We start from the raw sequence: 70,562 nt of genomic DNA on the forward strand, positions 1-70,562 counted from the left end.
TGTGGGTTTCTGAAATTATTCTCAACTTGTGGTAATTCCCAGTCAAAAGCCAAATAATTACTTGTTCGAAGATAGCCCTTTCAGAAACTGTCTAGGAAACATCCAAGCGATGAGCACCTGTCAAATATTGATGACTAAGATAACCAGAGCCATCAGGAAAGCTACATCTGAATGCCAGCTTCCCATAAACCGAGATCTGCATTCACCAAATTCATCGTTTCCCAGACATGATTTTGTCCAGCTCAATGCAGAGAAAGACTACATGAATATGTGCAACAACAAAAAGAAAGACCTCTGCTCCAGGCTATGAAAAACTGTATAAAAACTGGACTGACCAAGGCAGCTTTGTGAGCACTGGAGGATCTGATGCGATAGAGGTTGGATCAGAGTGTGCTCACCCGGCGCCGATCCCGGGCTCAGCGCTGTCCCTTTTGATTGTGGGTAAGGAGGATCGTATTTCAGTCTCAAAATAAATTATCACCTATTCTAAATACATTTTATTCAACTTAATCTCGTTTTTGTTTATAAAACCCTCATCTACAGCCTGAGGAACCAGGAGCTTGAGGATGCCCTGAGGAATATGACCACTATGTGTTTCCAGAAACAATCAAGTGCCTCTTTGTTTCTGCATAGCATTCAGAATGGAACTCATTACAGGCTGCCCAGACTGCTTAGTTCCATGTGTTTCTATTTGGTGTGTTCTACTTTTTCTTTTTTATTTTTATTTTTTTTTAACTTTTCATAGTATTTTACATAAAGGGATGCCTTTAGTCACAGTATTGCTACATCAGTATCTACTGTGCTTGTGTTCAGCATAGACAATAAGGAGCCATGAGGTAAAATAAAGTGTCCTGCTCTGCCCTGTGTGACCCAGGTGCTTCCCCAGCCCTTCTCTGCCTCTGCAAGGGCAGTGCCTGTGAGCAGAGGTGGAGGGACTCCCAGCACAGCAGCACAGCCAGGGACAATGGACCTGGCTCTCCCCACATCTGCTCTTCCCAAATCCACCCACTCCTTTCCAGCCCTTCTGTGGTTGTAAGGCTGCAGTGCTCTGGCAGCTTGGTCACTGTCATGCTGTGTGTCCCTGCTGTGAGCACAGGCAGGGACAGGCCGTGGGCACTGCTGGGTCACAGCTGGGCTCCAGCACAGCAGCTCCACCAGAAAAGGGATCTCCTGAGGGCAGGGCAGGAAAGCTTTGTTCTCCTCCAGAGTCACTCTCAGGAACAGGCCCAAAGAACAGACTCTGAAGATGATCCTTGTGTTCCCTGTTCTCCCAGGGCTCTGTGGGATGAGATCAGGGTCCCAGTGTGGCCGTCAAGGGACTCAGGTCTGGGTCAAGTTTGGCTTGTTGGTGGCCAGTGCCCATCAGATGGTGAATGGTGTGTGCTGAACCTTGCTGGGGCTTTGCAACTTGTCCCTGGGCTGATGGCAGGGCAATGTTTGGCTGCAGGGCCTTGGGAGCTGCCAGGAGAGCATAGGGGACCTGCAGGGACAGGGTGACCCAGGGAGCAGCAGGGAGTGGAGCTCACTTGGCACAGGCCTGCCCACGGTGGGGTCACCCCACGATCAAGGACTGAATGTCTGCTGTGACCAGGAGAGCTCTGCAGCCCCACGGACACAGCAGGCACAGGGAAAGGAGTCTGGGCAATGAGTGCTCTGAGCCTCAGGGACACAGCAGGCACAGGGAAAGGAGTCTGGCACTGAGTGCTCTGAGCCTCAGGCACCTTTCCCAGGAGGATGCAGGGCAGCTTCAAGGCCATCTGGCAGCCCTGGAACAAGGCAGGCACCTCTGAGCCTTTGCATGGCCCCAGCAGAGCCTGTGTGGGAGGGGGTCAGTGCAGGGAGCACCATCAGCTGCCTCTGTGTCCCCGGCTGAGCAGCAGAGCCCAGCAGAGGCAGCCCAGGGCCCCGGGCAGCACAGCCCCCGTGCTCTGCAGAGCAGCAGCCCCAGCTCGGGCTCTGGGAGCAGGGCAGGGGCTGCAGCAGTGGCTGCTCAGGCCAGCACAGACGTGTTCCCATGGCACAGGCTCTGTGGGCAGCTGGCATGTGCCAGGAGCAGAGCAGGAGCCCCTGGGGTGCAGAGGAGCCCTGGCAAGAGGCTCCTGTCCCTGGGGCAGAAGCAGCTGCCTGAGGAGCCCCAGGGCCAACTCTCTGCTGCTGTGCTGGGCAGCGGGGCTGGCCCGGGGGCTGCAGGAAATGCCCAAGCTGGGGATCTGCTGAGCATTCCAGACACAGAGTGGCTGTCCCTGACCTGCAGTGCCTCCAGTTCAGCCTGCAGGAGGTCATTGTGCATTTTAGAGTAAGATTTCCATCTTGTGACAAAAGTTACAATTGCAGCAAACTGGTAATTTTTCTCAGTGTTTTTTGTGTTGTTATTCTGGCTGGTCACTCTGCCTCAGCATCCACTCACAGTTTACTCAGAGAAGCCCAATGCTGTTCATGCCTAGCAGGGTCCCCGTTCCCCTGGGTTCCCCCTGCTCCACCTGGGCCACAGCTTCCACCAAGGATGTCCCACAAATCCACCCCAGAGCCTGACACGGGGACAAGGGGCTGGGGCTGAGTGACCAGGACATCAAGGACGGGGATCATCCAGGTCACTGGGGCCTGGTTTGGGTTCCCCAGGGCAGCAAAGATTTCTGGCAGATGGAGCAGGGTGAGGGAAGGGCCTCCAGGATGGGGCTGGATCCTTTTGGCTGTGAGGAGAGGATGAGGGTGCTGGGATTGTCCAGCCTGGAGCAGGGAAGGCTGAGGGGCTCCCCATCCCAGCAAGGACAGGAAGAGTTTAAATGAGTCAGGCTGGTTATAGCATTTCCTCAGCATTCAAAAGCAGCATGGCTACCTTTCTCCACCCACCACTGAAATCTTTGCTAACAGGGCATTTTTCAAGCAGTTTTCACTGCATTCCAGGCAGAGCATCCTGATACAACACCTTGATTGTGTTTGTATCTATCATAGCATCATCTTTCTGAGGCAAATGTCAAAGGGTTAAGAGCTTAGCTGAAGAATAGAAGCTATACATATAATGATCAGAGTAGAATCAATGTAGAAAATTAATAATCAGAGGCTGAAGCTGAACCAGTAGAGATAAGAAAATAAATCACTTCCTTGGCTTTGTTGTGTCAAGTTGGGCAGTTGCAATATTGTTGAAGTGAATAAACCATAACTGCACCTGGGCCCTGCAACCAGCCAGAACCAGGTTGGGAACTTGAACTATGGTCAAAGGGCCTGCGAACCTAGGAACAAGACCAAGGTGAAAAGCTGAAGGCAAGGAAGGCTCCTTGACTTCATCATTAGGAGGCCTCTGACCCATTTCAAACACCCACTGACCCATTTGAAGGAAAGAACAGTGCAAGGACTGTGCAAAAGAACTTTGAGCTAATTTTAATACAAAGTGAGTGTATGGGGTTTTAGGTAATTCATATCCATAGGCATATTGGGTAACTAAATGAATATGTAAGATTTTGATGGAAAAAATAAGGCAAGAGCCCTGGGTATTTTGCACATCCTTGTGGGAGATTTCTCCTGAGCTTGCCAAGCATTGGAATAAATATATTATTTTCTAATTTAAACTGGCTGGACAGTCTTACTTTCTCTATCAATTGGCGAGTTTGCCATGAGAAACTCTGGCTGCAAGAGCAACCTGGGCTATGGATGTCTCTGGGACCTTCCTGGAAGGACCTCATGTCCCCAGCTGCTCAACATGGGGACAGAAAAGACATGTTGCTGGACTGCAGACAAAATTGTACGTTTAAAATTATGTGTATGCCTGTCAGGCCTACACATGGCTAAAAGGCAGCTGACAAGATGCCGAAGACATTCTGTGCTCAGCACAAGCCTGGGCGGTTTTGTTTGCAATCATCGAGAGGGTGCAGTGGCCACAGAAAGGGTTTGTTCTGTCAGGGAGATCCACCAGCAGTTCTTTGGGTGAACTGGGCAAATCCTTGTTTATTGCTGCTATTTTAATCATTATTTTGATTGGGTCCTGCCTCTGTGAATGACTGTTTGTGTGACTGGTGAGATGTACTTAGGAAGAAGCGAGCGGGAGCATGGATTTGTGTTTTCATTTTGGGCAACTGAAATGGCTGGAGAAGAGCAAAGTGATTGGGTGATCATTTAAAATTGCTGTATACTGTGTGCTGTGTTGACAAGAGGTGGATGCTTTCTCCCTTAATAAAGAGATACCCTTCCCTGCAGTGATTTTGACTTTTGGATTCGGGTTGTGTGTGGGGAATTCCTGTTTAAGGGGGACAGCATTCCCTGTAACACTGGATGTTCGGGCTTAACCGGTCCCCTGCTGCCACTGGTCATTGTGTATTTTGTAGTAATATTGCCACCTTTTGACAAAAGTTGCAATTGCAGCAAACTGGTAATTTTTCCTGTGTTTTCTGTGTTGTTAACTGGATGGAATATATCGAACTTCAGCAGGGAGGTTGGTAGCTTTGGACTGGGAAGAGTCTGCACAAGAGGGTCTGGACATTCAAGAGAGAAGAGGAACAGCTTGCTTTTGTGGGTGTTATGAGGCTTTTGGGGCTTCTAGAAGTTGGCACTCTGCATGGTTATTCTTACAGTGCAAGATTTGTGAAAAACATTGTTATTGTTCCTCTGAGAGACAGCAAGGTCTATGCCCTCAGTGTAAATCTAGACATCCTAACCAAGCTGATTTTGAATGTAAGATCCTCAAGTTTGTGTGCGGCAAATCACATTCAATACCTGCAACTCAGGCATGTGTGTGGGAGAAAGATTCAGAAAGGACAGTGCGGCTGTGTGGAGAGAGATTTGGGTGGAAACAGGATAAGACAAGAAGGAGGAGGTAATGAGTACTAGAGAAAGCAAGGAGATTTCTAAGGCTAGTCCTTTAGCCTGTATTTTGACACACTGGACAGAGTTAGTAGGGTATGAGGGCACTGAAAAATAGCAAAGTTTGATCAACTTTCACAGACATATCCCTCAGCAGAATCCATTAAAACTTCAGGAAAATTGGTCTTCCAATTAAATTTTGAACTCTTGAGAAGTTTCTTTAACACACGGAGGGACTTAATATAACGTAAACAGCACTAAATCCCTGTGAGGGTCATTAAAATCTTCGTGCTGTGTCTGTGCTGCTGAGCTGGGCTCGTCTCCTGGCACAGAGGCAGCTCCCAGGCTCAACCAGGAAAAGCTTCAAAAAGACATTTCTGCTGAGGAGCAGCTTCTCTCCCAGCCCAGCAGGGCTGAGGGCACTGCCTGCAGGCACTGAGGGGACAGGAGCCAGGCACAGACAGGCTAAAGGCAACCAGGATTGGGAAGAGATTGAGCTGAGACTTCACTTGGGGGAACATCTTCACAGCCCTGGACATGGTGAGTGTGTGGGTGCAGGGCAATGTCCCCTGTGCTCCTGGAGGGATCTACTAGAGCCAGCACATGTGTCAGGAGGACTCTGCCAGTTTCCTGAGGCACAGGAGCAGGAGGAAGAGAAGTAGGAGGAGAAGGAGGAGGAGGAGGAGGAGGAGGAGGAGGCGGAGGCGGAGGCGGAGGGCGAGGAGGAGGAGGAGGAGGAGGAGGAGGAGGAGGAAGAGGAAGAGGAGGAGGAGGAGAAGGAGGATGTGCTGCAGAGCAGAGCTACCCTGGGCACTGTCAGAGGGACAGGGCAGGATGGCTCCTGCTGCCAGGGACGGCTGCAGGGGCTGAAGCTGGGGCTGCAGCCAGGGCTGCCCAGGGCTGTCCTGCAGAGCAGCTCCTGCAGCCCTCAGAGCTCTTGGCCAGCCCAGGACATTTGCCACCTGCCAGGGACAGCTCTCAGCCTACCTGGCAGCTCTGTATGGACTGTGTGAAGAAGATAGAGGTGGAAGGGGTGACCCCATCAGGGCAGATTCCTCCTGCTGTGGAGATGGTGCTGCATGGCCAGGGCTGCTCTCAGTTTTCTCCTCAAGGCAAGGGAAAGGGGATGTCAGGTGTGTCTGTGTCACTGAGACTCCTGCACTGTCCCACTGGGCATCAGCAGATCTGTCTCACATCTCCCTCACAAAGTGCCTCCTCACCCTCCTGTGCCTACAGACAGCAGCAACGGCACCTTGGCTTGCAGCATCTCAGTTTGTCTGAGCTGCCCATAAGGCCCTGGCCTGGAGATGTCCCTGGGCAGTGCCCTGTGCTGGAAGAGGTGTGCAAGGCAGAGCAGAGCACCCAGGGCGGGACTGGGCTCTGGGAGTACTGGCAGGGAGAAGCTTTGGTTGCAGAGAAATAGCTCCCAGTAGGCAGAGCATCAGGCATTAGAGAACCACACCAGTCCTGAATATCCCTCCCTGTCCATCTGCAGAGGAAAAAAGGTGGGGGTTTAGAGAGATTGGTTTTGAAACTGGAGTCTGAAAAAGTTTTTTTAAAGAAAATTTTATGTGTGAGAACTTTGTAAAAGCAGGAGGTAATGAGCAAAAAGCAGATGTGTAGGACCAGCAGGTCTGACAACACAGGGGCACAGGGAGGCCTTTTATCCAAAAGGAATCCTAAATCTCTGGCTCGGAGAAATAATGAATTTGAGCCAGCAACTCAGCAGCAAAACCAAAAACTCAAAAATAAAAAACTTATACAAATTACAACCAAAGTATGAGAAGATAATTTGAAAGGATTCTAAAGAATATTTTCTTTAGAATTGGCTCAAAGAATTTGTTCCCACCTTGTGCAAATCTTCTTTCAACAAGTCAGAATTCCCAGAGGGCAGCGATGTCCAACAGCAGCTCCATCAGCCACTTCCTCCTGCTGGCACTGGCAGACACGCGGCAGCTGCAGCTCCTGCACTTCTGCCTCTTCCTGGGCATCTCCCTGGCTGCCCTCCTGGCCAACGGCCTCATCATCAGCGCTGTAGCCTGCGGCCACCACCTGCACACCCCCATGTTCTTCTTCCTGCTCAACCTGGCCCTCACTGACCTGGGCTGCATCTGCACCATTGTGCCCAAAGCCATGCACAATTCCCTCTGGGACACCAGGAACATCTCCTACTCAGGATGTGCTGCTCAGGTCTTTTTTTTTATGTTTTTCTTTTCAGCAGAGTATTATCTCCTGACCATCATGTGCTATGACCGCTACGTGTCCATCTGCAAACCCCTGCACTACGGGACCCTCCTGGGCAGCAGAGCTTGTGCCCACATGGCAGCAGCTGCCTGGGCCAGTGCCTTTCTCAATGCTCTGCTGCACTCAGCCAATACATTTTCCCTGCCCCTGTGCCAGGGCAATGTCCTGGGCCAGTTCTTCTGTGAAATCCCACATATCCTCAAACTCTCCTGCTCCAAATCCTACCTCAGGGAATTTGGGCTTCTTGCTGTTAGTATCTGTTTATCATTTGGTTGTTTTGTGTTTATTGTTTTCTCCTATGTGCAGATCTTCAGGGCTGTGCTGAAAATCCCCTCTGAGCAGGGACGGCACAAAGCCTTTTCCACCTGCCTTCCTCACCTGGCTGTGGTCTTCATGTTCGTCAGCACTGCCACATTAGCCTACCTGAAGCCCCCTTCTGTCTCCTCCCCATCCCTAGATCTGGCCCTGTCAATTCTGTACTCAGTGGTGCCTCCAGCTCTGAACCCCCTCATCTACAGCCTGAGGAATCAGGATCTCAAGACTGCAATTTGGAGACTGATGACACAAAGATTTTAGGAACATTGGACTGCTGGCAAATTTCTTCAAATCACTTGAAATAAATGTTGTTTTTCAAAGTTCTTGTTGGTTTGGTTTTGGAGTTTATTTCTGTTGTTCTGCTTTTCTATTATATTCCATTAAAAAATGTCATTATTTTGCCATTATCCTTTTGTTTCTCTCCACATTCCCTGTGGCCAGAGACTGTGTCCATGAGACCCTGTGATCTCAGGGGCCATAAATGTACTAAAGGATCTCAGAGGAAAGTTTTCACCAGAGTTCCCCAATATGTTCCCTTCTGTGGAGCTGCAGCAGCAATGTCTGTGTGCAGAGCTGGGGCAGATCAGTGCTGGCACAGCAACTGTGCCCAGCAGCAGCAGCATTTGGTGCTGCCAGTGCTGCTCCCGTGCCACTGCCCCGCTGCCCTCCTGCTCCTCATGTTGCTGCAGGGCCTGAGTGCTCTCGGGGTCGGGCACAGCCCTGGGGGTGGCAGCACCGGGGCTGCAGCAGGGACAGGCCATGGGCACTGCTGGGGTAGCACTGACACCTCAGGGCAGGGCCTGGGGGCTCCAGGCTCCTTGGTCAGGCTCTCTTCAGAACATTTTTCCAGGCCAATGCTGAGCAGAGAAAACCCTGTGAGCAGCCTCAGGCTGGCTGTGGGCAGGCTGGGGGCAAAAAGCATGGCTGGTGCTCTGCAAGACCCCTGCAAGGGGGAGAGCCTGGCAAGGAGCAGCAGAGCAGGGGCTGATCCATCCCCACTGCACTGGACAGCCCAGGGTAGCATCCCAGAGCGTCCTCATGCACCTGCCAACAACATCCCCCGTCTGCAGCCCTGGCCTCTCCCCCAGCTCACACAGGTGCCACATCCTTGCAGGCACAGACACGGCAGCACTGGCTCAGGAGCCCCTGTTTACACTGCACAGAGCAAGCGTCAGCACCCCCATGGTGCTGCTGTGGGGAGATGGAACTGAGTGAGCACAAATGCTATCAGTCACTGGGGCCAGCAAGGTCTGGGGGACACCAGGAAAAACACTCAGGTTTGTAGTGACCTCTGCAGTCAGCCAGAAAGTTTGTTCCCATGAGCTGTGAGTTTCCTGTCCCACTGCAGACACTGTTGCTCAGAGCCACAGCTGCGTTTTACCCACCCCCACACAGCCCTGAGCATTTCCTCTGCTTCACTTTTGCTTTCTTTCTTCCTTCCTGATCCACATTTACGCCTCTTGCCCATCCGTGTCCCCTCCCCTGTAAACAGTCCATACCTATTTTCCCATTCGTCTATGGCTGCACTTCCCATTTCAGTTCCTGAGTTGGCACCATGGGAATATCCCTTGTGCTGCAGGATCATCCTACAAGTGCTTGAGGAATTGTCTGCAGGGTCCTGCAGTGCCTCGTGCTGCTCCCTTGCCAGAGGCACCACAGGCCAGGGGGGCACATCTGGGCTGGTGTGTCTGGGTGTGGGGCTCCCTCTTCTGGGCAGTGAGGAGGGGCTGGAGGGGCTCTGCAGGACTGACAGGATGGGCTTTGGGGCTGTGTGGAGAAGCTGAGGGACCTGGGCTGCTGAACCTTCTGAAGAGAAGGCCCAGGGCTCATCCTGCAGCTGCTCCATGGGGGGTTTCAGAGAATCACAGAGTCAGCAAGGTTGGAAAAGATCTTGGAGATCATCAAGTCCAACCTGTGTCCTGACACCACCTTGTCTCCCTGAGATTCCTCTACTCTGGGATAAACAACACCAGCTCCCTCAGCCACTCCTCACAGCACTTGTGTTCCCCACCCCTCACCAGCCTTTTTGCACTTCTCTGGACCCACTCCAGCCCCTTCATGTCCTTCCTAAATTGGGGGGTCCAGAACTGGACACAGTACTTGAGGTGCTGCCTAACCAGTGCTGAGCACAGGTGAAGAATCACTGCCCTGCTGCTGCTGGCCACACCATTCCTGATCCAGGCCAGGAAACATTGGCTTTCTTGGTCATCTGCGCATACTGCTGGCTCATGTCCAGCCTGCTGTCCATCACTGCTGCCAGGTCCCTTTCTGCCTGGCTGATGTCCAGCCACTCTGTCCCCAGCCTGAAATGCTGCAGGGGTCATTGTGTCTGAAATGCAGGACCTAGGTAACAAGGTCAGGCAGACAGGCCTGGATTTCCCTAGATTCTCCTTCCAGCCCTTCTTGGGCATGAAGTCACATTTGCACCTCCAGTCTTTTGGAACCTCCCTGATGAGGCAGGACTGATGAGAAATGATGGAGAGTGTGGACACCATTGAAGGCCCAGGCAAAATTTGCTAGGCCTTTTCAGGCTCGAAGCTCTTTTTCTCTTTCTCATTCTGGGAAATGTTTCCCATGCTGAGACAGTTTCTCAGCTCCGGCCTAAGCCTTTCCCAGGATGACAACATTTGGGAAAACAGAAAGGAATTAATAATAAAGATTAGCACCTGGTGTTGACTGAGAAACAGTTCTCACAATTTGTGACAGGATTTGTTTTCTTCTGTTTTCCAATGGACTGCTGTTCTGTTCGAGACTTGAGAACCACACTATAAATATGTTTCTGACTTTCAATGAAATGCTTCTTTAGCCTCATAGCTGGAGAAATCTTGTTTATTAATATACGCAACTCCTAGCGTGTATGGTGACAGGAGAGCACCTCCCAGCAGCTCCCTCATCCCCCTAGTATAAATATCAAGTGCCCCATAGAGACCTGTAAACACCTGAGTGGCTCAGTAGGTCAGCAGCTGCTTCCTCTTGAATTACGGGGGTCTGTTCTGCTCCCTGTCCCCATCTATCAGCTCAGCAGAACATTTGTCCTGGGGACAACCTGTTTTATTTTTGAAAATATGAAAAGGAACAAGCAATAAGGAATGTAGGTTGTCTTTAGCCCTTCTATTGCCATTAATGTTTTCAAAAAATAATTTTTGTTATCCTTCACACAGGTGGCCAGTTTAAGCCCTAATGGAGCTTTCACCTCTCTAATTTTCTTTCTGCATGACCGAGCAACAGCCTTAAACATTTCCTGAGTTTCCTGCCCCTCTATCCAAAGATGATGCAACCTCTTTTTTTCCCTGTGTTCTTGGAAAAAGCTTCATGCGCAGCCAGGCCAGTCATTTTCCTCACTTTTGGCACACAGGGACAGGCTGCTCCTTGTCCTTCAAAATTTCTTTCTTGCAGTGTGTCCATCATTCCTGGACCCCTTTTGTTTTTAAGGATGGTATCCCTTAAAAAATTCAATACCTAATTTGGCACTCTCTGCACAAATCTACATCTCAATAGGCCAAAGTCTTCTCTCCATTATTGCAGGGTAGAACTTTTGTTGATGCCTCTACTTCTTTCACAGAATAATAAAAACTCTAATATTTCATGGTTACTGTACCCCAGGAAGCCACCGACCACCACATCTCTCACCAACCCATCTCTGTTTGTGAACAGCAGGAGACAGAGCTTTCCTTGGGAGTGTTCTTCTGTCCTGGGGGTCTCTCTAGTGTTTCCTGGTGGTCGTGGACCCCCAATGTTCCAGTCAGCCTGGCTGAGTTGGCAGGACACTGAGGCTGGTGAATTCCAGTTCCCCTTCTTACACAACAGGTATTGTGTGGTTTCCAGAGGCCAGTGGTTTTGGAGAACAAGCATTGTATTGTTTCACATGGGGTGGGCAATTTATCGTCTGGTAACATGAGGTCACAGAGTGGGCTATGACAACACAGAGTGGGTTTTGTGAGGTCATCAAGCAGCTACGACATCATAGGCTGTCTCTGCATCATCACCTGGGCTGTGTGAGGTCACTGGGTTGGTCACTCTGCCCCAGCCCCCCTCACAGTTTCCCCAGACAAGTCTAATGCTGTTCATGCCCAGCAGGGTCCCCTGTCCCTCTGTATACCCCTGCTCCACCTGGAGCCACAGCCTCCCCCAAGGATGTTCCACAAATGAATTCCAGAGCCTGACATGGGGACAAGGGGCCAGGGCTGAGTGACCAGGATACCAAGGACGTGGATTATCCAAGTCACTGGGGCCTGGTTTGGGTTTCCCAGGGCAGGAAAGGTGTCTGGAACCTGGAGCAGGGTGAGGGAAGGGCCTCCAAGGTGGGGCTGGGGCCCTTTGACTGTGAGGAGGGGCTGAGGGAGCTGGGCTTGTCCAGCCTGGAGCGGGGAAGTCTGAGGGGCTCCTCATGCCAGCAAGGGCAGGAAGAGTTTAAATGAGTCAGGCTGGTTTCAGCATTTCCTCTACACCAAAAGCAGCATGGCTACCTTTCTCCATCCACCACTGAAAGCTTTGCAAATAGGGCATTTTTCAAGCCGTTTTCACCCCACTCCAGGCAGAGCATCCTGATACAACACATTGATGGTGTTTGCATCTATTATAGCATCAACTTTCTGATGCAAAAATCAAAGGGTTAAGAGATTAGCTGAGGAATAGAAGCTATACATATAATGATCAGAGTAGAAGCAATGTAGAAAGTTAATAATCAGTGGCTGAACCAGTAGAGATAAGAAAATAAATCACTTCCTTGGCTTTGTTGTGTCAAGTTGGGCAGTTGGAAAATTGTTGAAGTGAAGAAACCATAACTGCACCTGGGCCCTGCAACCAGCCAGAACCAGGTTGGGAACTTGAACTATGGTCAAAGGGCCCAAGAACCTAGGAACAAGACCAAGGTGAAAAGCTGAAGGCAAGGAAGGCTCCCTGACTTCATCATTAGGAGACCTCTGACCCATTTCAAACACCCACTGACCCGTTTGAAGGAACGAACTGTGCAAGGACTGTGCAAAAGAACTTTGAGCTAATTTTTATATAAAATGAGGGTATGGGGTGTTAGGTAATTCATATCTATAGACATATTGGGTAACTAAATGAATAGGTAAGATTTTGATGGAAAACATAAGGCAAGAACCCTGGGTATTTTGCACATCCTTGTGAGACATTTCTCCTGGGCTTGCCAAGCATTGTAATACATATACTACTTTCTAACTTAAACTGGCTGGAGAGTCCTTTTTTCTCTATCAGTTGGCGAGTTTGCCATGAGAAACTCTTTTTGGCTGCAAGACCAACCTGGGCTATGGATGTCTCTGGGACCTTCCGGGAGGGACCTCCGGTCCCCAGCTGCTCATTGTGGGGACAGACAAGACATGCTGCTGGACTGCAGACAAAATTGTATGTTTAAAATGATGTGTATGCCTGTCAGGCCTACACATGGCTAAAAGGCAGCTGACAAGACGCAGAAGACGTTCTGTGCTCAGGGCAAGCCTGAGCGGTTTTGTTTGCAATCATCGGGAGGGTGCAGTGGCCACAGAAAGGGTTTGTTCTGTCAGGGAGATCCACCAGCAGTTCTTTGGATGAACTGGGCAAATCCTTGTTTATTGCTGCTGTTTTAGTCATTATTTTGATTGGGTCCTGCCTCTGTGAATGACTGTTTGTGTGATTGGTGAAATGTACTTAGGAAGAAGGGAACGGGAGCTTGGATCTGTGTTTTCATTTTGGGCAACTGAAACGGCTGGAGAAGAACAAACTGATTGGGAGATCGCTAAAATTGCTGTATACTGTGTGCTGTGTTGACAAGAGGGGGATGTTTTCTCCCTTAATAAAAAGATACCCTTCCCTGCAGTGATTTTGACTTTTGGATTTGGGCTGTGTGTGGGCAATTCCGGTTTAAGGGGGACAGTATTCCCTGTAACACTCGGTGTTTGGGTTTAACCGGTGCCCTGCCGCCACTGGTCTTTGTGTATTTTAGAGTAATATTGCCACCGTGACAAAAGTTACAATTGCAGCAAACTGGTAATTTTTCCCTGTGTTTTCTGTGTTGTAAACTGGATGGAATATATCGAACTTCAGCAGGGAGGTTGGTAGCTTTGGACTGGGAAGAGTCTGCACAAGAGGGTCTGGACATTCAAGAGAGAAGAGGAATAGCTTGCTTTTGTGGGTCTCTAGAAGTTTTTTGGGGCTTCTAGAAGTTGGCAGTCTTCATGCCTACTGTTACAGTTCAAGATTTGTGAAAAATGTTGTTATTGTTCCTCTGAGAGACAGCAAGGTCTATGCCCTCAGTGTAAATCGAGACATCCTAACCAAGCAGATTTTGAACCTAAGATCCTAAAGTTTGTGTGTGGCAAATCACATTCAATACCTGCAACTCAGGCATGTGTGTGGGAGAAAGATTGGGAAAGGACTGTGAGGCTGTGTGGAGAGAGATTTGGGTGGAAACAGGATAAGACAAGAAGGAGGAGGTAATGAGTACTAGAGAAAGCAAGGAGATTTCTAAGGCTAGTCCTTTAGCTTGCATTTTGACACACAGGAAAGAGTTAGAAGGGTATGGAGGCACTGAAAAATAGCAAAGTTTGATCAAATTTCACAGACATATCCCTCAGCAGAATCCATTAAAACTTCAGGAAAATTTGGTGTTCCAATTAAACTTTGAAGTCTTGAGAAGTTTCTTTAACACACTGAAGGACTTAATCTGATGTAAACAGCACCAAATCCCTGTGAGGGTCATTAAAATCCTTGTGCTGTGTGTGTGCTGTTGAGCTGGGCTGGTCTCCTGGCACAGAGGCAGCTCCCAGGCTCAACCAGGAAAAGCTTCAAAAAGACATTTCTGCTGAGGAGCAGCTTCTCTCCCAGCCCAGCAGGGCACAGGGCACTGCCTGCAGGCACTGAGGGGACAGGAGCCAGGCACAGACAGGCTAAAGGCAACCAGGATTGGGAAGACATGGAACTGAGACTTCACTTGGGGTAACATCTTCACTTCCCTGGACATGGTGAGTTTCTGGGTGCAGAGCAATGTCCCCTGTGCTCCTGGAGGGATCTACTAGAGCCAGCACATGTGTCAGGAGGACTCTGCCAGTTTTCCTGAGGCACAGGAGCAGGAGGAAGAGAAGGAGCAGGAGGAGGAGGAGGAGGAGGAGGAGGAGGAGGAGGAGGAGGAGGAGGAGGAAGAGGAAGAGGAGGAGGAGGAGGATGTGCTGCAGAGCAGGGCTGCCCTGGGCACTCTCAGAGGGACAGGGCAGGATGGCTCCTGCTGCCAGGGACGGCTGCAGGGGCTGAAGCTGGGGCTGCAGCCAGGGCTGCCCAGGGCTGTCCTGCAGAGCAGCTCCTGCAACCATCAGAGCTCTTGGCCAGCCCAGGACATTTGCCACCTGCCAGGGACAGCTCTCAGCCTACCTGGCAGCTCTGCATGGACTGTGTGAAGAAGATAGAGGTGGAAGGGGTGACCCCATCAGGGCAGATTCCTCCTGCTGTGGAGATGGTGCTGCATGGCCAGGGCTGCTCTCAGCTTTCTCCTCAAGGCAAAGGAAAGGGGCTGTCAGGTGTGTCTGTGTCACTGAGTCTCCTGCACTGTCCCACTGGGCATCAGCAGATCTGCCTTAGATCTCCATCACAAAGTGCCTCCTCACCCTCCTCTACCTACAGACAGCAGCAGCAGCACCTTGGCTTGCAGCATCTCAGTTTGTCTGAGCTGCCCATAAGGCCCTGGCCTGGAGATGTCCCTGGGCAGTGCCCTGTGCTGGAAGAGGTGTGCAAAACAGAGCAGAGCCCCCAGGGCGGGACTGGGCTCTGGGAGTACTGGCAGGGAGAAGCTTTGGTTGCAGAGAAATAGCTCCCAGTAGGCAGAGCATCAGGCATTAGAGAGCCACACCAGTCCTGAATATCCCTCCCTGTCCATCTGCAGAGGAAAAAAGGTGAGGGTTTAGAGAGATTCGTTTTGAAACTGGAGTCTGAAAAAGTTTTTTTAAAGAAAATTTTATGTGTGAGAACTTTGTAAAAGCAGGAGGCAATGAGCAAAAAGCAGATGTGTAGGACCAGCAGGTCTGACAACACAGGGGCACAGGGAGGCCTTTTATCCCAAAGGGATCCTAAAAGCTCAGGCTGAGAGCAATGCTGATTTTGAGCCAGCAACTCAGCAGCAAAACCATAAACTAAAAAATAAAATCTTTTACACACTACTACCAAAGTGTGAGAAGATAATTTGAAAGTATTCTAAAGAATATTTCGTAGGATTGGCTCAAAGAATTTGTTCCTACCTTGTCAAAGTCTTCTTTCAACAGCTCAGAATGCCCAGAGTGGAGTGATGTCCAACTGCAGCTCCATCAGCCACTTCCTCCTGCTGGCACTGGCAGACAAAAGACAGCTGCAGCTCCTGCACTTCTGCCTCTTCCTGGGCATCTCCCTGGCTGCCCTCCTGGCCAACGGCCTCATCATCAGCGCTGTAGCCTGCGGCCACCACCTGCACACCCCCATGTTCTTCTTCCTGCTCAACCTGGCCCTCACTGACCTGGGCTGCATCTGCGCCACTGTGCCCAAAGCCATGCACAATTCCCTCTGGGACACCAGGAACATCTCCTATGCAGGATGTGCTGCTCAGGTGTTTTTCTTTGCGTTTTTCATTGGATCAGAGTTTTCCCTCCTGACCATTATGTGCTACGACCGCTACGTGTCCATCTGCAAACCCCTGCACTACGGGACCCTCCTGGGCAGCAGAGCTTGTGCCCACATGGCAGCAGCTGCCTGGGCCAGTGCCCTTCTCAATGCTCTGCTGCACACAGCCAATACATTTTCACTGCCGCTGTGCCAGGGCAATGTCCTGGGCCAGTTCTTCTGTGAAATCCCACACATCCTCAAACTCTCCTGCTCCAAATCCTACCTCAGGAAACTTGGGCTCATTGCTGTTAGTATCTGTTTATCATTTGGCTGTTTTGTGTTCATTGTTTTCTCCTATGTGCAGATCTTCAGGGCTGTGCTGAGGATCCCCTCTGAGCAGGGACAGCACAAAGCCTTTTCCACCTGCATCCCTCACCTGGCTGTGGTCTCCCTGTTTATCAGCACAAGCACATTAGCCTACCTGAAGCCCCCCTCCATCTCCTCCCCATCCCTCGATCTGGCAGTGTCAGTTCTGTACTCAGTGGTGCCTCCAGTCCTGAACTCCCTCGTCTACAGCCTGAGGAACCAGGAGCTCAAGGTTGCAGTGTGGACACTGATGACTGGCTGCTTTCAGAAAAGTTAAAGTGCTGGCCAATTTCTGCAGAACACTTGTAATAAAAACCACCTTTGATAATTCTTGGTTCCATTTTGGTGGTTCTTTTCCTTGTTTTACCGCCTTTTAATACTGTCCACAAAGAAATGTCGTTGTTTGTGCCATTTCACATTTGGTTTCACTCCACCATCCCTGTGGCCACAGACTATGACAATGTGGGGCTGTGCTCTCAGGGGCCATAAATGTACTAAAGGATCTCAGAGGAAAGTTTTCACCAGAGTTCCCCAATATGTTCCCTTCTGTGGAGCTGAAGCAGCAATGTCTGTGTGCAGAGCTGGGGCAGATCAGTGCTGGCACAGCAACTGTGCCCAGCAGCAGCAGCACTTGGTGTTGCCAGTGCTGCTCCTGTGCCACTGCCCCGCTGCCCTCCTGCCCCTCGTGTTGCTGCAGGGCCTGAGTGCTCTCGGGGCCGGGCACAGCCGTGGGGGTGGCAGTGCCGGGGCTGCAGCAGGGACAGGCCATGGGCACTGCTGGGGCAGCACTGACGCCTCAGGGCAGGGCCTGGGGGCTCCAGGCTCCTTGGCCAGGCTCTCTCCAGAACACTTGGCCAGGTCAATGCTGTCAGAGAAAACCCCCGTGAGCAGCCCCAGGCTGGCCATGGGCAGGCTGGGGGCAAACAGCATGGCTGGTGCTCTGCAAGGTCCCTGCAAGGGGGAGACCCTGGCAAGGAGCAGCAGAGCAGGGGCTGATCCATCCCCACTGCGCTGGACAGCCCAGGGCAGCGTCCCAGAGCGTCCTCATGCACCTGCCAACAACATCCCCCGTCTGCAGCCCTGGCCTCTCCCCCAACTCACACAGGTGCCGCATCCTTGCAGGCACAGACACGGCAGCACTGGCTCAGGAGCCCCTGTTTGCACTGCACAGAGCAGGTGTCAGCACCCCCATGGTGCTGCTGTAGGGAGATGGAGCTGAGTGAGCACAAATGCCATCAGCCCCTGGGGCCAGCAAGGGCTGGGGGACACCAAGGAAACCACTCAGGCTTGTCGTGGCCTTTGCAGTCAGCCAGAAAGTTTGTTCCCATGAGCTGTCAGTTTCCTGTCCCACTTCAGATGTTGTTGCTCAGAGCTGGGCATGCCTGGCAGCCACCCCCAAACTGCCCTGAGAATTTCCTTTACTTCACAATTGCTCTCTTAATACCTCATTCCAGATTTCTTATTACAGCCCACCTCTATTCCCTCATGGACAAAATCCCATCCCTGCCTGCCCTTGCTCTCTGGCCCCACTCCCCATTTCAGTTCCTGAGCAGGCACCATGGGAACATCCCTTTGGGAGCAGGATCATCCTACAAGTGCTTCAGGAATTGTCTGCAGGCTCCTGCAGTGCCTCATGATGCTCCCTTGCCAGAGGCACCACAGGCCAGGGGGACACATCTGGGCTGCTGTGTCTGGGTGTGGGGCTCCCTGTTCTGGGCAGTGAGGAGGGGCTGGAGAGGCTCTGCAGGACTGACAGGATGGGCTTTGAGACTGTGAGGAGAAGCTGAGGGACCTGGGCTGCTGGACCTTGTGAAGAGGAGGCCCAGGGGTGGTTTCAGAGAATCACAGAATCAACCAGGCTGAAAATGATCTTATAGATCATCAAATCCAACCTCTGTTTTAATATCACCTTGTCTCCCTGAGCCTCCTCTTCTCTCAGTGAACAACCCCAGCTCCCTCAGCAATTCCTCACTACACTTGTGTTCCAGACCTCTCACCAGCCTTTTTGCCCTTCTCTGCACATGCTCCAGCTCCTTCACGTCCTACCGAAATTTTGGGCTCAGAACTGGACACAGCACTCAAGGTGTGGCCTCTCCACTGCTGAGCACAGGGGAAGAATCACTGCCCTGCTGGCCACACCATTCCTGACCCAGACCAGGAGCCATTGGCCTTCTTGGCCACCTGGGCACACTGCTGGCTCATGTCCAGCCTGCTGTCCATCAGTGCCCTCAGGTCCCTTTCTGCCTGTCCACTCTCCAGCCACTCTGTCTCCGGCCTGGAGGACTGCCGAGGTTGTTGTGCCCAAAGTGCCAGACCCAGCACTTGGTCTTGTTAAACCTCACCTTTTTGGATCTTAACCCTGGATCCAGCCTGTCCAGGTCCCTCTACAGAGCCCTCCTACCCTCCAGCACATCCACACCAGCCTGGTGTCATCTGCAAATTTGCTGATGGTGCACTCAATCCCCTTCTCCAGGCTGTCTATAAAGATGTTAAACAGGACTGGGCCCACACTGATCTCTGTAGGACATCACTGCCCACACACTGGATGTGGCACTATTCCTCACCACTCTCTGGGCCCAGACATCCAGACAGTTCTTATTCCAGGGAATTGTGAACCAATCCAAGCCACAGGCTTCTGCTTTTCCAGAGAATGCTTTTGGACATGGTGTCAAGGGCTAAAGTTCTGATAGACAACATTGTCAGCCCTCCCTGCATCCACCAGGCCCTGGCAGAAAACTTTTGGTGGGCAGGAGCTGGGCAGGAGGCAGCCGAGTGCCATGGCAGCAAGGCAGGCCAGGAGCACCCGGGGCTGAGTGACCAGGACATCAAGGACATGGATTATCCAGGTCACTGGGGCCTGTTTGGGTTCCCCAGAGCAGCGAAGATGTCTGGCAACTGGAGCAGGGTGAGGGAAGGGCCTCCAAGGTGGGGCTGGAGCTCTTTGCCTGTGAGCAGAGGCTGAGGGAGCTGGGCTCATCCAGCTCGGAGCAGGGAAGGCTGAGGGGCTCCTCATGCCAGCCTGGCAGTGCCAGCCAGGAGCTGATGGAGAACACAGAGCCAGGTTCTGCACTTGGGGACATGGGGCAGGGGGGAAGACTAAATGTTTGGGAGAAGAATGAGGAGAAATCAGCCAGGAAATGTGGAAAACCTTTGTTTCCATGGGCTCCGACACGTTCTGAGATGCTGCCCCATCCCTGGCCATTGGGGTTTTTAAATTCAGACCAAATCAAGCTTTGAATTACTTGGTCTGGGACAGTTTTTGGTGGGTTGGACTTGCTGAGGTCCCTTCCAGCCTCAGGTCCCTGATGATCCCAGGACAATGCTGATCCTGATTTTGGAATGGGCCAGAGCAGATGTTTACAGGACAGGAGCCCTCTGGGGCTGTAGGGAATGTGCATTTTACAAGGGGCACAAGCACATCTCATTAGCTGGGGCATTTGAGTACTTGAAGAAATGTCCAAGTTTCCCCACCAGGAGATAACAGAAATTTCTTGAAATTTTACTGATAATAGGGGAAGAAATACCGATCTTTCCGTCAACCTGTGTTACCCCTGTACTGTCTATTATTTCATGTTCCTCTTCATTTGGGTGATTCCCCCTCTTCTGTTTAAATGGCCATGTCTAAGGACATCTGGACCAGGTGGTTCAATGGCCTTCCCATTGCTCCCAGATTTCCTTCTTCATTTATTCTCTGGTCATTCCACATTAGTCAACATGTAAATTTTGTTTAATTCTCTTAAAGAATCACCCTTCCTAATGTCTTTGTCTAAAACTGCACTCATATAGAAATACCTCGTGCATGGCAGATATAGCAATTATATCAAGACAGACATGACTGACACCATCATCAGTCCTTTATTAAGTACTTTTCACTACTTCTTTCAGGCAACTCTGACCCTTTCCTCATGTGGAGCTCCACACAACACTGATTTCTTCTCTCCTCTCTCTAAGTTTCCTTCTGCAAGACAGGCTAACCCCAGCCTGTCCCCATTGCGGACACCTAACCCTTTGTGTCCTTCACACAACATGTTACCTTGTCTGTCCCTTACACAATAACATGCCCCTTCCTCCTCACAGCACAGCCTGCAGACTTCATCCCAAACTGCAACAGACTCTGGGTCTCAAGCTCTAACTGCATCTGTAACTTACCCTTGACTAGCTAGCTCAGACTTTTAGAATACCCATCCTCATTGGGCAGGCAAGGCTGTTTCCATTTCCCAACAATCAGTACAGCTGTAATTCATTGGGAAAGATTGCCTTCTTTACTATCCTTACAAAATATCTTCCCACATAGGACATATCAGATACATTGCACAGAGCTGAGGAGAAATGGTGATGTTTATGGAATTATATCATTGTTACAATTTTTATGTCAGCCATGAAGAGAAACCTATCTATGCTTCTGAGTCTCACCAGTTCCTGACCCCCAAAGAACACAAACCTGTTGAGTTGTGGTTCCCACTGCAGGGATGGCACTTGCACCTCCCTCCATCCCCAGAGCAAAGCTCCCCTGTCCCAGAAAGGGCCTGGCACTGCAGGGATGAAGGAAACAGGACAGGCTGTGGGGATCAGGGGCAGGGCACAGCCAGGGATTTGGGGTGGTTGTGAGCCCAGGGCAGGAGCCAGCCCTTGGCCTTGGGGAGCCTCATCCCATTGTCTTGGGCCAATGGCTCCAGCCTGTGCAGATCCCTCTGCAGAGCTTCCTGCCCTGCAGCACAGCCACAGTCCCAGCCAGCCTGGGCTCACCAGGCATCTGACTGAGGGTGCCCTCGATGGCCTCGTCCAGATCAGCAAGAAAGAGACTGAATTACCCTGGCCCTAATCCTAAACCCTGGGGACACCCCTGGATGTGGCTCCATTGCCCAGCACTCCTTGGGCCTAGCCACCCACACAGATTTCTACCCAGGTAACAGATGCAGTAGAGCGTGTTGGATCAAGGTATTGTGAGCCCAGAATATTGGCATTAGTGCAGCTGTAGCTGTGCACAAGAGAGCTCTTCAGCCACTTTCTCTCTTTTCCTTCCTCTGGGCATTGGAGGCAGCTCGTGACTTCAGTGTGGGACTCGTGTGCAAAGAGCAAATCTGGGCAGAATCGGGGCTGGGAGGGTTTGGGGCATCCTGGGATCTGTGCTGGGCACAGGATGTGTTTTCCATTTCTCTGAGACTGTCTGCTGTGGAAAGGGGATGTAATATTCAGTAGAGGAATGATTTTTGTTTTTTATGGAGCTGTGCCTTCCCTTGGTTAGTTTACTCACAATAAATGAACATTCTTCTGTGTCTTGAGCAGTTCCTTCTCCAAGGAAAGCAGGTGGGAGTTGGTGCCATGGAGCTGAAAGCTGCAGGCACAGACTGGAGTGGAGAAAGCTCAGATTGGCAAAAGGCTGCTCTGAGTGTCAGGGGTTGGATAAGGGAAATGGTGAGGTGGGGGTAAGGACAAAGTGTGATTGATTGTCAGCCATAAAGCGTCTTGATTTTCATATCTATTCAGACTGCATTAGGAGGTGCTGGGGATCAATGTCAACTGGAGATTGCTGATATCAGTGTATAAACAGGAAAGGAATAAATGTGGAAAAGAAAAGATCTTCTCTCATTTTGTTCTTAAATGAAATATGTTACAAATGGAATGAAATCTTAAACAAGTCCTGCCCTATGCTCAGGTTTCTGGCAGTAACTCTGTTTCAGGTAGACTGCAGCCCAAATTGCTCTTTCGCACAAGTTCTTTACCATGGTGGATTAGGTCTATTCTAAAATGAATTATTTACTGAATGGATTCAACATAAACAGACAAGAATCTTTAAATTGACTACTTACTGTACAGGACAAACAAAAGAAGTGCAGGTAGATACAAACACAGTGCACATTAAACTTACCTTTATTACAGCTAGTGAAGAAATAGCAGAGATCAGGAGTCAATGTAACTTAGCACCAAATTGATGAGGGAGTACACATGGAGCCCTTTCACTCAGCTTCCAGAAAAGAAACCACCAAGATGCATCCAGAACTAGGAGAGAAGCCCTGCCCATTTGCAGGGACTATGCAGAAGACTTCTGCTTTGTAAAAATTTTGTGTGGCTTTTATTGTTTGTAAAGTGAAGTGTGTGTCACTCAGGAATTCAAGGTTTATCTCCCTTCAGCTGCTCTCAGAGCAAGATGCTCATGGTCAGCTGGGAATTCCACCTGCCTGGCACCAAAGAGAATTCAGGACAAGACTGATGTCCAGCCTGGGTTATCTCAGCAATTCCTGAAAGGGGAAGATGCCCTGAGTGATGGCCCAGCTGATGGACAGAACAGATGAGCTCTGCTGTGCCACAGGGGAAGTCCTGCTGCAGAAACCTCATGGAACCAACGGTCCATTGTGACATTGTGATACCTCCTGGAACCAAGGAGACCATGGTGACACTAATGAACCTCATGGAACCAAGGGTCCATTGTGACAGATCAAGGCCTCATGGAACCAAAAAGAGTATTGTGACCCCGTGGAGGCCCATAGACCCAAATCTCCACTGTGATAGTCCAGAACCTCATGGAACCAAGGAGCCTTTCTGACACTGCAAGGCCTCAGGGAACCAAGGAGTGCAAAGGTGTCAAACATTGCTTGCAGGGCTCTGCCTTGGGGATGAGGAATTTCCTTGGCAGCACCTTGTGCCTGTATGCAGTGGGGAACCTTAAAAATTTTGGATTGCTTAAAAAAAAATTGAAACCCCCTCTTTGTCTGAGTGTTGTCAGTTCTCAGAAAGTCAGTGTAGAAAGGAAAAAGTAAAGAATCTTTGAAAGCTTAAGCACCTAGAGGCACTGAGCCCCACTGAGTGCTGTTACTGACAAAGTCTCTCAAGAGACTAATTAAAGAAGGTAACTGGAGGCCATGATTGCACAAAGCTCTCAGAGACTCCAAGCAAAACCCAAAGCCCTTGGAAAAACCTGCAGTCCCTGGGAGAATGAAGGAGACCCCAGGGCAATTCCTGACCAAGGCTCCCCAGGGACTGGTCCCAGCAGATCCCTGAGGCCACTGGGATGTGGGGGGATGCTGAGGGCAGGACAAGGGGTGACAGTGCCCAGCCTTGCTGGGGCTGTGCCAGGAAGCCCCAGTGGCTCAGGACAAGGTGTGTCCTCACAGCCCTTGGTGGCACAGACCCTGCTGTGCCCCAGGGCACCAAGACTTGGCTTCTCTTTGTCCCCACCTGTCATCTCTGCCTCCAATTCTCTGTTCTGATTGAGGCTTGGGGACACTTTCTCAGTTGTGTTCCTCCCTGGGACCCATTAAAACTTTAGGAAACTTTGGAGATTGATTCTCACTTGGAGTTCTTGAGAGGTTTCCTAACAAACCATGGCTCTGTCTTGATTTCCCTCTGGTCTGGTGCAGTTCAATAGGAATATTTCCTATAATAATTATGGAAAAACACTTCAAATTGTTTCTTAAAAATATCCATTCCTTTTTTAAAGGATGGATTTTATTACTGTTCTCTTTAAGCAGAGGTGATTGCAGCATTCTGTGATTGATATTGATCCAGAGTTTCTCCTCAGGATGTCTGGCCTGCTCAGAGAAGCTGTTCCTGGAGGTCTGAGCCTGTGTGGGCAACCTTGCTCCACATTCCCCAACCCCATCCTCTCTGTCCTCACTCACCTGGGACCTGCTGTGCTTGGAGAACTGCTTCCACTCAAGCAAACAGGGTTTTCTCCCCTTTGTTTTACTTTTGAAGCAATCTAAAACACCTTATTTTCCCCTGTGAAAACAGACACCCTCCTGAGGTATGTGTCAGCCCAAGGTGCCACCAAGGAGGTTCAGGCCGGGGACCAGGGCCTGAGGGGTGGTGCCTGGAGCCAGCGCCATTTTTCCTTTCTGCCTCTAACTCCCAGCATGCCTTGCAGCCCCATAGAGCCCCATTGGAGCCGGGACTACAATACCCATCATGCCCCACGCTCCACAGAACCCCGGTATCCCCCCTGTATGACAAATAGATGTCCTCCAGAATCTCCAAGGATCCCTAAATGTCTCCCCAGCGCCCATTCGGGTACCCCCAAAAACATCCCAGAATCCCCTGAATGCTCCCAAGCCCACAGATGCCCTGTCACAGCCACTTCTGGGAATTCATCTCCTGCCATCCCCCGCGAGCTCAGAGCACCTCATAACAAAGTCCTGTGCCTAAAACTCCTGCTGTGCCCCGTGCTCTAAAGAGCCCAGTTAGAGCTCCCCAAGCTCCCCCAAGTGCTCCCGAACTGTAAACATTCCTCCCTGAGAACGTGAAGTTGCCGTTCAGAGGCAAAAGTGTCCCCCAAGTGCCCACCTAGAGCCCATAAACACTCCACTAGAATCACTTCCGGGACTACAGCTCCCATCATGCTTTGTGGTGCCATAGAATGCTATTCAAGCAATGACTTCATCTCCCATCATGCCCCATGTTCCACCGAGAGATACTGCAGCTGCGCCTGGAATAACCATGATGCTCTGCGGCCCCATTAAACTGTATTATACCTACTCCTACAACTCCCATCATCCCCTGCACCCCGGAGAACCCCCTTACAGACCCCCATGAGCCACTTCAAAGCCCAGACTTTCCCTCAGGATCCCTAAGTTCATTTTTAGTGCCAACTCAATGCCCCCAAGTGTCCTCCTGTCCCTCAAAATTCTTCCCCCAGACCCAAAACTGCCCCAAATGTGCCCCAGAAATGTCTCCCTGGACCCCGAAGTGCCCACCCTAAACCTGTCTGAAAAAAAAGATATTAAAAAGATAAAAAAATAACTCAAACATTATGAATTATCCTAAAAAGAGAGAAATAAAGAACCAATAGAGCTTAATTAATGAAGGGAATTGTATTACATAAAAGCAATGACCAATAATTTTTTTGGTTGCTAAAAAAATATTTTTATTACGAATATAAAAATTTGGTCTAAAAAATAGAATAACAATATTACAAATAAGGAAAATTAATTTTAATTTTAAAATTAAATAACATTTTTATTACAAACAGAAATTAATGAGGTTTTTTATATTTTGGGTTGTCAGCACCAAGTGGGAGACATCATGATATGGTGATGAGGGGGGTGAGGAGCAGGTGGTCCAAACAGGGTCAGCCTGCAAAGGGGCTCATTCTTCAATGTGCCCAGACCTCCTAAGGAGACATTCTGCATCAAGGTCACTTGGGAAATGCTTCTATCACTTCGTCTCTGAACTGAAAAATTGAAAAACATTCCCTTGAGTAAAGTCATGATGCACTTTCAAATCTTCCTTCTTAGGAAATCTGCAAAATGTCTCCAAGCATCTGCACAAGCCCTGGAGACTTGAAGACAAATGAAGAAATACAAAGAGCTCCTGGAATTTTTCTGTATTTTAATGATCCCCAAAATTGTTATGAATGGAGTCTTCAATTGTTCAGTTAATCAAACAACAAATATAAATTTAGCAATAATTTATTAATAATAGCAGTAATTGTATATAAACAAATTCAATCAAAGTATATTTGTTATGTATATTTAAATAAATGCAAAATTTGGCAGTGAGTATTTTAGTGTAATTGAGGTTGAGTTCAAATAAAGCATAAGCAAAACCAACCAGGGGTACGGGGAGGGCCCTTCCTCTCACACCATGCCAACTGAATCAAGCTAAAATCTCATTTATATAGTTTACTAATACATATTAATACAGAATATTCTGGAAATTTCCTCCTAGATCCTATTCCTAAAATCTCCGTCACTATGTAGTGTTGCTCATGCTTCAACAATGGTCGGGGTCTCTCCTCCCTTCGGGGATCTTCTTTCTGGTGAAGGCTCTGGGTCTTCCTCAGGGTTCATTGTGTGACCTCTCAGGTAGAGCAGGCGCACTGACCTTAGAGTTATATAATTAAGCTGATGTTCCCATAACAAGCCAAGTGTCTAATGCTTGGAATCATCCCAATTTGGCTCAATTCAAAGACAAAAGTTTTATTTCTAGATGCTATTCTTAGACCTATACCCTTACTATCTCCACTCCCACCAAACAACTGGAGAATGATAACATCTGCTTTGCTTAACCTCCCTTTATCTTTTATGCATTGGAAGAATAAAGTACAATTATTCTATTGATAAAAAGCAACAATTTTGCTAATATAATTACAATTTAATTAGCAGAAATCATATTTATAACAGGACAGATTTGGGGCTGAGTCCAGGAGCCCCAGGCACTGAGAGAAAGTTAAAGAAGCTGCTCAAGGAGTCAGAAGCAAAACTACAAGTCCCTTGGAGCATCAGTGGCCCCACTGAGAGCAGGAACGGCCAAAGGCTCCCCAGGGACTTAACCCTTTGATTTTTGCATCAGAAAGATGTTGCTATGATAAATATAAACACAATTGATGTGTTGTATCAGGATGCTCTGCCTGTAGTGTGGTGAAAATGGCTTGAAAAATGCCCTTGCATTTTTGTTTGCAAAGCTTTCAGTGGTGGATAGAGAAAGGTAAACCATGCTGCTTTGGAATGTTGAGGAAATGCTGAAACCAGCCCGACTCATTTAAACTCTTCCTGTCCTTGCTGGGATTAGGAGCCCCTCAGCCTTCCCACCTCCAGGCTGGACAAGCCCAGCACCCTCAGCCTCTCCTCACAGCCAAAGGGCTCCAGCCCCATCCTGGAGGCCGTTCCCTCACCCTGCTCCAGCTGCCAGACATCTTTCCTGCCCTGGGCAACCAAACCAGCCCCAGTGACCTGGATGATCCCCATCCTTGATGTCCTGGTCACACAGCCCCAGCCCCTTGTCCCCAAGTCTGGCTCTGGGGTTGATTTGTGGAACATCCTTGGTGGAAGCTGTGGCCCAGGTGGAATTGGGGGAACCCAGGGGAATGGTGGATCCTGCTGGGCATGAACAGCACTGGACTTCTCTGAGTAAACTCTGAGTGGATGCTGAGGCAGAGTGACCAGCCAGAATACCAACACAGAAAACACAGAGAAAAATTACCAGTTTGCTGCAATTGTAACTTTTGTCACAAGATGGAAATCTTACTCTAAAATACAGAATGACCTCCTGCAGGCTGAACTGGAGGCACTGAAGGTCAGGGACAGCCACTCTGTGTCTGGAATGCTCAGCAGATGCTCAGCTCAGGCAGCTCCTGCAGCCCCGGGCCAGTCCCGCTGCCCAGCACAGCAGCAGAGAGTTGGCCCTGGGGCTCCTCAAGCAGCTGCTTCTGCCCCAGGGACAGGGCAGCCTCTTGCCAGGGCTTCTCTGCACCCCAGGGGCTCCTGCTCTGCTCCTGGCACATGCCAGCTGCCCACAGAGCCTGTGCCAGGGGAACACGTCTGTGCTGGCCTGAGCAGCCACTGCTGCAGCCCCTGCCCTGCTCCCAGAGCCCGAGCTGGGGCTGCTGCTCTGCAGAGCACGGGGGCTGTGCTGCCCGGGGTCCTGGGCTGCCTCTGCTGGGCTCTGCTGCTCAGCCTGGGACACAGAGGCAGCTGATGGTGCTCCCTGCACTGACCCCCTCCCACACAGGCTCTGCTGGGGCTGTGGAGGGGCTCAGAGGTGCCTGCCTTGTTCCAGGGCTGCCAGATGGCCTTGGGGCTCCCCTGCATCCTCCTGGGGAAGGTCCCTGGGGCTCAGAGCACTCAGTCCCAGACTCTTTTCCCTGTGCCTGCTGTGTCCCTGGGGCTCAGAGCACTCAGTGCCCAGACTCTTTTCCCTGTACCTGCTGTGTCCCTGGGGCTCAGAGCTCTCCTGGGTCACAGCAGACTGACCCTCAGGGTGACCCCACCGTGGGCAGGCCTGTGCCCAGTGAACTCCACTCCCTGCTGCTCCCTGGATCACCCTGTCCCTGCTGCTCTCCTGTGCTGTCCTGGCAGCTCCCAAGGCCCTGCAGACAAACATTGCCCTGCCATCAGCCCGGGGACAAGCTGCAGAGCCCCAGCAAGTTTCAGCACAGACCATTCACAATCTGATGGGCACTGGCCACCAACAAGACATACCTGACCCAGACCTGAGTCCCTTGATGGCCACACTGGGACCCTGATCTCATCCCACTGAGCCCTGGGAGAACAGGGAACACAAGAAGCCTCTTCAGAGTCTGTTCTTTGGGCCTGTTCCTGAGAGTGAGTCTGGAAGAGAACAAAGCCTTCCTGCCCTGCCCTCAGGAAATCCCTTTGCTAATGGAGCTGCTGTGTTGGAGCCCAGCTGTGTCCCAGCAGTGCCCATGGCCTGTCCCTGCCTGTGCTCACAGCAGGGACACGCAGCAGGTCAGTGACCAAGCTGCCAGAGCACTGAGGCCTTACAACCAAAGAAGGGCTGGCAAGGAGAGGGTGGATTTGGAAAGAGCAGATGTGGGAAGAGCCAGGGCTATTTTCCCTGGCTGTGCTGCTGTGCTGGGAGTCCCTCCACCTCTGCCCACAGGCACTGCCCTTGCAGAGACAGAGAAGGGCTGGGGAAGCACCTGGGTCACACAGGGCAGAGCAGGACACTATTTTATCTCAATGCACAATGATCATGGCTCCTTACTGTCTATGCTAAACACAAGCACAGTAGATACTGATGTAGCAATACTGTGACTAAAGGCATCCCTTTATGGAAAATACTATGAAAAGTTAAAAAAAAAAAGAAAAAGTAGAACACACCAAATAGAAACACATGGAACTAAGCAGTCTGGGCAGTCTGTAATGAGTTCCATTCTGAATGCAATGCAGAAACAAACAGGCACTTGATTGTTTCTGGAAACACAGAGTGGTCATATTCCTCAGGGCATCTCAAGCTCCTGATTCCTCAGGCTGTAGATGAGGGTGTTACAAATAGAGATTAAGCCAAATAAAATATAATTAGAATAAGCGATAATTTATTTTGCGACTGAAATACGGTCCTCCTTAACCACAATCAAAAAGGGACAGCACTGAGCCCGGGATCTGTGCCGGGTGAGCACACTCTGATCCAACCTCTATGGCATCGCATCCCCCAGTGCTCACAAAGGTGCCTTGGTTAGTCCAGTTTTTATACAGCTTTTCATAGCCTGGAGCAGAGGTCTTTCTTTTTGTTGTTGTACACATTCATGTAGTCTTTCTCTGCATTGGGCTGAACAAAACCATGTCTGGGAAATGATGAATTTGGTGAATGCAGATCTCGGTTTATGGGAAGCTGGCATTCAGATGTAGCTTTCCTGATGGCTCTGGTTATCTTAATCATCAAGAATTAACGGGTGCTCATCGCTTGGGTGTTTCCTAGACAGTTTCTGAAAGGGCTATCTTCGAACAAGTAATTATTTGGCTTTTGACTAGGAATTACCACCAGTTGAGAATAATTTCAGAAACCCACAACTCTGGGGACTAATAAGGGTCACTCCTTGTTTTTTGTGTGGGTGGACAGTTATTCATTGTGGACCAGGGTGACAACCAAGTTGGGTCCTTCTCCTCTGTAGAGGGTGCAACACGAGATGGCATTGTATATCTAATAAACGGAGACCTATGTGCCCCAGGTGTGCCCTGGAACTCCTGAGAGGCTATATTTGGGTTGTAGCACATGATCAGTTTGAGATAGGGAGTCCAGTCTGTGGTTAAGGTTTAAAGCCAGAGAATTTGGATATTTTTGAAAAAGACTGGGAATGGCGCCAGCTTGGAAAAATGAATTGTAAGGCTCCCCTTGTAGTTTAACTTTCAGTATTTGAGATACAAGGGTTTATTTATGGAATTTCTGTCTGGTCAATAGAAGAAGGAAGCAGCCAGCTGTTTGAGCTATTGGAGAAGGGGGATTTCAAATAACTTAGAGGAGAGAGCAGAAAGAATCAGGACTGCATGTGCTCAGTATTTTCGGAGGGGTTGTCATTGGGTTGGTCAGCAGGGTGTGGTCGACAATATTTGTCATTGGGGTGGTCAGTGGGTGTGGTCAGTGGGGTGTTGGCAATGGTTAGGAGGATGTTGGTGTGGTCAGTGAGTGTGTGTAGTGGTTATGGTCAGTGGGTGTGATCATTGGAGGTATGGTCATTTGGGTGGTGAGTGGGATGTGGTCAGTGGGTAAGGTCAGTAGGTGTGATCAGTCAGTGGGTGACCAGTGCATCACCTGTTCCTATTTCTGCTCCATCATTCCTGCTCTGATGAGGATGGATCCTCAGCCACTTGGTGGATGCTGATGAATTTTACTACTCCAGAGGCCTCTTCTTTCTTGAGCTCTTCAGTTCCAGAATTCAGTGACAAAGGCTCATAAACATCTGTTAAAAACATCCATAAGAAAAGCTCCTGAGGATAACGTAAGTTTTCAAATCTTTGGTGGTTAACTGGATAGATTTCAAAAGTGTATTCCAAGTGAATACATTATATTGAAAACAATGCCGAGAGAAGTGATTTCTCCTGGTTCTTTTCCTGTTTATAGATGGATATAAGAACTGTCCAACTGATATTGACCCCCAGCACCTTCTAATGCAGTCTGAATAGATATGAAAATCAAGACCCTTCATGATGGTCAATCAATCACACTTTGGCCCCATCCCCATCTCCTCCTCACCATTTCCCTGATCCAATCCCTCAGACTCCTGTGGACCAGGAACAGTGCAACCAGCAAGAGTAGGACAGTGATTCTTCCCCTGGGCTCAGCAGTGGCTGGGCAGCACCTCAAGTGCTGTGTCCACTTCTGGGCCCCCAATATAGGAAGGACATGGAGGAGCTGGAGAGTGTCCAGAGAAGGGCTACAAGGCTGGTGAGGGATCTGGAACACAAGTCCTGTGAGGAGCAGCTGAGAGAGTTGGGGATGTTTATCCTGCAGGATACTCAGAGGAGATCTGATCACCCTCTACAACTCCCTGACAGGAGGGTACAGTCAGGTGGAGTTGGGCTCTTTCCCCAGGGAACAGTGACAGGACAAGAGGACACAGATTTAAAGCTGCCCCAAAGAAGGTTTAGGCTGGACATTAATAAATACTCTTCACAAAGAAGGTGACTGGGCATTTGAATGGGCTTCCCAGGGAGGTGGATGAATCACTGTCCCAGGAAGAGTTTCAGCATAGACTGGATGTGGCACTGAGTGCCATGGTCTGGGTGACAGGGTGGTGTTAGTTAGTTAGTTGGTTAGTTAGTTAGTTGGAAGTTTAAGATGTATCATTACAAGTTTGTGAAGTGCTTTATCATTAGTTGAAAAATTGACATGGCAGCAAAGCCATGGGAAGCAAAACAATTAATGATTGGTGATAAAAGATGTTAGCAAAGTTCATAGAAATATGTGATTGGCTAAAAAACTAGTCTAAGGCATTGTAACTAAGAATGAGATGTCTTCCGATACTATGGCATTGGATGTAACACTTTTAATGTCTCACCGTTCTATGAGACTGGTGCAATAAAGCAATAAACTGTCTTTTACAATGTCTCTCAGTTGCTCATCTTTTGTTATAATGATGTTCTGACAGGCATATTTTGGGTATCAAGCCTGCCAATTCAAATCAATAGAGATTCCAAGATACCAGGTCTACCCAAAAGAACTCAATAGGGATTTAGAGACACCAGGTCTACCATGTTTAAGTCTAGGTGGATTTAGGGACACCCAGTCTATCCATTGAATTCAACAGGACTTTTGTGGAACTTTGGTGCTAAAATGGGACAATTTGGGTAATTCTGGGGGAAATGTTGGGCTCAATTCCAAGAATTTCCCTTCCAGGATCATGATGCTGATTCTGTGGGAGTCCTGGATGAATTCCTGGAAGCCAATTTCGAATCCCTGATCCCACATCTGTGACATGTGTTGGAGCTGTGCCCCCAGATAAGCCCAAAAATCTCCATTTTCAGTTCAAATTCTGGGAATTCTGAAGCCAAAATCGAGATTTTTAGCAACAAAATTTTAGGGGCACTGGGTTTAGCCATTGAAGTCAATGGGAATTTATGGACACCAGGTCCACCCAGTCAAAGCAATGAGGATTTTCGGGACACAAGTTTTGGGGGGCCTTAGGGGTTTTGGGTGACCCAGTGATCCAAGAGGTACCCAGGTGTATCCAGGTGATTTTTGCCATGATCCAGGATATACTGGGGGCTACCTAGGTGTATTCAGGTGATTTCTGGGGATGTCCAGGTAATGTTTGGAGCACCCAAGTGTCCCGACTCTCCTGGATGGGCTGGGAAAAGATAATGGCCACTGTTGCATCCTTTAGTCAACATGGACACACATGACCCTTTGTGGTGGGGGAGCTGTCAGGGGGCACTCAAACATTCAGGGTTACCCCAAAACTATAGGCAAGGGCCCCAGAGGTGGGAGGGAGCCCTGAGTTACCTCAGGAGATGATGGTTGCACAAGGCTCTGTAAATTTGGTTTCACAAAGCCCTGCTGTTTCACACTGGCCCTATGGGACCATGTGGCCCAGCAGATTCAAAATGATGCCTGTGGTCCCTTGAGGCCCCACAAGGAACAGTGTCACAATGATCCCTTGGATCCATGGTGCCCTACAGTGTCACAATGGTCCTTTGATCACAATGGACTTCTAGTTCCATGAGCTTTCATAATCTCAGCAACAGTTCTGCTGTGTCACCATGGACCCTTTGTCCCACAAGATTCTGTAGTATAACATGGTCCCCTTGTTCCATGAGGTTGTGCAGTGTCACTAATGGACTTCTTGGTTCTGTGGGGCCTATCAGTGTCACAGTGCACCCATGGCTGCAGGAGATTCCATAGTGTCACCATGGCCTCCTTGGATCTGCAGTATAACAATGGACCATTGGTTCCATGTGGCCCCACAGTGTCACAATGGCCCCTTGGTTCCATGAGGCCTTTCTCTGTCACAAAGTACTTTTGTTCCATGAGGTTTCCCAGTGTCACAAGTAACCACAGATGCCATACGGCCCCACTCAGACAAAACGGATGTTGGTTCCATGCAGCCCCACAGTGTCAAAAGGTCCCTTTGTTCCTTGAGGCTTCATAGGGTTACAGGTGACTCCTTGGTTCTGTGAGGCCCTGCTGTAACCAAATCTCCAAAATATCAGACTAAGGCTTCTTAACACTAATTTGGTGTTAAAGTGGGCATCATTTTTTTCAGATCTCAGGTCCAATGTGGGATAACTCAGTAGCTTATGTGGACATGTCAGTCTACACATCCAGGTTTGCTCAGCATCAGAGACACCTTTCCCTTGTTTGTCCCCTCCTGTCATCATTGCCACCAGTGTTCTACTCTCACTGGAACATGGGGACATTTCCTCAATCATATCCCCCAGTGGGACCCATTAAAACTTCAAGAAACTTTGGATTTTAAAACTCACTTTGAGTTCTTGAGAAGTTTTTTGAGCATACTCTGAGGGACTGAGTCTGATGTAAACAGCACCAAAGCCCTGAGAAGGTCATTAAACTACTTGTGCTCTGTCTGTGCTGCTCAATTGGGCCGAGCTCCTGGCACAGAGGGTAATCCTGACAACCAAGAAGAGCTTCAAAAAGACATTTCTGCGGAGGAGCAGCTCCTCTCCCAGACGAGCTGGGCTGAGGGCACTGCCTGGAGCCACCCCAGGTACAGCACAGAGGCACAGAGAGCTTCAATCAGTCAGGGCTGGGAAGGTGTTCACGAGTGATTGGGGCAGAATCACTCCCAGCCCTTGACACAGGAAGCCTCTGGCTGCAGGACAAGGCAGCTGCAGCTCCTGCAGTGATCTTCTAAAGCTGGAACATCCCAATGCCTACAGACTCTGTGAGTACATTCTCTGATTCTCTCATCTAGAGCAGCCAGGGGTGTCCAGGGCTGTGCTGCAGAGCAGGGTCCTGCAGCCCAGGGTGCTCTGCTGGGGCAGGGACTCTGCTGCATGCCAGGGACAGCTCTCAGCCAGCCCTGGGAGCTGCCCACAGCTCTGGGGGACAGGGTCTGGATGGAAGGATACAGCTGCTAAGGCTTGGAAGTGTTCTCTTTTTGTGGTGAGGATGCTGCATTGTTCAGGACTACACCCAGCAGGACATTTAAATCCAGAAGATTTCCAAAGGGATTTTACAGGGAGCACTGCCAGGAAGAAGCTGTGCAAATGGAAAATACTTCTCTTTTAATCTACTGCTCTGGGTTGCCTGGATGGGAAATTTCACACTGCTAATGCTATCTCACTTCAGGATGATAAAAAAACTAAGAGAATTCCTCAGATCTCAAAAATTAGTCAGATCTCAAAAATCAGCAGAGGACCCCTTAAATACATCATCTGCATTGCTTTTCCAGCATCCTCAGGGATGCTCTGACATTGCCATCACAATTCTGCAGAGGCTGAGCTGGCCCTGGGCAGTGCCCTGTGCTGGGAGGGGTGTGCAAGGCAGAGCTGAGCCCCCAGGGCTGGGCTGGGCTCTGGCAGCACTGGCAGAGTCCAGCCCTGGGCACAGGGAAGCAGCTGCTGGCAGGGACAGCTCCAGCCAGCAGAGCCCTGGGCAGGTAGTGGAGGGAAAGTGCCACCAAGATGGGCTGGGTTATTTAAAGTCTTTCCAAGCTGAACTATTCCATGTTTGCTTTTTTTACAGATGCCCAAGCCAAGACACAGCAAATGTCCAACAGCAGCTCCATCAGCCACTTCCTCCTGCTGCCATTGGCAAACACACGGCAGCTGCAGCTCCTGCACTTCTGCCTCTTCCTGGGCATCTCCCTGGCTGCCCTCCTGGCCAACGGCCTCATCATCAGCGCCGTAGCCTGTGGCCACCACCTGCACACCCCCATGTTCTTCTTCCTGCTCAACCTGGCCCTCACTGACCTGGGCTGCATCTGCACCACTGTTCCCAAAGCCATGCACAATTCCCTCTGGGACACCAGGAACATCTCCTACTCAGGATGTGCTGCACAAATCTTTTTCTTTCTGTTCTTCCTCTCAGCAGAGTACTATCTCCTGACCGTCATGTGCTATGACCGCTACGTGTCCATCTGCAAACCCCTGCACTACGGGACCCTCCTAGGCAGCAGAGCTTGTGCCCACATGGCAACAGCTGCCTGGGCCAGTGGCTTTCTCCATGCTCTGCTGCACACAGCCAATACATTTTCCCTGCCCCTGTGCCAGGGCAATGCCCTGGGCCAGTTCTTCTGTGAAATCCCACAGATCCTCAAGCTCTCCTGCTCCAAATCCTATCTCAGGGAACTTGGGCTCATTGTTGTTGGTATCTGTTTATCATTTGGTTGTTTTGTGTTCATTGTTTCCTCCTATGTGCAGATCTTCAGGGCTGTGCTGAGAATGCCCTCTGAGCAGGGACAGCACAAAGCCTTTTCCACCTGCCTCCCTCACCTGGCTGTGGTCTCCCTTTTTACCAGCACGGCTATATTTACATACTTGAAACCCGCCTCTGTCTCCTCCCCATCCATGGATCTGTCCCTGTCAGTTCTGTACTCGGTGGTGCCTCCAGCCCTGAACCCCCTCGTCTACAGCCTGAGGAACCAGGAGCTCAAGGCTGCAATGTGCAGAGTGATGACTGGATGGATTAAGAAACCATAAATTGCTTGCCATTTTCTGAAAACCACTTGCAATAAAAGCATGTTTTATACATTTTTTTTTAATTTATTCATATTGGAGGTTGTCTTAGTTTACATCCAAAATATTGACCACAAAGAAAAGCCATTGTTTGTGCCATTTCTCATTTTGTTTCACTCCACATTCACTGTGACCCAGAGATGATGTCAAGGAGATTTGGCCTCTTAGTGGCTTTGAATGAACCAAAGGTTCTCTCTCCCAGCGAAGTTTTCTCCAGAGATGCCCCTTTTGTTCCCTTCTATGGAGCTGCAGCAGCAATATCTATGTGCAGAGCTGGGGCAGATCAGTGCTGGCACAGCAGCTGTGCCCAGCAGCAGCAACACTTGGTGTTGCCAGTGCTGCTCCCGTGCCACTGCCCCACTGCCCTCCTGCCCCTCGTGTTGCTGCAGGGCCTGAGTGCTCTTGGGGCCGGGCACAGCCCTGGGGGTGGCAGTATCGGGGCTGCAGCAGGGAAAGGCCATGGATATTGCTGGGGCAGTGCTGACACCTCAGGGCAGGGCCTGGGGGCTCCAGGCTCCTGCAGCCCTGGCCTCTCCCCCAGCTCACACAGGTGCCGCATCCTTGCAGGCACAGACACGGCAGCACTGGCTCAGGACCCCCTGTTTGCACTGCACGGAGCAGGCGTCAGCACCCCCATGGTGCTGCTGTGAGGAGATGGAGCTGAGTGAGCACAAATGCCATCAATCCCTGGGGCCAGCAAGGGCTGGGGGACACCAGAGAAACCATTAGGTTTGTTGTGGCCTCTGCAGTCAGCCATAAAGTTTGAAGTTTTTTCCAATGAGTGGTGAGTTTATTCTCCTGCAGACATTGTTTCTCAGAGCCAGGGCTGACTGGCAGACACCCCAAAACTACCGTGAGCATTTCCTTGTGTTCACCTTTGCTGTCTTTTGTCTTTGGTGATCCACATTTCTTCCTGTTGCCCATTTTTGTCCCATCCCCTGCAAACAGCCCATCTCTGTTTGCTATTTCCTCTCTGGCCCCACTCCCCATTTCAGTTCCTGATCTGGCACCATGTGAAGGTCCCTTGTACAGCAGGATCATCCTACAAGTGCTTCAGGAATTGTCTGCAGGCTCCTGCAGTGTCTCATGCTGCTCCCTTGCCAGAGGCACCACAGGCCAGGGGGGCACATCTGGGCTGCTGTGTCTGGGGCTCCCTGTTGTGGGCAGTGAGAAGGGGCTGGAGAGGCTCTGCAGGACTGACAGGATGGGCTTTGGGGCTGTGTGGAGAAGCTGAGGGATCTGGGTGCTGGACCTTCTGAAGAGGAGGCCCAGGGCTCCTCCTGCAATTGCTGCAGGGGTGGTTTCAGAGAATCACAGAATCAGCCAGGCTGGGGAAAAACCTCATAGATCATCAAGTCCAACCTGCGCCCTTACACTGCCTTATCTCCCTGAGCCTCCTCTTCTCAAGGATAAACAACCCCAGCTCCCTCAGCTGTTCCTCACAGGACTTGCTTTCCAGACCTCTCACCTGCCTTTTTGCCTTTCGCTAGACACACTCCAGCGCCTTCATGTCCTTCCGAAATTGGAGACCCAGAACTGGACACAGCACTTGAGGTGCTGCCAAACCAGTGCTGAGTACAGGTGGAGAATCACTGCCCTGCACCTGCTGGCCACATCATTCCTGATCTAGGCCAGGAGCCATTGGCCTTCTTGTCCACCTGGGCACACTGCTGACTCATGTCCAACCTGCTGTCCATCACTTCCCTCAGGTCTCTCTCTGCATGGTCACTCTCCAGCCACTCTATCTCCAGCCTGTAGCACTGCAATCGTTGTTGTGGCCAAAGTGCAGTACCTGGCACTTAGTATTTTTAAACATCACCTTGTTTGATTTGGGCTGTGGATCCAGCCTGTCCAGGTCCCTCTGCAGAGTTTTCCTACCCTCCTGCACATCCACACTCACACCCAGCTTGGTGTCACCACAGTTCCATGAGGCTCTAGGATGTCACAATGGTCTCCATGATTCCATGATGCTCTGTTACGTCACAATGGATCCTTGGTTCCTGGGCCCTGCAGTTTAACAAAGGAAACCTTGGTTCCATGAGGTCTCGCAGTGCAACAATGCTTTCTTTGGTTCCAGACTATCCCAGTGGCCTCTTGGTCCCATGGAGCACCACAGTGTCAAAATTGTTCACTTCATTCCATGAGGCCCTGCAGTGTCACAATGGCCTCTTGGTTGTATGAGGTCCAGCAGTATCACAATGGTGTCCGTGGTTCCACGAGGCTCCGAAAAGTAACACTGGCCCCTTGGTTCCATGGAGCCCTGCAGTGTCACCATGGCCTCATTTTTACGTGATGTTCTACAATGTCACAATAGACTCCTTGTTTCCAGCAGGCTAAAAAGTGTCTCCACAGTCTTCTTGATTTCATGGGGTCCCACAGAGTCACAGGGCACCCCCGAATTCCATAAGAGTGCAGAGTGCCACAATTAATTCCTTGTTTGCAGAGTGTCACAATGGACCCTTGGTGACACATGATCCTACAGTGTTCACAATGGGTTCTTGATTCCATGACACCCTGCAGTTTTAGTGTCACACTGGAGTCTAAGTACATGAGGCCCTGCAGTTTCACAGTGGCCACTTATTTCCAGGGGGCACCCAGGTTTCAAAATTGTTCCCTTAGTTCCAGGAGTCCCTGCAGTGTAACAATGGCCCCTTGGTTTAACAAAGCCCAGTGTGTCACCATGGTCTCCATGTTTCCACGATGACCCAGAGCCATCAATGAACCTTGATTCCCTTTTGCCCCACAATGTTACAATGGGACCTTGCTTCCCTGGGGCCATGCAGTGTCGCAATCATCACAGAATCTCCCAGGTTGGAAAAGACCTTTGAGAGCATCAAGTCTAACTTGTGACTCAACATCACCTTGTCACCCAGATCATGGCACTCAGTGCCTCATCAAGTCTTTCCCTAAACACCTCTAAAGATGGCAACTCCACCACCTCCCCAGGCAGCCCATTCCAATTCCAAATCACCCTTTCTGTGAAGAATATTTCCAAATGTCCAGCCAAATCCTTTCCTGGTGCATCTTAAGGCTGAGTCCTCTTGTCCTGTCACTGTTCCCTGGGAAAAGAGCCTGACCACCACCTGGCTGCACCCTCTGGTCAGGAAAATGTAGAGAGTGATGAGGTCTCCCCTGAGCCTCCTCCAGGATAAACTACTCCAGCTCCCCCAGGCACTTCTCACAGGACTTGTGTTCCAGACCCCTCACCAGCCTTGTTGCTCTTCTCTGCACATGCTCCAGCCCCTCCATATTCTTCCTAAATTGAGGGCCCAGAACTGGACACAGCACTCGAGGTGCAGCCAAACCAGTGTCAAGCACAGGGGAAGAGTGACTGCCCTGGTCCTGCTGGCCACACCATTACTCATCCAGGCCAAGAGCCATTGGTCTACTTGGCCACTTAGGCTCAGAGCTGGCTCATGTCCAGCCAGGTGTCCATCATTGCCATGAGGTGTCTTTCTGTCAGTCCACTCTCCCAGCGCTCTGTCCCCAGCCTGTAGCACTGCAGAGGTTGTTGTGGCCAAAGTGCAGGACCCAGCACTTGGTCTTGTTGAACCTCACTTTTTTGAATTTGGGCCCTGGATCCAGCCTGTTCAGGTCCTTCTGCAGAGCCCTCCTACCCTCCAGCAGATTTACACTCACAACCAGCTTGGTGCCATCTGCACATTTGCTGATGGTGCACTCAGTGCCCTCATCCAGATCATCAATGCAGATATTGAAATCCACACTGGCTGGCTCTGATCCCTCAGCCATCCTGCAGGTGCCCTGGGATGGCTCTCAGGGTGATCTGTTTCATCACCTCGCTGGGCACTGAGGTCAGGCTGACAGGCCTGAAGTTCCCCAGATCCTCCTTCCAGCCCTTCTTCAGGATGGGCTCACATTGGCACCTCCAGTCCTCTGGGACCTCCCTGCTGAGCCAGGACTGATGAGAAATGATGGAGAACAGCTTGGGGAGCTCATCCAACAGCTCCCTCATCCTCCTAGGATGGATCCCATCTGGTTGTAGAGACACCTGTGAGCATCTGAGTGGCTCAGCAGGTCCCCAGCTGTTTCCTCCTGGATTACAGGGGTCTGTTTTGCTCTCTGTCTCCATCTGCCCCCTCAAGAAGAACAAAAAGAACACTTGTCCTGAGGACAACCTGTCTTATTTTTGAAAACTGAGGCAAAGTAGAGGTATTGTTTCTCAGACTTTACCTCATCTTTGGTAACTATATTCCCTCCAATAAGGAATGGAAATTCTCCTTGACCATCCTTTTCCCATTAATGTATTGATAAAACAATTTTTATTATCCTTCACAGAAGCAGCCTGGTTAAGTCCTAATAGAGGTTTCAGCTCTCTAATTATATTTCTGCATGACCTAGCAACACCCTTAAACATTTCCTTAGTTGCCTGCCTCTCAGCCCAAAGGTGATGCAGCTTCTTTTCTCCCTGAGTCCCTGGAAAAAGCTCCATGCCCTGCCAGGCCAGTTATTTTCATTGCTAGCTGACTTTTGGCACATGAGAAAGGCTGTTTCTGCTCCCTCAAGATTTCTTTCTTGAAGTGTCTCCATCCTTCCTGCAATAGTTTGTTTTTAAAGACTGTTTCTCTTAAAAAAATCAGCACCTAATTATCTAAATCTGCATCTTGTATAGTCCAAAGGCTACCCTCCATAATTCCAGGGTAGAAGTTTTGTTGATGCTCCTTCTTCTTTCATAGAATATTGAAAAACTCAATCATTTCATGGATAGTGTACCCCAAACAGCCTCTGACCACCACATCTCCCCCCAGGCCTTTTCTGTAAACAGCAGGAGACAGAGCTTTCCTGGGAAGTGGGAAGAGAAGGAAACCTCAAAGTGCAGCCTGGAAGGTTCAGCCTGGAGGTGAGGAAACAGCACAGTCCCTGCCAGGGCAGAATGTTGGTGGCCCAGGTGTCCCAGCTGAGGCTGGGCCATGCCATGGCTCTGTGTGCCAGGAGCCGGCAGCACTGGGTGCAGGGAGCCCAGGGAGGGCACAGCAATGCTGGGCTGAGAAATGCTGGGGGGACAGCGAGGTGGGTGTGTGCAGCCAGCCAGGGCAGAGGAGCAGCACGCACAGGGGCACAGGCTGCAGGAGAGATGGCCAAGGGCTGGGCAGGGCTGGCAGGGCCAGAGGCACCCAGGCCTTTGTGCCCTGGGCTGGGCAGCGCCTCTGGAGCCCCACAGGAGGAACTTTCCCTGCAGGGGCTGCACTTTGCTGCTGCCTCGGCCCTCCCTGAGCAGGCTGGCAGAGTTTGCAGGCTGATGCCATTTGTCCTTGCTGCCCCTCCCATCCCAGTGCCTCAGGAACAGCCCCGAGCCACCCGTGAAGGACAAGCCCTGCTGGGCCAGGCCTGGGCTCAGCCCTTGGCCTTTCTGCTGCCTCCAACCAGCCCAGGCCTTGCTCAGCATTGCAGTTCCTGCTCACAGCCTTGGGCTCCTGCAATCCTGCCCTCAAGGATCTGCCCTCACCAGTCCCTGGGGAGCCTTTGGCAGTCCCTGCCCCCAGTGGGGCCACTGATGCTCCAAGGGACTTGGAGTTTTGCTTCTGACTCCTTGAGCAGCTTCTTTAACTTTCTCTCAGTGCCTGGGGCTCCTGGACTCAGCCCCAAATCTGTCCTGTTATAAATATGATTTCTGCTAATTAAATTGTAATTATATTAGCAAAATTGTTGCTTCTTATCAATAGAATAATTGTAATTTATTGTTCCAATGCATAAAAGATAAAGGAAGGTTAAGCAAAGCAGATGGTATCATTCTCCAGTTGTTTAGTGGGAGTGGAGATAGTAAGGATATAGGTCTAAGAATAGCATCTAGAAATATAACTTTTGTCTTTGAATTGAGCCAAATTGGGATGATTCCAAGCATTAGACACTTGGCTTGTTATGGGAACATTAGCTTAATTATATAACTCTAAGGTCAGTGCAGCTGCGCTACCTGAGAGGTCACACAGTGAACCCTGAGGAAGACCCAGAGCCTTCACCAGAAACAAGATCCCTGAAAGGAGGAGAGACCCCCGACCATTGTTGAAGCATGGGCAACACAACATAGTGACAGAGATTTTAGGAATAGGATCTAGGAGGAAATTTCCAGAACATTCTGTATTAATATGTATTAGTAAACTATATAAATGAGATTTTAGCTTGATTCAGTTGGCATGGTGTGAGAGGAAGGGCCCTCCCCATACCCCTGGTTGGTTTTGCTTATGCTTTATTTGAACTCAACCTCAATTACACTAAAATACTCACTGCCAAAGTTTGCATTTATTTAAATATACATAACAAATATACTTTGATTGAATTTGTTTATATACAATTACTGCTATTATTAATAAATTACTGCTAAATATATATTTGTTGTTTGATTAACTGAACAATTGAAGACTCCATTCATAACAATTTTGGGGATCATTAAAATACAGAAAAATTCCAGGAGCTCTTTGTATTTCTTCATTTGTCTTCAAGTCTCCAGGGCTTGTGCAGATGCTTGGAGACATTTTGGAGTTTTCCTAAGAAGGAAGATTTGAAAGTGCATCATAACTTTACTCAAGGGAATGTTTTTCACTTTTTCTGTTCAGAGGCAAAGTGATAGAAGCATTTCCCAAATGACCTTGATGCACAATGTCTCTTTAGAAGGTCTGGGCACAATGAAGAATGAGCCCCTTTGCAGGCTGACCCTGTTTGGACCACCTGCTCCTCACCCCCCTCATCACCATATCATGATGTCTCCCACCTGGTGCTGACAACCCAAAATATAAAAAATCTCATTCATTTCTGTTTGTAATAAAAATGTTATTTAATTTTAAAATTAAAATTAATTTTCCTTATTTGTAATATTGTTATTCTATTTTTTAGACCAAATTTTAATATTCGTAATAAAAATATTTCTTTAGCAACCAAAAAAATTATTGGTCATTGCTTTTATGTAATACAATTCCCTTCATTAATTAAGCTCTATTGGTTCTTTATTTCTCTCTTTTTAGGATAATTCATAATGTTTGAGTTATTTTTTTATCTTTTTTATATCTTTTTTTTTTCAGACAGGTTTAGGGTGGGCACTTCGGGGTCCAGGGAGACATTTCTGGGGCACATTCGGGGCAGTTTTGGGTCTGGGGGAAGAATTTTGAGGGACAGGAGGACACTTGGGGGCATTGAGTGGGCACTAGAAAAAAACCTAGGGATCCTGAGGGAAAGTCTGGGCTTTGAAGTGGCTCATGGGTGTCTGTAAGGGGGTTCTCCAGGGTGCAGGGCATGATGGGAGTTGTAGGAGTAGGTATAATACAGTTTAATGGGGCTGCAGTGCATCATGGTTATTCCAGGTACAGCTGCAATATCTCTCGGTGGAGCATGGGGCATGATGGGAAATGAAGTCATTGCTTGAATAGCACTCTATGGCACCACAAAGCATGATGGGAGCTGTAGTCCCGGAAGTGATTCTAATGGAGTGTTTACGAGCTCTGGGAGGGCACTTGGGGGACACTTTTGCCTCTGAACAGCAACTTCAGGTTCTCAGGGAGGAATGTTTACAGTTCGGGAGCACTTGGGGGGAGCTTGGAGAGCTCTAACCAGGCACTTTAGGGCACGGGGCACAGCAGGAGTTTTAGGCACGGGACTGTGTTATAAGGTGCTCTGAGCACACGGGGGGATAGCAGCAGATGAATTCCCAGAAGTGGCTGTAACGGGCATCTGTGGGCTTGGGAGCATTCAGGGAATTCTGGGACGTTTTTGGGGGTACGCGAATGGGCGCTGAGGGGACACTTAGGGATCCTTGGAGTTTCTGGAGGACATCTATTGGACATACAGGGGGAATACCGGGGTTCTGTGGAGCGTGGGGCATGATGGGTATTGTAGTCCCAGCTCCAATGGGGCTCTATGGGGCTGCAAGGCATGCTGGGAGTTAGAGGCACAAAGGAAAAATGGCGCCGACTCCAGGCACCACCCCTGAGGTCCCGGTCCCCGGCCTGAACCTCCTTGGTGGCACCTTGGGCTGGCACATACCTCAGGAGGGTGTCTGTTTTCACAGGGGAAAATAAGGTGTTTTAGATTGGTTCAAAAGTAAAACAAAGGGGAGAAAACCCTGTTTGCTTGAGTGGAAGCAGTTCTCCAAGCACAGCAGGTGTCAGGTGAGTGAGGACAGACAGGATGGGGTTGGGGAATGTGGAGCAAGGTTGTCTACAGTGGGTCAGACCTCAAGGCACAGCTTCTCTGAGCAGGCCAGACATCCTGAGGAGAAACTCTGGATCAATATCAATCACAGAATGCTAAAGACAAGACCTTCTAAGACCTCTGCTTAAAGACAACAGTAATAAAATCCATCCTTTAAAATAGGAATGGATATTTTTAAGAAACACTTTGAAGTGTTTTTCCATAACTATTATAGGAAATAATCCTAATGAACTACACCAGACCAGAGGGAAATCAAGGCAGAGCCATGGTTTGTTAGGAAACCTCTCAAGAACTCCAAGTGAAATCAAACTCCAAAGTTTCTTCAAGTTTTAATGGGTCCCACTGAGGGACACAACTGAGAAAGTGTCCCCAAGCCTCAATCAGAGCAGAGAACTGGAGGCAGAGATGACAAGTGGGGACAAAGAGAAGCCAAGTCTTGGTGCCCTGGGGCACAGCAGGGTCTGTGCCACCAAGGGCTCTGAGGAGACACCTTGTCCTGAGCCACTGGGGCCTCCTGGCACAGCCCCAGCAAGGCTGGGCACTGTCACTACTTGTCCTGCCCTTGTCGTTATTCGCGATACGGCCGCGGAGAATAACGACAATGACTCCTCCAGCTAGCAGCAAAGAGAAGCAACTTTATTGTGAAGGCGAACCACTTTTATAGTGTGGATCGCTGAAGAAGAGAGGAACGGCCGTCCGTTGGATAGTAGAAGAAAACAGAACGCTCTCACGGATCGTGAGAACTGTTTTTCCTTACTTTCTGAAAAACAGCAGGTGCTTAATCTTATTGTGAATTCCTTCCTGTTTTTCCCGAGGTTTATCACCTTGGGAAGATCCAGGGAGGAACAGGCAAACTGCAGCAGACCCGAGAGAAATTTTCCTTAGCATGAGAAAGGAGAAAAAGGCCTCAGGCCCTTGCAATTTTCAGCCTGTGGCTTCAATGAAGCCCACAAGTCCCCCTTTTAGTTTTAAAAGAAAAAAGGAGGTGTTTGCTGTCCTCCTTAGGATCCTTGTCGGAGGGAGCAAACACATCCCTGGAGATCCGTGGACGCTTGAAGCATCCAGGGAAACCTTCGCACCTGATGCTTCCCAGCAACTTACTTCTAATACAATAGGAAAGAAACCCGCCACCATTCGCCAGACCCGTGATTTCCAATATAAAATTTATCTAACAATGTCCAAAGACTGAAAACAGTTCCAAAGAAACAAAAGAGTTCATCCTCTGCTGGTAGAGGGACCATCTGGCTGGCGGTCGGCCTGTTGGTCAGCATCCAAAGGCTGTGCCTCGGCTGCATTCTGTCTCTGATGTCGCAGGTCAGGGCGGACACATCTCGCAGGCAGCCAGCGTACCCCGGTATCTGTTGAGACGCAAGCATACCCACGGCCCCAAACGATGAGTTCATGCGGGCCTTCCCACTTGTTCGTGGTCAAGTTCCGTATGAACACCTTCGCTCGGGGCAAGCGTATCTCATCTGCAGCCTGTAAAGAAGTAAAGTGATTCACAATAACAGGATTATTGGAATCTTGTGGCACAGTGAGGTGATTGATGGTATATAAAGCTTTTTCTAGTCGGCTGTGTGGTGTTTCACCAGCCATTCCCCTTTTTTGTTTTTCGAGAACGCGTTTCAGAGTACCATGAGCGCGTTCGACAATGGCTTGACCTGTTGGAGAATGTGGGTGCCCAGCCTGTGTGAGACTCCCCACATCTGCAGAAACTGCCTCGTCTCTGAGTTGTTCACTGCAGGTACTGTGAAAGCGAATTTTGGCCTATCTTCAGGACACAAGGGGATTGTGAAAAAGCAGTCCTTCAGATCAATGACCAGAATTTCCCATCCAGCAGGGAGCATGGTAGGTGAGGGCATGCCAGGCTGTAAAGCCCCCATGCTCTCCATGACTGCATTGATTTTCCTGAGATCCTGTAACAACCTCCATTTACCTGATTTTTTCTGTATAACAAAAACTGGGGAATTCCAGGGACTACTAGAGGGTTCTATGTGTCCCTGCTGCAATTGTTCCTTTACTAATTCTCGAAGGGCTATTAATTTCTGTTTTGGCAAGGGCCACTGATTTTGCCATACGGGGGTATTAGACAACCACCGTAGGGGTATCATAGGATAGTTCTTGCCCTTCACTTCAGTGACCCTAATTAAAAATTTGCTTCCATGCGCACCCCCCAGGCTGCCAACACATCTCGTCCCCAGAGGTTGATAGGGGCTGCAGTGATGTATGGTCGGACCGTGGCTGTCTGCCCTTCCATATTTCTGATCAACACAGGCCTCTGACTCACAAAGGTCTGTGTTGTGCCCCCCAAGCCTGCAATGGCCTGACCCAGAGGGGCCACAGGCCATGTGGGAGGCCAGGCAGAGAGTGAGATCACTGTTACATCCGCCCCAGTGTCCAGCAAACCTCTGAGTTGAGTCTGAGACGGGTTGGCACCTGAGAGAGTCAGAGTACACATCATTTGTGGTCGCTGATCCGAGACATTCATTGTCCAGAAAACCTGTGGTGGTCCTGTGGATCCAAAGCAACCGTCTTTGCGATTTCGCTGATCAACCCTGAGAACAGACGAATAGAAAGGCACCAATTGGGCAATTCGAGTTCCCTTTGGGATAGTGACAGGAGGAGAAGGCGTAGAAACCATGGCATAGATTTGACCTGTGAAATCAGCATCAATGACCCCGGGGTGGACAAAAATTCCCTGGAGGGTGCTGTTTATAATATCCACCTCCTGACATCTTTTGATGCTGCCACATGGCAGCTGCCAGGGCAGAGATCTGATGATCTATAGTCCCCACTTTTGAACATGCCTGTATCATGTCAGTTAGTGAGGGATCTCCTGGTAGAGACTGTATAATTTTTGCACAGTCAGCATTGGCATTATCTTTGGCTAGCTGTTTACACAACATCTGCCTGAGAGCATCATCTTCGACCTGTTTCTCTAGGGCTGCAGCCACCTTTTCTACAAATTGTAGGAATGGTTCGTTAGGACCCTGAGTAATCTTCACATATTTTGTTTTAGGAGCTGCAGCTTCTATTGTTTTATAATTGCTGCGAACCCTATTTTTTGGCATTGCTCAAGAATGGGAGGGGGCCAAGATGCTTGGAGGTCAGGGTTAGAGAAACGAAACGTACCCATCAAAACCTCTCGGCCTATTGCATACCTAGGGTCATCCTGGGGCAGCCCCATATTGTCTGCAGCAGCCCTATCAGCCATTTGCGCCCAGGTGTCCTCAAACACTCTGAACTGCACTGGCTGAAATAGCACCTGTGCTATATGCCTTATATCATAAGGTGCTAACAGGTCTGTATTTAATACTCTAAGAATCTGCATGACCTGGGTGGAACCGAGTCCAAAGCGTGCTACCTTATCTTGTACATCTTGGACAACACGCCAAGCAATTGGGTCATGCCGGTCGAGTTGACCTTGCGCCCCTTTGAAGACGGGAAAAGCCTGAGCCCCTTCCGTCCCCCGGGTGTCCCCATCACTGCTTTGCGACAGGTCATCCCCGGGGGCCGGGTAGGGCCCCGCGGGGTCACCCTGGACGCTTCCCTCCATCTGGAAAACTCCTTTTCTTGGCATTCCCACCTTCTCTAAGAGGTCCCAATCCCCGTTTTGCAATGCCCGCAACCTGACAGCCTCCCAAATTACGCGGGGGTTTCTGCCGCGATTGCTGGCCGAAGGGACACCATGCCTCCGGCGGGGGTGTTGTGGTTCGTCGGCGACGCGGGGGTTTCTGCCGCGATTGCTGGCCGAAGGGACACCACGCCTCCGGCGGGGGTGTTGTGGTTCGTCGGCGTCTGTGGCGCTGGAGTGGGATGACGAAGGCGGCGACTCCTGCCCCACGGAGGATGTCGCGGCGGTCTCCGATCCCGTTGAGACAGGGCCGGCCGCGGAGGCAGGAGCGGCGACCTTGTTTGGGGCCCGCGCGGCAGGACACGCCCCTAGAGACGAGGAGGATCCTGGCGGCGTCCCGGGAGGGTTGGTGGGGGGACCCGAAGCTTCCGGGATCGTGGGCCGTGACGTCAAGCGTCGCGCAGGGGGTAGCGATAGCTCCGCCCCTGCGGCTGGCTGCCCCTGCCGTCTTTGGTCTGGGGGGGGGCCCGCCGGCAGCCAGGGACCCATTCTCGCTGCCAGGCAATTCGCGATGCGCCGCGGTTCATCGGGGGTGGTGACATAGGGCAAAAACGCCTCCCAGATGGCCGTCGCGATCGCGAACGTGACTTGCTCCACTACCTCCAGTGTAATAGCTGGCTTTTGCACTGTCTCTGCCGTTACCGCCCTCCGGGGAAAGGACGCCGCGCTATCTTGGGGTGCGAGCGGGAGGGGCTGTCCTGACTTCGGGGGGTTCTCGGAGCAGTCATCGGACTCGCCCTCGCTCCGTTCAAATCTCGCCTCATCCTCCACAAAACTCTGATGAATAGTCCCCCAGGTAGTAAGCAGCGGGCACACTGAAACATCTCCTTTATGGAGAGCTGCACACAACAGATTCCCCAGCTCTTTCCAAACTTCCATTGAAAAAACTTCTCCTTCCTCCTCTGAAAAACCGCGCTCCTTTGCCCAAGCTAGCAAGGCAATCAAATCTTTATCTGGGATTTGGGTGTCTAAGTCCTCTAGAACATCCCTCCATAATGAGATAATAATCTCCTCTTGTTTGGATAGATTGTTCCCCATTTTAGAATTTTTCGCCTAGCCGCTAGTTTGGAGGAGGGAGGTGGGGGGAAACACAGTACCTTCTCTCCGCGGAAAGAGGAGCGGTCGCTAGGGCGCTCGCAGTCCGGGGTTGCCGGGGCTCCGATTCGGCGGCAGCGCTCGCGGTCCAAGGTGGCTCCGCTCCGCGGGGCTGCGGGGCTCCGCGGTCCCAGTTCGCGCTGTCCTGGCGAAAGACGGTCTCGGCTCCCGTGAAGGACGATCTCGGTGGAACCTCCAATTGTCGTTATTCGCGATACGGCCGCGGAGAATAACGACAATGACTCCTCCAGCTAGCAGCAAAGAGAAGCAACTTTATTGTGAAGGCGAACCACTTTTATAGTGTGGATCGCTGAAGAAGAGAGGAACGGCCGTCCATTGGATAGTAGAAGAAAACAGAACGTTCTCACGGATCGTGAGAACTGTTTTTCCTTACTTTCTGAAAAACAGCAGGTGCTTAATCTTATTGTGAATTCCTTCCTGTTTTTCCCGAGGCTTATCACCTTGGGAAGATCCAGGGAGGAACAGGCAAACTGCAGCAGACCCGAGAGAAATTTTCCTTAGCATGAGAAAGGAGAAAAAGGCCTCAGGCCCTTGCAATTTTCAGCCTGTGGCTTCAATGAAGCCCACATGTCTGTAGGGTAGAAATTGGCCATGCAAAGGTTCTCCTTCATTGTGGCAGGGGTTTATTCCTGCTTTCTTTCCTGCAGATACACCCAAACCCAACACTGCAACACCAGCCTCAAAATGACTCTCATTTTGACTGTCCCTGAAAATTCAGAACCATCCTCAGAGTGTTATCTGCGGGGGTTAAAGTCGGGTGGATGGTCATCAGGAGAGACTCAGGAGCTCGCTATATTCTGGTCATGAAGTGTAGTTTATGGTAAGGGCGTGGGTATATGAGGGACTGAGTGTAAGAGAGAATAAGAGAGTAGAGAGAATAGAGCATAGAGAGAATAAGAGAGAGGATAAGATAGCCATTTCCCATTTACAATACAATAAGTATTCTTCTATGTTGAATATTCTAATTTCCATTAACCAATCTACTACAAAATACTAATTTCCTAATATTTGCATGCAACCTATAGGAATAGCTCTATTACCATGTTTTATGGCTTTCTTATCTATAAACCTTATCTCTAAACCTTTCCTGCCATACTTGGAACAGGATGTCTGTTAGCTCCTTGGTATTTATGCCATTTGGCATTATCTAAACAAAGGAAGAGGCCTTAAACCTTCACATCTATTTCCTCGTCCCCAACAGTTTCCCTGTTCCCAGGGATAGGCTCCAAGGCTGGGCTCTCATTTGCACGCAATGAAGAAGAGCTGCTGCACTTGCCAGTGGCTTGGGGGCTCACGATCAGAGCTTTGAATGCAGCTTTTGTGCACACTCTGCCTCCCTGAGCCAAGCAGCATTCCTGGGCATGGACACCCCTGCTGCAGCCAACATCCTCCCAGCACAGCTGCAGGAACGAGATTGCAGCAAGCCCTGCCTGAAGGAGTCTCCAGTCTGCTGCAGCCCTGCACCTGCAGTGGAATCACCTTGTGATGCCATGGGGGAGCAAAGGGGGTGAGGGGCTCTTTGCAGATGAGGGTCTCCTCAATGTGCTGCTGCTGCTGCTCCCTGGGCCTGATTCAGCAGCTGGTGCCTTCCCTCACAGCTGTATCAGGAGCCTGCCTGGAAAAACGACACTGCAAGTGCAAGTGACAGCCACCTATCCCTGCCATGGCTCTGCCCACAGGGCGTTCTGCCTACCAAACTGCTCCAGGTCAGGTAATGTTAGACAACGTAAAAATACCTTCAAACAATGCATTTTCCACATTCGGCCAAAATCATGGCCACACAGTCCACATGTTGGGGGCAGACTGCTGTCGGCAGAATGGGGGCAGCCCCAGCAGCTGCTCTCCCCATGGCTGGATGGCCATGGCCATGGAGGCAAGTCTCTCACCGTGCCCACTGCTGTGGCACCCAGTGCTCTGCAGTTGTTGTCAATGAACTCAGGGTGCTGCTACTGCAGCAACATCACTTCACACATTTGATAAAAAAGACTTGGAATGACATACAGGACTTGCCCAAAAAGCTACTTAAATAAAAAGGGGAGGGGGCAGGGGAGTTAGAATAGTTCACTCCTTCTAATACAAGCATACATGGAATTAAGCAGGGACATTGGGCTAATCACATAGGGGACTGGTTTGAAAGCCTTGTCTCTAGCCAGGTTTTTTCAGGAGAAAGGAATAGATAAGATTTTACAACATTTCTGTGGGCAAGTCTGAGCCAGAACTCAAAGCACAAGACAAATACTCCCAAATTTGCTACCCATAGGGAAAGGAAGCAGAAAAGCAGATAAAACAAGTGCCATTGCTGCTAAATTGCCTGCATTTATCTCATGGTCCAACCTTGCTGCACAAAAGCACCTCAATTCAAATGCACAGCTGAAGATCAAGGAATGAAAAGTGTTTCAAGAACATTTAAAGCCTGGTTCCCTTTACTTTCAAGGAAAGGGAGATGCTAAATTCCTTAAAAACCTCAATGTGGGTCAATTTGGGACTGCATCCTTCAAAACAAGGAATGGAGGTTTAGAGCTGCAGAACTGTTTCAGTGGAAAACCCTTTCAAGACCAGAGAAGCCCCCTTAATACCTGAAGCCACTAACACTGCCAAGGCCACCACTAAAGCATATCCCAGGACAGGATGCTCTTGGCCTTCTTGGCCACCTGGGCACTCCCTGGCTCATGTTCATCCACTGCCAAACAGCACCCCATGACCTTTCTGCTGGGTGGCTTTCCAGCCACTCTGCCCCCAGCCTGGAGCCTCCCATGGCTGTTGTGGCTGACGTGCAGCATGGGGCACTTCACCTTGTTGAACTTCATACAGGTGGCCTCAGCCCTTGATCCAGCCTGTCCAGGTGTCTCAGCAGACACTTTCTACCCCTCAGCAGATCAACAGTCCCACCCAGCCTGGGTGCCTCTGTTCCCAGGGAAACTCGCTGACCTGTTTGGCATGGACACTTTTGTGCAAAGCCCTGGCATTGGGAGTGCAGGTCTGGGCTCCTGGCCAGCTCAGGGGGCCTTGGCCCAGGAGCCCCAGCAGGGGCAGTTGAGCAGCACTGCCCCCAGGGTCCCTGCCAGCGAGGAGGACAAGGGGAAGGGCCAGCAGGGCTCAGCCTCACACAGAGGTAAGGTGGGAGCTGGGCCACTGTCTAGTGACCACCCATTAGATGGGTTGATAGTAAACTCTGTGTTCACCTCACTCACTTTGTCCCTTTTACCTGATCTATAACTTCTCATTCCCTATCAACAACTCAGATAAAGGCAAGGAGTTCATGGAGTGTGGCATGCTCTGTGCACACTCTGAAGCTTCATCTGACTCTGCATCAACAACCCTGCACGGCAGGGAAGGACAGGGACACGCTGGAGCAGGAGCCCAGCACGGACACCAAGGGGATTCGAGGGCTGGAGCAGCTCTCCTGCAAGGAAAGCCTGGCACAGCTGGGCTTCTTCAGCCTGCAAAAGAGACTTAGGCTTAGGCTTGGCCCAACTGCGGCCTTCCAGTACCTGATGGCAACCTACAAGAAAGCTGGACAGGGGCTTTGTATAAGGGCAGGCAGAGAGAGCACAAGGGAGAATGGATCCAAAGTGAAAGAGAGTAGATTTAGATGAGAGATTCAGAAAAAAAGACTTTCCTGGAACAGGTTGCCTAGAGAAGCTGTGCATGCCCCACCCCTGACACTATATGAGGCCAGGCTAGATAGAGCTCAGGACAAGTTGGTCTGGTACAAGGGGTCCCCAGGCACAGCACGGGGGTTGCAGCAATGTGGTCTTCCATGTCCCTTCCAAGCGAAAGCATGCCATGATTCTGTGATTCTGGGATACCTCACCTCCTCATCCTTCGGCAGAAAAAGAAACTTGGCACCAAGTTCCACGTTGCAGACCAAGTCTTTTGACAACCTGCTACTGTTTCAACAGAGAATGAAAAGAGATGACAATATTGACACAATTTCTCTTTTCTACTTGACATTTCAATGCTCTGCTCCTATCCACACGTGCAAAACTCAGAAGAGGCAATTCTTCCCTATGAAATGCTTTGTCACACCCAAAGAAGAAAGCCACAAGAGTGGCAGAATGGCGAGAGCACCGTGCATTCTGCACAGGTGTAGAAGCCTCCCCTGGAGCAGCTCTACAGGGAGGGCCCGCTCATGGGGAGCAGCGGCTGCGGCAGCGTTTATGCTGGGACCCGGCTAGCCGACAGCGCCCCGGTAAGAGACGGGGCCGGCTCAGAGCGGGGAGGGGACAGTGGACAGTGAGCCTAGCCCGCTGCTCGCCTTGGCTTGCAGGTGGACATCAAGTGAGTGGGCTGGGATCATATCTGGGAGTGGGCGTGGCTGAGGAGTGAGCGGGACCAGCAGGAGCAGCCAGCAGGGTGTGCTAGGTGGGGTGAAGGCCAGGCCTGGCAAGGGGGGTGGCAGCTGGGATGCTGTGAGGGGATCGAGCATGGAGGGAGTGTGGAGGGAGCGGGGAGGGAGCGGGAGCCGAGCAGCGTACCAGGCAGTGGTGAGCTGCAGTGGGGCTGGGCAGGGGGTGCCGAAGGCGCAGTGCAGCATCAGCCCCACTGACGGCATCACGGTCCCACTGCAGTACAACGGCGCCCTTGTGCCCCTGGAGCTTCAAAAAAGAGTAAAGGAAGAAAACCCCCTGTTTGTTGAGTGCAGCCAGTTCTCCAACCAAAGCAGGTACCAGGTGAGTGAGAACAGACAGGATGGGGCTGGGCAATGTGAAGCAAGGTTGTCCACACTGGGTCAGACCTCAAGGAACAGCTTCTCTCAGCAGGCCAGATCTCCTGAAGAGAGACCCTGCATCAGTATCATTCACAGAACTCTGCAATCAACTCTGCTCTAAAGAGAAACTAATAAAAGACATGCTTTAAAATAGGAATACTTATTTCTGAGAAGCTCTTTGAAATATTTCTCCATAACTGTAGAAAAAACTTCCTAATGAACTTCACTAGAGCAGAGGGGAATCAAGGCAGAGCCATGGTTTTGTCAGGACTTGCTCTATCCCAATGAGCCTGGTGGTGCATTTGGTGCTGAGCCCTTGAACCTCAGGGCCTGAGAGGAGTCCAAGTCAGAAGAAAAACCCAAATGCCTCAAAGAAGAAATGGGGCCCACGGAGGTCCATCCCCACCTCAGGTTCCTCACAGACTCCTTGGGAGAGAGAATTGGAGGCCATGACTGCCCAAAAACCTCTCAGAGAGCCAGAGAGGAAAGGAAAAAGGAAAGTACCTTAAAAAAACTGAAGTACCTTGAAGCATTAATGAGCCCACTGAGTGCATTATTACCAACAAAGGCTTTCAAGGGACTAATTAAAGCAGATAATTGGAGGCCATGATTGCACAAAGTTCTCAGAGACTCCAAGGCAAAAGCAAAATCCAAAGTCCTTTGAAAAACTTGCAGTCCCTGGGAGCATGAAGGAGCCCCCAGGGCCATTCCTGACCAAGACTCCCCAGGGACTGGTCCCAGCAGATCCCTGAGGACACTGGGATGTGGGGGGGACACTGAGGTCAAGACATGGGGTGACAGTGCCCAGCCTTGCTGGGGCTGTGCCAGGAGGCCCCAGTGGCTCAGGACAAGGTGTCTCCTCAGAGTCCCTGGTGGCACAGACCCTGCTGTGCCCCAGGGCACCAAGACTTGACTTCTCTTTGTCCCCAGCTGTCATCTCTCCCTCCAGTTCTCTGCTCTGATTGAGGCCTGGGGACACTTTCTCAGTCGTGTTCTTCAGTGGGACCCATTAAAACTTGAAGAAGCTTTGGAGTTTGATTCTGACTTGGAGTTCTTGAGAGTTTTCTTCATCTCCCTCTCAGGGACTGATGTTCAGGGCCTCAGCACAAAGCCCAAGAGGGTCATTAAAGTCCTCGGGCTGTGTCATTGCTGCTGAGCTGGGCTGGGCTCCTGGCACAGAGGCAGCTCCTGGGAAGGGCAGCATTGCAGAGAGACAGCTCTGCCCAGGAGCAGCTCCTGTGCACAGCCCAGCAGGACTGGGGCTCTGCCTGCAGCTACCCCGTGCACAGCACAGAGGCACAGAGGGGTTAAACTCATCTTAGACTGGGGGCACAGAGCAGAGCTCGATGAGGGGTCAGTAGAGCAGAAATCCTCACAGTGTTCGAAACAGTCACTCTCTGGCTGTGGGAAGGTAAGCTGCAGTTCCTGCAGGGATCTCCTGAAGCTGGCACATCCCACAGCTTTCAGGACCTTCCAGGAGGACTCTCAGAGCTGCTGCAGTGCAGAGGATGTGGTCTTAGGGCAGGGCTGGGTTTCCCTGCTGCAGCACCCGAGACACAGCCCCAGGCAGCTCCCCTGTGTCCAGGCTCTGCTGCAGGGCTGAGCAGCCAGGGCTGCAGCCAGGAGTGCCCAGGGCTGTCCTGCAGAGCAGGGTCCTGCAGCCCAGGGCTCTGTGCTGGGGCAGGGATTCTCCTGCCTGCCAGGGGCAGTTCTCAGCCAGCCCGGGGAGCGGCTCCCAGCACTGGGGGAGAAGCTGTGGGGGCAAGGAGCGACCCTGAGCAGGGCAGGTGCTGCTGCTGAGAGGTGCTGTGTGGGTTAGGGCTGCTCCCAGCTCCAGAGCAGCCTGGGCACAGCTCCAGAAAACACTTCCCAAAAGAAGGTAAACCTTGCTGTAAAGATCAGGAAATTTCCTGAAAGTGTTTTCAATTTACTCCTTGGAGAAGGTTGGGAAAGTCGGGGTGATGGCTTAAAGATTTTTGCTTTTAATATATTTATTTTTTATATACATAGCTCTGCAAAATCCTTAATTGATTCTATTAAACTAGTAATTATTTCTATTAAACTACTAATATATACTTTTGCAACTATAATCCTTAATTAACCATAGAACATTTCCTAACCTTTCTCTTAGATTTTAGAATGATAAACTGACCTTCTAAATACATTCTTGAATTACTGTATAGTCCTATATTCAGGAGGAAGACCTACAAGAAGAACATTTTCTTTTTAATATGAATGGGAGCAGTCATAAAAATATTGTGGCAAAGAAGCCCTTGGACCTACTCAAATGGCTTAACCCAAGAGTGTCTGGGGAAACCAAATCACCTGTTAGATATTCCTGTTAAATATCCTAATTAATCAACCTTAATAAACTGTTATAATCCAGGGCTTGGTGTGTCCTATCCCCACTGGGACACCTGGAAGCTTTCAAAAAAAGTCTGTTTTTTGCTTTACCATCCTAACATTGTTTCAAGGGGCTTTTTCTCTTTTGATAATAGATAGCAGGGGGATGAGAGAAGCAGAACAGAAATTGTAATCATGTACTCACAGAATATTCTGAGTTGAAAGTGACACAGCAGGGTCACCTAAGTAACATTTGAACATTTACAGAGATGCCAGATCTGTAACTTTGGGTGGTTAGTCTCTCTGCTGGAGCCTCCCAAAGGGCCTTCAGCCACTCCCCAGCCCTAGGCAGCACCAGCATCCCCTTTGCAGGGCCCAGCAGGGCTCTCCTGAGCTGCCCTTGCCCACCTGCAGACAGACCCTGCCCCAGGCAGGGCCCTGCAGACAGGCAGGTTTGTGTGGGACAGGTGAGGGCACAGAGGGTGGGATGGGCTCTGTGAGCCTGGCAGGGCTCTCAGGAGGGAAATGTCCAGGCCCAGGGAGATGCTCGGGGAAGGAGAGGGGGCTGGACAGAGCAATGCTGGGGGCAGGAGGGCACTGTTGGTGTGTGGGAGGTGCCATGCACAGCTGGGTATGGGAACACTGCCCTGAGTGCCCGGCTGTCTCTGCCCTGCCCTCCCAGGCACAGCACCACAAAATCTTCTCTTGTTTCTGCACTCCTCTGGTACTATCATTGTTATCTGCTGCTCTCAGGAAGGCTCTGGGATTGCAGCACTGAGTCAGGCACTGCCCTTGGGATTCCTACCAGGCAGGGGTGTCCATGGGAATGGGGTGTCCAAGCTTCCCAGTGACCTGTGAGGCTGAGAGCAAAGCAGTCCATGGGAAAGGGGAATGAGCTGAGCCTCTTCCCTGAGATCCCATCATGGGCGCACCCAGGGGTCCGTTTGCGGTGGCCTTCCAAGCTCTGAGCTGCCCTCCTGAGTGCAAATCTGTGCCAGAGCCTCTCGGAGTTCCCTGAGTGTCCCACAGGGAAGTGCAGATATGCCACAGCTGAGAAAATGCTGTTGGGATTGCCGATGGAATAGTGAGTATCCTTGGCAGAAGGGGATGCTGAGAACTTGCTCAGAGACCTTTAGAGAGGGTGAGACATTCAGCGATCCCTCTGCTCTCGGCAGGGTCTGGTTTATAACAGGGTGACACAGGAGTGTGATTGTGCTCTGATCCCAGCCAGAGGTACAAATCCAGAGTAGTTGTGAACAAGCCCATCCAGCTCCTCACCTTGCCCTGAGCCACAGGGAATCTTCTGCCTCTCACATCTCTCATTGGCAAACTCTGAGTGCAGCAGAAATGCTGGGATTTCTGTCCTCAGAGAAACAGGAATGAGGTGTGCATAGGAAAATAAATCCTAAAACCAAATCCTGCCATCATTTAGATTTGTGAATTCAGAAGCTACCAAAACTTTCTGCATTAGGAGTGATTCCACTGACAAATCCTAAATATCCAGCCTTGTCCTTCTGCCACACAGCCACAAACCCAGGGCTGCAGCATGGGGATGGCTCCTCGAGAGCTCCCGTGCACATACCTGGCTGCTCCTGGCACACTCAGACACCACAACTGGAGTTCAGTCAGGGAACGGGGTGAAGGTTTTCCCAGAGCAGAAACAAGAGTCACAGTGGGACAGTCTACAGGGAGTGGCCCAGGTTTGGCTCAAAGCAGCCTCTGCTGACTTGTCACTGTCCTTTATCCATGAACAGGTACCCATGTCCAGAGACAGCAAATGTCCAACAGCAGCTCCATCAGCCACTTCCTCCTGCTGGCACTGGCAGACACGCGGCAGCTGCAGCTCCTGCACTTCTGCCTCTTCCTGGGCATCTCCCTGGCTGCCCTCCTGGCCAACGGCCTCATCATCAGCGCCGTAGCCTGCGGCCACCACCTGCACATCCCCATGTTCTTCTTCCTGCTCAACCTGGCCCTCACTGACCTGGGCTGCATCTGCACCACTGTGCCCAAAGCCATGCACAATTCCCTCTGGGACACCAGGAACATCTCCTATGCTGGATGTGCTGCACAAGTGTTTTTTGTGATGTTTTTCCTTTCAGCAGAATATTTTCTCCTGACTGTCATGTGCTACGACCGCTACGTGTCCATCTGCAAACCCCTGCACTACGGGACCCTCCTGGGCAGCAGAGCTTGTGCCCACATGGGAGCAGCTGCCTGGGCCAGTGCCTTTCTCTATTCACTGCTGCACACAGCCAATACATTTTCCCTGCCTCTGTGCCAAGGCAATGTCCTGGGCCAGTTCTTCTGTGAAATCCCACACATCCTCAAGCTCTCCTGCTCAAACACATACCTGAGGGAATTAGGACTTCTTGCTTTTCTTGCTTTTCCATTTTTTGGATGCTTTGTGTTCATGGTTTTCTCCTATGTTCAGATCTTCAGGGCTGTGCTGAGGATACCCTCTGAGCAGGGACAGCACAAAGCCTTTTCCACCTGCCTCCCTCACCTGGTTGTGGTCTCCCTGTTTATCAGCACTGGGACATTTGTCTACCTGAAGCCCTCCTCCATCTCCTCCCCATCCCTGGATCTGGCACTCTCAGTTCTGTACTCAGTGGTGTGTCCAGCCCTGAACCCCATCATCTACAGCCTGAGGAACCAGGAGCTCAAGAATGCCATGAGAAAATTGGTGACTCTATATTTTCAGAAGTGCTAAACTCTGTTTTTTGCTGCAGTGTCTTTAGAATGTAACTACAATCTTAGCCTTTTTCTCCCTATTTTTCCACTTTTTCTTTGGTAATTTTTACTGCTGTTGCTGTGTTTTTTACAAAATGCTGTGTCATTTCTCTTTGAATTTCTACATGAATATCTAACATTTTTTTGGACGTCAAAGACATGCAAGAGGTCTGTTCCTTATGCATTTGAATAAAAAGCAAGTGCCTGCCCTGTCCTGTGTGTCCAGGATTCTTCCTCAGCCCTTCTCTGTCTCTGCAGGGCAGTGCCTGTGAGAGAGATGGAGGGAAGAGACTCCCAGCACAGCAGCACAGTCAGGGACAATGGCCCTGGCTCTTCCCACATCTGCTCTTCCCAGCTCCAGCCTCTCCTTGCCAGCCCTTCAGTGGCTGTAAGACTGCAGTGCTCTGGCAGCTTGGTCACTGTCCTGCTCCATGTCAGTGTGTGGACACAGGCAGGGACAGGCCGTGGGCACTGCTGGGACACAGCTGGGCTCCAGCACAGCAGCTCCACCAGCAAAGGGATCTCCTGAGGGCAGGGCAGGAAGGCTTTGCTCTCCTCCAGATTTGCTGTCAGGAATGTGCTCCAGGAATGCCCTGGCAAAGCAAAGCCCAGTGCCTGGGGCAGAGGGGCAGTGTGCAGGGGGCACACAGCAGTGTCCTGGCACAGCCAGAGCTCCTGGGATGGACCTGAGGGAGCAGCAGAGCAGGGCCTGGGCTGTGTCTTTGTTCTGGGCACAGCCTGGGAAGGTGCCCCAGGGAAATTGTCCCACACCAACCCCTGCAACCACCATACCCAGCACTGGCCTCTGCTCCACCTGTAGGCGGTTGTTTGTCCCTGCATGGAGGGACACCAAGTGACCAGACCTGCAGGCCATGTTTGCTCTGTACTGAGGAGATTTCAGCAGTGCACTGTGTGTGTGTGTGGAGATGAACCCAAGTGAGCACAAACACCATCATCAGCCCTCAGGGGTGGCACAGTTCTGGTGGCACAGTTCTGGTGGCACAAACAGTGCCTTGAGGCCACTTCACTCTGGGAAATGACCTGAATTCCTTACTGGTCTGTGGTTAGGACTGCATAGAGAGAAACATGCCAGACAGGAAGGCTCCAAGATAAAATGCTCAGGACAGCCATGGACTGCACAGAGACACCATTGGAGTGCCCTGGTCTGTGGGGAGAAATCAGAGCTGCCTCCCTTGTACACCACCCCAAGGACCTGGACATGGCTGTGCTGAGTTCTGGGCACCGAGCTGGAGCTGAGGGATATGGAAAAAGCCTTTGGTGTCAGGGATGTTGACAAGGCTGGGAACTGTCACTGTGAGACCTCTCTCAAACCTCTCAGAAAGGCCAGAGCCATCCCAGTGTGCAGGGCACTTGGGAAGGGCAAACATGAACCAGTCTGCAAACAGGGCAGGAAGGGGCACTGGGACAGTCACAGACTGGTCAGGCTCAGCAGGGAAGGGCATGTGGCAAATCCTCCTGCAGCCATTCCAGGCACTGGCAGCACAAGGCAGGGACTGCAGAATCCCCATGGAGGGAAAAGAAGGGGATATTGTGTGCCCAGACTTTAGCCAGGCCTGGGACATGGTCTGCTGTGCTCTCCTCAGAGCCAGATTGGAGAGAGCTGGGCTGCAGGAGTGGAACATGGGGTGGGCGGGAATTTGGCTGAACAACAAGGATCACATATCATCCATGGCACAGAGTCCTCCTGGCAGCCACTACCTGGTGACATCCCTCAGTGACCACCCTTGACCACCACTGTGGAACATTTCTATTATCTCTATAGTGGCATGAAATGCACTTTCAATTCCTTTGTGGATGCTACCAAGTTGCAGGGAGTCTGTGACCAATCCCATCTAGTTAATGGTGACTGGGAAACATAATTGGGCAAGATGACTGAGCTGGGTAAATATCTCTTGCCATCAGGTGCCAACCAAACCCCAAGGAAGAATAGGCAGAAAAGACTTGTGCATCAGAAGAAAGGCAGTTTAAAAGGGAAAGACCCAGTGGAAAAAAAAAATGTAAACCCTACCAAAAAGAAAAAAGAAACAAGCCCAAAAGCAAAAAACCTACCCACATTAACACAAAAACCCCACAAACAAACCAACCACAAAAAGCAAAGGCCACAAACAGAAATAAAGCAAAACCACAAGATATCTCCTAGCAGCAGAAAATGTTTAACCATCTTGTGGCCGCTGAGTATTCCTCATGCTGTTCTGAAAGAAAAATATCTTTAAAAATAAATCAATCCCCTACACCTTTTTGTCCCCCATTTCTCTCAGCTTATTGCTTGGATCAGTCCTCACAGCTGTCCCATCCCTGTTCCCTCGGGAACACTTGTCCACCCCACGCCCATGGGTTGGAGGAGGTTTCAGATGCTTCATGCAGGGTGAGCACTGTGACAAGGACCGGAGAACAGAACAACACTTACACTTATCAAGGACAGTAGAACAGAACAGAAAAGCCTTGGAGAAATGGATAAAGGATGTAGCCGAGGCAAACAGAAGCCACATAAAATGTAAGCAGGATGCCAACTCATCTCTAAAAGGCTGATAAAGCAGAAATTATGTAAAACAAGAAAATTGCCAATTCTCAAAAGCAAGGATCGAGGAACAGCCACCTAAAAAGGACACCAGATGATGAAGACAGAACCCAAAAAAACATAAAGGACTTTCAATAACAGGTGCAATATTGAATAGAGTCAAAGGAAGAGGGAATAGCCAATCTCTGTGTCTGATAAAAATGCTGTTCATTCGATGCTCAGTGCACTCAGATGGATGAAGGATTGCCCAAGTGGCCACCATGCTGCAATAAAGAATACCTGCCTTCAAATACTCAAAAATGTGTTTAAAAGTTTCTATCCTGTTGATTTCAGTGTAAGTAGTGTCCTTGACTCCATTACACCCCTTGCACAGTTTCACAATAGCCCCTTGGTTCCATGAGACCCTGCTGTATAACAATGGCCCCTTGGTTCTGTTAGGGTCTGTACTGTCAAAAATGGCTTTGGTTCAGCACTGCCACAATGGTCTTCTTGGTTCCACAAGGCCTTGGGGTGTCACAACAGCCCCTTGGTTCCATGAAGTGCCATGGTGTCACCATGGTCTCTTGCGTCTTTAGTATCACAATGGACAATTGGTTACAAGCAGCCCCGCTTGGTCAAAATGAATATTTGGTTCCATGGGGCCCCAGTGTCCCAATGGCCCCTTGGTTCCATGAGGCCTCGCTGTATAACAACAGCCCCTCAGTTTCAGGAGGTTTTGTTCTGTCAACAATGTTTTCCTTGGTTCCACAGTATGAAAATGGCTGCTTGCTTCCATGGGGTTCCTCAGTATCATAGTGCTCTCCTTGGTTCCATGAGGGTCTGCAGTGTCATGATGTCCCAGAGTTTCCATGAGCTTCTGTCTCATCAACCACGTCCTCTGTTCCAATGAGGCCCCACAGTGTTCCATTGGATCTGTGATTCCATGAGGTTCCATAGTGTACCATGATTGCCTTGATTCCAAGAGGTTCTGCTGTGTCACACTGGACTCTTGGTTCCATGAGGTTCTGTGGTATCACCACGGTCTCCCTGGATCTGCAGTATCACTATGGGCCATTGTTTCCATGCAGCCCTGCTGTGTCACAGCATCTCCTTTGTTCCATGAAGCCCCACTGCATAACAATGGAACCTTGGTCCCTTGAGGTTCTGTACTGTCACAATGCTTTCCTTGGTTCTGGACTGTAACAATGAACCTTTGGTTCCATGAGCTTCCAAAATGTCACCATGGTCTCCTGGAATCTGCACTGTCACGATGAACAATTGGTTCTATGGAACCCTGCTGTGTCACAATGGTTGTGTCATATTGGATCCTTGGTTCCATGAGGCCCGGCTGTTTAATGTTGGCCTCTTGTTTCAGTGGGGCTCCACAGTGTCACAATGGTCTCTTGCTCTTATGAGGCCTTGCAGTGTCCCAGGGGTCTCCTTGGTGCTGCAGTATCACAATGGACCCTTGGTTCCATGGGGGCTCACAATAGCAGAAGAACCTCCTTGGTTCCATGAGGCCCTGCAGATTCAAGGAGGCATCAAAGTGTCATCATGGCTTCCAGGATTCCATGAGACCCCGCAATGTCATAATGGACCTTTGGTTCCATGGGACCATGCACTGCTACATGAATACTTAGTTCCATGAGGCCCTGCAGTGTCTCAATTGACACCTTGGTTCCATGAAGCTGCCAAGTGTCAAAGTGGCCCCTTGGTTCAGTGAGGACTGTGAGGCCTTAAGATTTTAGCCTTTATATTTTTCAAATCCTGTACTGAATGAATGAAACTCCATATAAAGTCTTAGTTAGCTGTCTTCACATTTTGGTCAGACAAAACAATTCCTCTGAAACTCAAGGATGCCCTACAACCTCAGGCTCTGAAAGGTAGAAACAAAAGTGAATTGGGAGGGAGCAAACTGGGGGAATAGGACTTCATTATCTGAAGCTGTAATTAGAGGATTAACTCTGATATGCCAATGGACCAAGCTTATATGTGTCTGAAAAACTTGTCACCATCATCCATCTTGAATGCAGCCTCTGGGAGGCTTTTGACTGCTTAAGGTGTATGTATTGAAGGCCTTTAACAAATACCCGCTTTATTCTCTTCTCCTTGTCCAGCCTCTGTTCTAGGTAGCCATTCCAATGCATTGCCTGTAGTGTCGCAATTGTCTCCATGATTCCATAAGGCCCTGTGTTGCCATGAGAAAGATTATGGAGTGGCGAAAAAACAGCAACCAGATACTGTCTTGCTTGGTGCAGAAAAGAGCAAGAAAGACCAATTTATTGAAAGAAACCATTGCCTTAAATAAGGCAATTCCATGCAAAACAAAATACAGACAAATCATTGGTCAGAGAAGGAGACACCTCTTGTCCCTGGCTTTCTCAGGGACTTTGCAGGTGTTTATCCCTGTTATGATTTTTCTTTGTGTTTGCAGTAAAGAAGAAACCTCTAGTTTGGGAAAAATCCTAGCTGAGGCTGAAAAAGTTTCATGGCCTGAGAAAAAGGCCTATGTAAAATGTGCCTAGGCCTTCAGCAGTGTCCACAATTCCCCCTTTTAATTTTTAAAAAAGAAAAGAAAGGGAAGTGTTTGTAATCCTCCACGAGGCCCGTCACAAAGGAGAACAAGCACCACTCCTCAGGAGATTTGTGGATACCTGAAGTGCCTAGGGAGCTCTTCATACCTGGTGCTTTTAACAAACTTAATTCTAATTACAATAACAAAACCCATCACCATTCACCAAACTTATTGAACAGTGAAAAATCCACCACTAAGTAATTATTCTAATACAACAATGAAAACTTTATCAACAGTTCCAACATGAACACATGAATGTCCATTCGCTGCTTGAAGAGGGATCATCTGGTCAGTGTTTTCTCTGGTCGGTGTTTGGTGAGCTGGTCAGCATGTGAAAGCTGAGCTGTGATCACACTCTGCCCCTGGTGCAGGTCAGGGTGGACACCTTGATGGTCAGCAAGAAGGACCCAGGCATGTCTCACCTGAAGCCTGAAATGAGGCAAAGGTGATTCACAATAACTGGATTGGTTAGATCTTTCTCTTTTTCCAATCTCGCTGTCCTACAATAGGAACAGCATCAGGCACAGGCACAGGAAAAGCCTGAGCCTCTCTCATTTGGATATATATCATCATTGCAAGTTTTCAGCTCTTCCCTTACTGCCCCAGCACTCCATCCTCCCATGCCCACTGCAGGAATGAAACCAGCCCCCGCTGCTCCCCCTTTGAAGTGAGGACAAAGCCATCGTTGCTGTCAGCACAGGGTGGGAGCGGCGAAGCAGCTGGAAATGCCGATGGGAGGGGTCCGTTCGTGGGGTCCAGCGCTTGGGTCAGCACCGCTCCCGGGTGAACGAATGGAGAAGCTGAGGGAAGAAAAGAAAGCGGCCCTGCCTCTGCTAAAACTGAGAAAGGCAGCCCAGACCCTGCTCAGGCAGGCAGGTCGGTCTCCAGCATCGGAGAGGAGGAAGGCACCGGCACCACCTCCTTCTCTGGGGTGGCTGGTGCCGACGGCTCCTCTCAGCAGGCAGGTCATGGTCAGACGGCACTGTGGATGGATGGGCCAGCACCACCTCCACTGGGGGGGCTTTGGGGAAGGGGCGAGTCTGGCTCCGCGGGTTCCCGGGATAGCAGTCAGATTCCTCTTCGCTGGAAGAGCAGTCGAATTCATCTTCATTTTGTTCTGAACCTGCCTCACTCCCCTCAGAGCATACCTCGCCCTCCTTCAGTTTTTCAATAATGATCCCCCAACTGTGAAATCGAGGGAGAATATAAGCATCGCTTTCCCATATGGCTTCATACAACCAGTATCCTAGCTCTCTCCAAGCTTTCTCAGAGAAGGCCACTCCTTCATCCTCAAAAAACCCGCTTTCTCTTGCCCACGCTAAAAAGTCAACCAAGTTCTTGTCCAGAATTGGGGTGTCCACGGTTTCAAGGACATCCCTCCACAGCAAGAGTATAGTTTGCTCTTGCTTATACAGATGATTCCCCATTATTTCAGAATTTCCCACCTAGCTGCTATGCTGGGAGGGAGGGGGAAATACAGTACCTCTCTTGACGGGGAGAAAACAGTCGAGACACAGCTCGCAGCTCTCGCTGTGCGGGCTCCCGGCACTCGGCTCCGCGGGGCTGCGGGATTTCGCCGCCGCTCTGAACCGAGCCAAGGGGCTCCTGAGCTACAAGCTCATATTACCTCTCTCGGTGAGAGAGGAGAAAAGCCGACGATTCCTGCGGGTTTCCCGTCCTGCCGTAGTCAGGCGGGTCTCCGCGATGTCCCAGATGTCTCTCGACTCCGGCCGCGATCCCGGCTCTGGTCCTGGCCCCAGGTTCACAGCCCTGGTTTTATGGGTTTCAGTCTGCTTGGTGCAGCTCTGGCTACAAACCCCTGCACGGGCCGCACCCCGGTTAGGACAGGCCTCCAGGGTCCGTCCCGGTTTTTGCAGGCTGTCAGCTCCGCGTTTTCCCGGTGCTGTTGGTCGGTCAGAGATCGCTTAGGGCGATCCCAATCCACTCGAGTAACGATCTCTCAGTGGGACCTCCATATGTTGCCGTGGAGAAAGATACGGAGCAGCGAAAAAACAGCAACAAGACACTCTCTTGCTTGGTGCAGGAAAGAGCAAGGAAGAGCAATTTATTGAAAGAAACCATTGCCTTAAATAAGACAGTTTGTGGAGAACAAAATACAGACAGATCATTGATCAGAGAAGGAGACACCTCTCCTCCCTGACATTCTCATGGACTTTGCAGGTGTTTCTCTGTTATGATTCTTTCTCTTGTGTTTACAATAAAGAAGAAATCTCTAGGCTGGGAAAAATCCTGGCTAGAGGCTGAGAAAGTTTCATGGCCTGAGAAAAATACTTAGAAATTGAGAAAAAGGCCTAGCTAAAATGTGCCTAGTCCTCCAGCAGTGTCCACAGCCAGGACTGGGACCAGCTGTGGGGATTAGTTGTGGCTTTAGATCTTCCCAGAGCAGAGCAGCTGCTGGCTGCTGTAAAGTTGTTTCTTGTCAAGGCACGTCAGACTCCAAAGGCAAGGAGCCCAAGGCTCTCCAGTCCCTGTTCAATCCCTCTGCCATAAAGTCCCGATGGAAGCAGGAGCAGCTCTCTGCTGCAAGAGGTCGAAGCTGCAGCTGGTGCAGAGTCTCCAGAGGCAGATGCTCCCTGGCCTTTCTTCTTCTGTTCTTTTCTTCTTCATCTTCCTCTTCTTCTTCTCTCCCATGCTGGTAGTGGTGATGATGGTGGTGGTGGAGGAGGACAGAGCAAAGAGAGAGGAGTGAGAGAGAGAGCTCTGGCTCCAATACAGGGAGTTTTTTTGAAAAATTACCCAATGAGCCAAAACCGTGAACCTGATGAATTTCTCCTAAACTTATTAGAATTCTGTAATACTAAAGTCTGCATATAACTTGTGCATATGGCCTATCTGTTCTATGTGAAAAATATATAAAATATTCCTACTGTAATTTTAATTTGTCTAGAACTAAGTTTTTAATGTCTCAATGCAGCCACCATTTTATAGGAGATTCCACGAATTTCACTTTTTATGGTATTTAAAACATATTTCTATGTACTTCACACTAAGATTTAAACTTCTACTTCATATCTACGCTACTTAATATTTCCAATTTCTTATACTAAAACTTAGACCTCTATTTAATATCTGTGTAGTTTCTTGTATTTTAACTTCTCAAAATATTTTAAATTTAATTCTTGCATACTGTTCTCTTTCAGAGGAAGATAGAGAGGCTTCTCTGTTCCACTCTCCAACAACCAGGAATGGGGACAGGGACTGAGAGTGTGGACTCAGTGGAAAGGGACACTAGAATGCGAATGAAAACAGGAACAGGGAATGGCAATATGGGAACACAACAGGAAATTTGGAAATAGAAATTGGGCAGAAAATATGGGATGGGGATTTAGAATATGGGACAGGGAACAGACATGGGGATAGGGCAGAAGGATTGGGAATGGGAATATGGGAAGGGGACTGGAAATATAGAAATGGAAATATGGGAATGGGACTGGGATCAGGAATACTAGAAGGGGAACAGGACTGGGAATATGGGACTGGGAATATGTGAACGGTATCCAGGCAGAGAATACAGGACAGGGAATGATACCGGGAATGGGATCTGAACTGGGACAGGGGCAGAAGTAGTGTGAGATGGGAACGGGCTGAGGGCAAGGGAAGTGACAGTGGGGAGAGGAGGATCCTGGACAGGGGACAGCGGGAGCTGGGTCAGGGGGAAACGGGGAGGGTGTCAGGGCAGGGGGTCCTTGATCAGCTGCCCCAGAACCTCTGTCAGCATCTCCCAGTGCAGCCAGAGACGCTCGGCCTTGGGAGCCCAAAGCCCTGAGCAACCCCCAAGGAAACCTGAAGTCCCTGGAACACAGGGTCCCCCACATTCTCTGGAAGATCCCCCTGTGTCATCAGGTGTGTCTTAGTTCAATTTCTTCATTTTTACCCCGGTACTGGGTGTCAGGGAAGGACAATGAGAAATGTAAAGAAAATCCAGGCCACAGGGAGCCAGCACGAAGCTTTTCCTGCACTCAGGGCACTCACAGGGCTTCTCTCAGTGGAGACTCCGTTGGTGTCTGGTCAAGTTAGAGCTCTGTGAGAAGCTCTTCCCACACTCGGGACACTCGTAGGGTCTCTCCCCGGTGTGGATGCGCCGGTGGCTGACAAGGGTGGAGTTGTGCTTGAAGCCCTTCCCGCACTCGTGGCAGCAGAAGGGCCTCTCAACCCAGTGAGTGCGATAGTGCAGGAGGAGATGGAAGCTGGTGTGAAATCTTTTCTTGCATTTATCACACTCGTAGGGTCTCTCCCCTGTGTGGATGAGTCGGTGGGTGATTAGGTTGGAGTTTTGATTGAAGCACTTCCCACAGTTGGGGCAGCAGAAGGGCCTCTCCCCTGTGTGAATGCGATAGTGCTGGAGGAGACTGGACCTGATCTGAAACTTCTTCCTGCATTTATCACACTCATATGGCCTCTCCCCAGTGTGGATCCTCTGGTGCACAGTCGGGTTTGAGCTGCGCCTGAATCTCTTCCCACACTCCCCACACTCGTAGGGCTGTTTCCCTGTGTGGATTCACCGGTGTATGATGAGGTGGGATCTTTTCCTGAAGCCCTTCCCACATTCCGAGCACTTGTGGGGCTTCTCCCCATGGTGAAGCTGCTCACGCAGCCCCAGCTCCGAGCTCCGGCCGCCTCCCCGGCCTGGGCTGGCTCTTTCCTGCTGGGATCCCCGGGCTGTGCCTTTGCAGCCACTCCTGCTGCGGGATCTGTGGGGCTTTTCCTCCCCGTTGCATTCCTGCACCGTGGAGCCGCTGCAAACGGCCTCTTGCCCGAGGCTGTGCCGCGGGAATTTGTCCTCCCTGCTGTCTGTCCTCAGCTCCTCATCTGGGGGAGGAAGGACAAGGAGAGGATGGGATTTGCCTCCGTGCCAGAGGCAAGGGCAAGTAGATCCCCCCAGGGCTGTGCTGCAGCTGGGGCCGTGCTGGGGGGGCAGATGGAGCAGGACACAGGGGGAAAGGGGCACTGACTTCCTCCTCACCTGCCTGGGGCTCCCGGGCCATCAACCACGTCCTCATGGCCTCCTCCTCCTCAAGGCAGTCAAAGTTTTGGGAAATCCTGGTTTCGGGGGAAAACAAGGTCTGAGCGCGTTGAGTTTGATGGTGGCGCTGCCCAAGAGCAGCTGGAGCAGTCAGCGCCCCTTTCAGCCTCGGGGGCCCGGAGCTCGCTCAGCACCAACTTCCCGCACCCCTCCAGGCTGCCGGGGGTCCCTCGGCTCCGGGATCGCCCCTCCGCGCTCTCCCCGCTCCGGAGCTCCCGCCTTCCCCCCGGCTCTGCCGGGGATCCCCAGAGCCGATATCGCCCCCTCCCCGCCGCTGCCGGGCCATCGCCACGGAGGAGCCGCCACGATTCCGCCAGGGCCATTTCCGGCTCGGCTTTGGGCTCCTCCAACATCCAAACATCTCCTGAAACGAAAAATAAAACCCTCCCGGAGCCCCCCAAGATGGATTTGGGGCGAGCTCCCTCTCCCCGCTCACCTGCGGGATTTTGGGTGGCGATGCTGCCGGACCCAGGAGAGCTGCGACCTCAGCGACCAGCGAGGTTCCAAAATCGCTCCTCCTCTTCCTGCCACTCCTCTTCCTCCCGCTGCCTCTCTTCCTCCTCTTTTAGCTCCTCGTCTTCCTCCCGCTCCTCCTCCTCTCCCAGCGCAGCCAGAGCCGCTGGAACTGGGGTGCCCAACGCCCTGAGCAACCCCCAGGTCCCCCACAGGACCCCTCAAATCCCTGGAACCGAGCGTCCCCCGCATCCCCTGGAAGATCCCCCCGTGTCCCCAAGCAGGTCGGTATTTAACATCTCTATTTTTACCCTGGTTTTGGGTGTTTGGGAAGGACAAAGAGAAATGCAAAGAAAATCCAGGCCACGGGGAGGGTGTCCAGCCCCCAGCCAGGTGTCTTCCCAACACGGATCAGCAGCACCAGGGCTCAGGGGGGCTCTGCCCACCGGGGGTCCCTGGGGATCATCCAGCGCGGATCCTGCCATGGGGATGCAGCTGCAGCAGGGCACTGTCTTGGTTTGACAGACAGGTGTCTGCTGAGGAGCTCTGGAGCTTCTCTTGAAACAGAAAATGCAAACTCCCTCCCTGGAAATTAATATGACTTGGAAATTAAGGAGCTCTCTGGCAAAGATATGGGATTCAGAATAGCAGTTTTTTACTGGGAAAATGAAAATAAAAGTATAGTAATATCAAGACCAAAACACTGGCAAGGTCAGAATGCAACCTGTAACCCTGTTGCTCAGGGTGTTGGTTACAGTCTGAATAATGGTACCTGTAGTTTTCCTGGAGGGACAGATGTGGTTTTGTTGAAGCAATGATTTTGGAGAAGGGTGTAGTTACTTTTTTAACATCTAGTGGTGATGAAGATAGACCTGGTCTTCTTTTGGGAATTTAGTGGGAAAGGTTGCTCTGATGTTCCAAATTTCAAATTTTATTTAGGTAGGAAATACTTGGGTTTTCTCCTTGGCTGGGGCATCTCCCATAAGGTATAACTCCTTGTGGGGAGGAGTTGTGAGGGATGGGTCATGGAAGAGATAAGGAGCCCTGCTCCACCTGGTTTCAGCAGAGGGTGATAGAATGTATACTTCTGCTTGCATCTTGCATTGCAACTTAAGACATGATCTACTCCTTATTCTGTTACCATCTGCATCCTACCTTAATTAATACCTTCTTTCAACTCTGCTATATATTTTCATTCACAGTGAAACTTGACACACAGTTCTGACTTAAGATTAGGTTTTTCTGTGGTACTGAATGGGTTTCTTTATCTTTCTGCATTACCTACTAAGTGTAACTGGGGTTTTTGAGCAAAACCAGCTGTACGGATTAGTTTGCCTTTGCTTGAGGTGGGCCTAATCTAAACAATTTTCAAATACCTTCTATCTGTACTACAGTATCCCCATCCACTGTGTGCAAGGCTTCAGACTGGGCAGGACTTGCTTGAGTGATGGACACTCAGGTGTTGACTGTTTAGGTGGATTTGTAAAGTTCATTTCTCAATTTTTGGATGTTTCCCTGCCAAGTGCCTTTAGGGTAATTTTAAGTAGTCTGTTGTACAGTTCAACTTTCCTGGCAGCTGGTGTGTGATAAGGGATATGATCTATTTATTCAATATCCTGGTTTTTGGCTG

At 50.3% G+C, this 70,562-nt stretch overlaps 4 protein-coding genes across 4 annotated transcripts; all 4 read left to right on the forward strand.

The window, feature by feature from the left end:
- Positions 1 to 6,690: 6,690 nt before the first annotated feature.
- LOC306815442 (olfactory receptor 14I1-like) lies at positions 6,691 to 7,614 on the forward strand (the record flags this gene model as incomplete). Its single annotated transcript, XM_079332001.1, has 2 exons — positions 6,691 to 6,984; positions 7,345 to 7,614. 2 exons carry the CDS (start codon positions 6,691 to 6,693, stop codon positions 7,612 to 7,614), a joined length of 564 nt encoding a protein of 187 aa, XP_079188127.1.
- Positions 7,615 to 15,625: 8,011 nt separating this feature from the next.
- LOC306815443 (olfactory receptor 14A16-like) lies at positions 15,626 to 16,558 on the forward strand (the record flags this gene model as incomplete). Its single annotated transcript, XM_079332002.1, has 1 exon — positions 15,626 to 16,558. One exon carries the CDS (start codon positions 15,626 to 15,628, stop codon positions 16,556 to 16,558), a length of 933 nt encoding a protein of 310 aa, XP_079188128.1.
- Positions 16,559 to 33,750: 17,192 nt separating this feature from the next.
- Positions 33,751 to 35,615, forward strand: LOC306815444 (olfactory receptor 14A16-like; the record flags this gene model as incomplete). The annotated part of the gene is made up of 2 exons (XM_079332003.1): positions 33,751 to 33,856; positions 34,660 to 35,615. Exon 2 carries the CDS (start codon positions 34,683 to 34,685, stop codon positions 35,613 to 35,615), a length of 933 nt encoding a protein of 310 aa, XP_079188129.1. The 5' UTR covers positions 33,751 to 33,856; positions 34,660 to 34,682.
- Positions 35,616 to 55,137: 19,522 nt separating this feature from the next.
- On the forward strand, positions 55,138 to 58,322 carry LOC306815446 (olfactory receptor 14C36-like; the record flags this gene model as incomplete). The annotated part of the gene is made up of 2 exons (XM_079332006.1): positions 55,138 to 55,148; positions 57,367 to 58,322. The coding sequence occupies exon 2, from the start codon at positions 57,390 to 57,392 to the stop codon at positions 58,320 to 58,322; it is 933 nt and encodes a 310-aa protein (XP_079188132.1). The 5' UTR covers positions 55,138 to 55,148; positions 57,367 to 57,389.
- Positions 58,323 to 70,562: the final 12,240 nt, after the last annotated feature.

This window comes from Erithacus rubecula, assembly GCF_903797595.1.
Source record: "Erithacus rubecula genome assembly, contig: scaffold_134_arrow_ctg1, whole genome shotgun sequence".
NCBI classification, from domain to species: Eukaryota; Metazoa; Chordata; class Aves; order Passeriformes; family Muscicapidae; genus Erithacus; species Erithacus rubecula.